General features: G+C 39.1%; 1 protein-coding gene and 1 pseudogene across 1 annotated transcript; both read right to left on the reverse strand.

The window, feature by feature from the left end:
- Positions 1–26,002: 26,002 nt before the first annotated feature.
- Positions 26,003–28,936, reverse strand: LOC124870359 (annotated as a pseudogene).
- An 11,201-nt stretch (positions 28,937–40,137) lies between these two features.
- On the reverse strand, positions 40,138–47,181 carry rgs18 (regulator of G protein signaling 18). The gene is made up of 5 exons (XM_047369478.1): positions 46,942–47,181; positions 46,442–46,546; positions 46,163–46,224; positions 44,436–44,602; positions 40,138–42,083 (listed from the first exon to the last, which is right to left on the reverse strand). Exons 1-5 carry the CDS (start codon positions 47,061–47,063, stop codon positions 41,829–41,831), a joined length of 711 nt encoding a protein of 236 aa, XP_047225434.1. The 5' UTR covers positions 47,064–47,181; the 3' UTR covers positions 40,138–41,828.
- Positions 47,182–72,089: the final 24,908 nt, after the last annotated feature.

Consider the following 72,089-nt stretch of genomic DNA (forward strand, 5'->3'; position numbering starts at 1 on the left):
ACAGCAAGTTATCTGCTCATGCGCAATGATAAAGGAGATGCTCAATGCACTCTTATGATGGCAAAGTCAAGGATTGCACCAGTTAAGGCTCCAACTATTCCAAGGACGGAACTGACTGCAGCCACAGTAGCAGTTAAAATGGAAAGAAATGGAGTTAGAGCTTAGTGACTCAGTGTTTTGGACTGATATCACTGCAGTGCTAAAATACTTAAATAGTGAAAGTACAAGGTTCAAGACGCTCGTTGCTAACAGAGTTTCAAAGATTTTAGAAAGCACTAAAACATCACAATGGAGGTGTGTCAATACCGCTCTTAATCCAGCCGATCACATCTCTAGAGGACAGAGTGTTGAAGTGTTTTTGGATTGTAAAAACTGGCTAACAGGACCAGCATTCTTACTCAGTCCTCAAGATCAGCGGCCAAGAAACCCAGATCCTATGATGGTTGACTTTGATGACCCAGAGGTCAAAAGAATCACTTTCGGACAAGTGACTGTTGTTCAAGTACAACAGGATGCAACAGATCAGCTGATGAAACACTTTTCTTCTTGGATAAAGTTACAGCGTGCTGTAGCATGGTTTCTGAAATTGAAAGACCTTCTGAGAGAGCTGACAGCTAGCCATAAACAGCTAAATAGCTCTAATAAGAAAGAGAGGAAAGTTCAAACTCTCAACAGAACTGGCAAAGTAAGGCAGCTAACCTGTGAAGATTTAAAGAAGGCAGAAGCAGAAATTGTGAAACACTGTCAAAGAAAGGAATTTAATGAAGACTTAGCAATGCTGAAGGAACATCATAAGGTAAAAAAGTGCAGCTCACTATACAGGCTTAATCCGGTTTTGCAGGATGGGGTCATTTGTGTAGGAGGAAGGCTGAGTTGGGCAGCTTTGCCACATGATTGTAAGCAGCAAGCCATTCTGCCAAAGGATTCCCACATTACCAGGCTTGTCCTAGGACACATTCCTAACATGGCAGGTCACGCAGGAAGGAATCATGTGTTGGCTGAATTACGTCAGAGATATTGGATACCTGGAGCAAACGGAACCATTAGAAAGTTTTTGTCCAAGTGCATCAGATGCAGAAGATTGCATAGCAAACCTGGCAACCAACTTATGGCTGACTTGCCAAAATGTCGGGTAACAACCTAATGATCCACCATTCACAAGAGTTGGAGTTGATTATTTTGGGCCGTTCATGGTGAAAAGGGGAAGAGGACAGGTAAAAAGATATGGTGTTATTTTTACATGTCTCACCATACGGGCTGTACATTTAGAAGTTGCACCATCACTCGACACAGATACATGCCTCAATGCTATAAGAAGATTTATAGCCAGAAGAGGACAGATTAAAGAGATGTATTCTGACAATGGAACAAACTTTCGAGCCGCTGATTTGGAATTGAAGAAATCTATTAGTGAATGGAACGCAAACAAGATTTCGAAGACGCTGCAGCAAAAAGGTGTTCAGTGGTACTTTAATCCTCCAGCCAGTTCCCACTTTGGAGGAAGCTGGGAGCGTTTGATTTGCTCGGTAAGAAAGATTCTGAACACCACTGTTAAGGAGCAGATGTTGGATGAAGATGGGCTCCATACCTTGCTGTGTGAGGCTGAAGCAATCTTGAGCAGCAGGCCCATAACAACAGCATCCTCAGATCTGAATGATTTAGAAGCGTTAACACCTAATCATCTGCTTTTACTCAAAGTCAAACCTGATTTACCACCTGGAGTGTTCAACAAAGGTGATCAGTACGTTAGACACAGATGGAGACAGGTCCAGTATCTATCGGATGTCTTCTGGAAACGATGGTGTAAGGAATATCTTACCCAACTCCAAGAACTACAGCGATGGTCCACATCAGGAAGAAACTTGTGTGTTGGTGATGTGGTGCTTATTGTTGATGACAGCTCACCCAGAAACTCCTGGCTTCTGGGGAAAGTAACAGAGACGTTTCCTGACAGTAAAGGCTTTGTCCGTCAAGTTAAAGTAAGGACCAAGACCAATGAGCTTTGCCGCCCGGTGACCAAGCTGTGTCTCCTTCAAGAATCTGAAGAAGAATAAGGTCTTTCGAAGGTCAATGCTTCATTATGGACATTATGGGATAGGACACATTGTTTGAATGTTTTTTTTTTTGTTTTTCTTTAAATAGTTTAGACATTTTGAATAAGAGTTTAAGTAATTGTTCCAAAGATATTGTTAACAATTAGGGGCCGGTGATGTAGGAGCCTAAACTATGTGTTATGCAGAGTGTTTGTTAGTTATGAGGCTGGTAAGATGCTTATTTTGGTCAGATGATGTGGGTGGAGCCTAGGGGAAAGAAGGAAGGTCGAGGTGGAAGACGATAAAAGATGGGGAGTGAAGCCTAACAGTTTTTTGACCTCCCTCCCTCCTTTTTGTTTAGCTAACAACATGTGGATAAGTCGCTTTTCCTTATTTTTCTCTTTTGTTGTACATGTTCGGTTCATTAAGTAAACATTTTGAAGCAAGACATCTCTGAGAATTTATTTTTTATATTTTTTGTCGGGATGAGAGACATGCGGGAGGTAATGGGAGCGTCAGGCTCAGGTTTCGTTTAATGAGGATCTACAATTATTATCAGTATGGTGATCTTCATTCTATTCTGCATGTTAATGTCACCGTTCAAAAAATGTTTACTTACTTGCCTATTTTGCTTTGGTAACTGATAGAAACGTGTTTTGTGACATTTGTTTGATTCACAGAACCTTTGGTGTTCTGTGACCTATTTGTACTGAAACGTAAATAGACTGTGTGGTTGTGCTATCTGCTGCAAAATTGGTGGTTAATTTAGTAAACTTCAGTGTTGCTTTAGTTCTACTATGAGAAGACTGTGTTTGTAATTCAATTCAATTCAATTTATTTATATAGCACCAATTCACAACACATGTTGTCTCAAGGCACTTCACAAAAGTCAGGTACATACATTCCAATTAATCCTAATCATTGAACAGTGCAGTCAGATTAAGATTATTTATTCAAATTGGATAAAACGTTTTTCTGTCTAAGGAAACCCAGCGGATCGCATCCAGTCAGTGAATTGCAGCATTCACTCCTCCCGGATGAACAAGTAGTGACAGTGGACAGTCACTGGCATTGACTTTGAAGCAATCCCTCATACTGAGCATGCATGTAGCGACAGTGGAGAGGAAAAACTCCCTTTTAACAGGAAGAAACCTCCAGCAGAACCAGGCTCAGTGTGAGCGGCCATCTGCCACGACTGACTGGGGGTTAGAGAGAACAGAGCAGAGTCACAAAGAGAACAAAGAAACACTGATCCAGGAGTACTTTCTATGGGAAGGAAAAGTAAATGTTAATGGATGTAGCTCCTTTAGTCGTTTCACCTAGAAAGAAAGAACAGATAAACTGTGAGCCAGTTTTCAAGGTTAGAGTCTGAAAGAGAGCACATAGAGTTAGTCACAGTAAAAGCTCAGTCAATTGCCATGTCTAAACACTAAAAGACAGGGACATGTGGATCATCGGTAGAGGGTGAGCATTAAGTTGCCAGCAGAATCTCGAATGATTCCCCTCTCCAGAAAGGTGTCACAGGTAGACACAGAGCCAGGCCAGGTGTAGCTTCTAGGAAGGGAAAAGAGAGAGAACAAAGTTAAAAGCTGAAATAACAGCAAATAATGCAAAATTCTATAGTGTGAGAATGTAGCGAAGAGGGTGAAAGTGGTCATTATGTCCTCCAGCAGCCTAAGCCTATAGCAGCATAACTACAGAGATAGCTCAGGATAACCTAAGCCACTCTAACTATACGCTTTATCAAAAAGGAAAGTTTTAAGCCTAGTCTTAAAAGTAGACAGGGTGTCTGGACTAAAACTGGGAGCTGGTTCCACAGGAGAGGAGCCTTATAACTAAAAGATCTGCCTCCGATTCTACTTCTAGAGACTCTAGGAACCACCAGTAAACCTGCAGTCTGAGAACGAAGTGCTCTGTTAGGAACATATGGAACAATCAGATCTCTGATGTATGATGGAGCTAGATCATTAAGGGCTTTATATGTGAGGAAGATAATTTTAAATTCTATTCTGGATTTAACAGGGAGCCAATGAAGGGAAGCTAAAGTAAGAGAAATATGATCTCTCTTTTTAATTTTCATCAGAACTCTTGCTGCAGCATTTTGGATCAGCTGAAGGCTTTTAACTGGATTTTGTGGACATCCTGATAGTAAAGAATTACAATAGTCCAGCCTTGAAGCAACAAATGCATGGACTAGTTTTTCAGTGTCACTCCTGGATAGGATATTTCTAATTTTGGCAATGTTCTGGAGGTGAAAGAAGGAAATCCTAGAAACCTGTTTAATATGGGATTTAAATGACATGTCCTGGTCAAAAATAACACCAAGGTTTTTTACTTTATTACCGGAGGTCAATTTAATGCCATCCAGGTTAAGTGATTGACTAAGCAGTTTCTTTTTTAAAGACTCCGGTCCAAAGACGACAACTTCTGTATTGTCTGAATTTAGAAGCAGAAAATTTAAAGTCATCCAAGTTTTTATGTCTTCAAGACATGCTTGTAGTCTATCTAACTGGTTGGGCTCATCAGGATTCAGTAAAGCTAAGTATCATCAGCGTAACAGTGTAAATTTATTCTATGCTGTCTGGTCATTTTACCTATTGGAAGCAAATATATAGTAAAGAGAATTGGCCCAATTACTGAACCCTGTGGTACTCCACAACTAACATTGGAGTTTAAAAATCATTTATCATTTACATGAACAAACTGGAATCTGTCAGACAGATATGATTTAAACCAGCCTAGCGCTGTTCCCCTGCTCCCTACAGCATATTCCAGCCTTTTTAAGAGAATATTATGGTCGACTGTATCAAATGCAGAACTGAGATCTAACAGGACAAGTACAGACACAAGTCCATTATCTGAGGACATAAGAATATCATTAGTGACTTTCAGCAGAGCTGTTTCAGTGCTATGATGAGCTCTGAAGCCTGACTGAAACTCTTCAAACAGGTCATTGCTGTATAAATGCTCACACATTTGATTAGCAACTATTTTCTAAAGAATTTTAGATAAGAATGGAAGATTGGATATAGGTCTGTAATTTATTAAGTCGTCTCGATCAACGAAGGTTTCTTAAGTAAAGGTTTAATTACAACTACCTTAAAAGCTTGTGGTTTACTAAAGATAGATTAATCATATCTAAAATGGGGCTGGTAATCAGAGGGAACACTTCCTTAAGTAATTTGGTTGGGATTGGGTCTAACATACAAGTTGAAGGTTTAGATGAAGCTAATATTTCTGATAACTCAGGAAGCTTGACAGGATCAAAACAGTCCAAACACAGATCAGGTTCTACAGTTACTTTCAATGTTGTCTCACTTGCTGAGGATGAAGTAATCATCTTCGGGAATATGTCAAAGATGTTATTTTTAATAGAATCAATTTTATTTAAGAAGAATCCCATAAAGTCATGACTGCTGAGAGCTAAGGGAATGGATGGCTCAACAGAGCTATGACTCTGTGTAAGTTTAGCAAGTGTACTAAAGAGAAACCTAGGATTGTTCTTGTTCTCTTCTATTAATGATGAGAAATAAGCTGTTTTGGCTTGGCAAAGTGTCTTTTTATACAACAGTAGGCTATTTTTCCAGATTAAGTATGAATCCTCTAGGTGTGTAGAACACCATTTTCATTCCAATTTTCTAACATTGTGCTTTAAAGTACGCAGCTCTGAATTAAACCAGGGAGCCTGCCTCCTATCAATAATTAACTTCTTTTTCAAGGGGGCTGCATTGTCTAATGCACCACGCAATAATGAAGTAACACTATGAACAAGACAATCAATTTGTGAAGGGGCAGAAACAAAATTATTGCTCTCCATTGTGTTTTTCTGTGATAATGAGGAAATCAAAAGTGGAACAGATTCTTTAAAGGTTGTTACAGCATTGTCTGATAATGACCTAATATAATGAAATTTTCTTTCAGGTGTGGAGTACTCGGTTAAATTAAACTCAAAGGTTAATAAAAAATGGTCAGACAGGATAGGGTTATGTGAAAATATTGTTATGTCTTTGTATCTACAACCTATTTTCCTACGTTGCTTTTATGAACGTTTCTGTTGGGGTGAAAAGGAGGGGGAGTGGCTTGGGTGGTTGGTGGGCTAATGACAGTAAGGGGGTTTGAGGGTGTTTAGGTTCTTCAAGACTTGCCACAGGGTTTATTTTTATTTGTTTTCACAGATCCCCAGCTTGTCTTTCCCAATGACTTCAAGTCTTAAGAAATTCAGATTATAAACCCAAATTTGTTGCAAATGTACTAATGTTATTATTAGTAACATTAGCATTAACTTGTATAAAATTTTATGAGCCTATTTGACTGCTCTCCTGATCTGTGGGACGTACTCAAGATCTAGTGCTGATAAAAAAGGACGATTGACATTTAAGTTTTAGATATCGTGCCGGAACTCTTGTTTTGTACCCCCCCACACCACACCACATTCATTACAGCATCCCACCCTGCATCTCTGTGTCAGTGTTCTTTGTTTCCATTCAAATACCTCTTTAGAGGCTTAAATCTGTGCCGGCGCAAGCAGGCAGGAAGGAAATGTGGGGGTGAACCGGGGGGGAAAGACATCTAACAAAGGCCAATCATCGGAACTAAACCGGGGCACTATGGTAATGTGGTATGATTCTTAAACCACCAAGACATCTCAGTGTTTCCATTTTAGACAAGACCGAAAATACTTGACATTAAAGCTGAATTATTCTCTGTGACATACACACAGGGTGAGGGAACTCTTTGTGCTCTCCTTAAATGCAATACCTTAAAAATGTATTTGTATTCCTTGAACTTTTTGTCATGTTGTAAACACAAATGTTATTGTACTTTACTGGGTGATATTCCAATACAAAGTATTTCAGAAGTGGAAGGGCAAAGATAAAGTTGTTCATTTTATTTTAGCAAATACAAATCTGAAAAGTTGGTTTGTGACTACTAATTTCCCTTTACTCTAAAACTCCTAAATAAATCCAGCGCAACCACATGGATAATGCTGACTGTATTCTTTTTTATACAAATGCTGAGAGTTTGGAAAATGCATTTAAGATTGTGAGGTTGTTTGTGGATTATGAAATGATTTTTGAGCAAAAAACAATATGGTTTTTGGGGTGGATAGCTCAAATAAATATAACAACAGGATTTATGATAAATGGGTTACTATCATGTACTATGTTGTAAATAATTTATTTAGAAATGTCAATTCAGTCCCATTACCTTTATGTGCAATATCTGAATTTTGGTGCACACTACCCGGGTCCAGATCCGTCTCAAAACATTCAATCCTGTTTGTTTGAATGCGAGTGAGGTCTGGTTTGGTTGGTTATCCTCACACACTTGCAGACTTTAGTTTTCACCTCTTCTCCCACCTACAGTTTTGTGCCAACTCATCCTGCTGACTGACCATACCTAATACAGACTTTCGCCGACTGGGAATTGAGGGTAAAATCGGACAAAAAAAAAATCGTGTTGTGTGTCTTCAATTAGTAAACAGAATCCACTTGTGTGTAATTTAATCTCCCATAAATGTATCCAGCTGTTCTATGAAGGCCTCAGAGGTTTGTTAGAGAACATTACAGCATAAACAGCATCATGAAGAACAAGCAACATAGCTCACAAGTCAAGGAGAACATGGTGGAGAAGTTTAAAGCAGGGTTAGTAACTGCATACCTACCATGACAAAGCCATTCACCTATACTGACAAAAAGGACAGGGTTAACTGGAGATCCAGGCAAAGTAACACTGGAGGAGTTGGAAAGATCCAAAGCTCATGTGGGAGAAACTGTTGACAGAAGAACTATTAGTCATGCCCTCCACAAATCTAGCCTTTGTGTCAAAATGGCAAGATTAATACCATTATTGAAACAAATGAAGCAGTTTGCCACAACCCATATCGGGGACACAGCAAACATTCCCAAAGATGCTCCGATCAGATGAGACCAAAACGCTTTTTTGCCTACATGCAAAATGCAGTATTAAAACAAACAAACAAACATTGCACGCAACCCTGAAAACACCACCTACCGTTAAGCGTCGCAGTGTAAAGGTCATGCCGGGCGGATGATCCTTACACTGCGAAAAGTGAAGCTGGTCAGAGCTGTTGAGAAGATGAATGGAGAAAAATATAGGACAATTCTGTTTAAGGCTGGAAAAGACTGGAGACTAGGGTAGAGATTCCCCTTTTAACAAGAACAATGATCCCAGACATACAGCCAGAGCTACATGGAATAGTTTTGATCAAAGTATATTATATCTTTAGAGTTAAAATGGCCCAATCAAAATCCAGACCCCAAAACAATGCTTACCAACGTTTTGCATCCATTCCGTTTGAGTTTTAGCCTTTTTGAACAAACATTTTAGTCTATAAAGGTGCAAAGCTGGTAGAGACATACCCCCGTAGATTTTGGACTTTGAATTGCAGTGAAAGGTGGTTCTGCACTGTATTGATTCAGGGTGTCTACATACAGATTAAGAAAACATTTTTCAGGTTCTTATTTGTAAAAAAAAACTGAAAATAATTTTTTTCCTTTTACTTAACAATTATACACTACTTTATGTCATATTTTTATGTGATATGAAGTACTTAGGTACTTCATATCACGTGAAATCTAAGTGAAATACAGGATGTAAGAACAGGGGAAAACTTCATGAGGAATAAAGAAGCTGCAACCCGAACTACTACTCAACACAGTTGTGTAAAACACAGTTCAGTTCTTCTTTTTGTTGAGCTGCGTCATGGTGGCTGTTTCTCATGCTAAAATATCTTAGCTGTGGTAAGGGAGAGGTTGAATATAATTTTTTTACTTCCTGCTAATTTCTCTGCTTAACAAGAACACCTATCCCCTGGTAATTTATCTGGATTTCCAACATGTTTCTAAAATCTCAAAGGAACACAATCACCTTTGTCCTTTCCTCTGCTGTATTTCCTCTGCTTCCCTCAGCTGCAGTTCCTCTGTTATTCTGTTGTTCAGTTACAGTTACAAAGGCAACATAACAATGATTTGAACTTTCCAACATTTTACACAGAATTTTATGCAGATGAAGTTCTGTTTTGTTTTTCTTCTTTAGTGACATTTGACTTAAATGCATTTCTTATTACTCCTCCCTTCCCCCAAGAGCTTCATGTTATTCTGTTTTGTGTAGAACTATACATTTGTAACACTGGAAAAACCTCCATTTGTAATCCAAATTCTTCACATCTAAATAGGGAAAACTGAGCCACTTTCCACCAGGCTCTAACTGTGTCTCCATGTGTAATTACATATTGACTTATGTACTATAGCTTCTTAGTTATGTACTATAGCTTCTTTTGCCATACTAAAGCTTGGTGTTTTACATCCCTTTAACAGTTGGGTGGATCTTTTTAGGAAACCTTGTTAGCTTCTGGTTTGCCATTTATTACACACAATAACTGCTGGGGTTTTAAATAAAAAAAGTAAAAAGCAGGGGTTAAGTGGGGGTGTGGTCAGGACAATGAGGGAAAGTGGCAGCTGGCTTAATTTGACATATTGAAACATGGAGAGTGAGCAGAGCAAAGCTTGTTGTTTCACCACAGAATCATCTTTTGAGGTGGAGGATTTTTTTTGGATGACATTGTTGGAATAATTTAATAAAGATTTGTCTTATAGTTTCTCCTATTTTTTAACATAACTATTTGATCTTATAATCATTCAAGATGTGTGTGAGTAAATTATCTGATGAGTTGTCTGCAGGCAAAGATCATAAATGGAGCTGAGCTAGCAGGGAAGGAAGCAGTCCAGTTGAGGAGGTCATAAAGATGAAGGCTGATTACACTGAACAAAAGGCGCAACTGACCCTGGAAGCTGAAAGAGGACTGTGGAAATGTGTTGTTAATGGATAAAGCTGTTTATGACTTGTTTACGATGCAGCTGTTGTTTTCCCATCCTTTAGAGATTAATGTTTTTGTAAACTAGGGACCCCCAAAAGACAATAAAAAGAGGGAGCAGTTAGATGGGTTTGAGAGCGGTGGAGAGTTTGTAACTGAAAGCAACTCTGACCGTCTCTCCTCGCAAGCGAGTCAAATAACTAATCTTTGTCTCTCTCTTCTTTTTGTGTTGTTATACGTATTGTTAGGTTGTTTAAACCTGACATTAATTTGGTCCTTCGAGCCGGATTCCAACTACGCCTGATGATTCCAGCGGGTCGGTAGACTCCAGGAGAAGCACGGCTGTCTTCAACAGGAAGACACACAGACCCTTTCCGGGACTGGATTTCGGCCCGCCCGCTGGGATCTGACGGCTGACGGAACTCTGAGAGAGAGGAGAGGACAAAGTGGTGAATTGAATCTGGATTTAAAACAAAAGAGTGACGAATGACTGGGGGTCATTGCGTGAAGAAAACAAACCCTGTGAATCCTAGGCACTAACAGGTAACAGCAGTGCGCCAGAGTTCTGCTTAAAGTATTAGGGAAAATACTTAAAATTCCGTGATCCAGGACGGCGGAGTCCTTTGAGTGTTAAGAAGTATTTTAAACAACAACAGAAAATACTAAGAAAAATTCTCCACTCGGATGAGTTGAAGTGAGAATTACCACAAACGGAGATTTTTCTGTCACCCTACTGAGCAGAATAATCCAGCATTTAGAATACCCTAGGTATTGATATGCTGGACCAAATTTAAATAAAAGAAATGGGAAAAGGGGTGAGTAAAATACACTAAAATGAATAATAATGCAAAGATTGGAAATTTATGGAAGCACAGGATCAAATTAAAATATTAAAATTAAAATATTTAGATAAATGGATAACCACATATAATTATGATGGTCAATTAAACTCTAAAAAAAAATTGTTAATCTACAGGATGCAATAATTAAAAGTACATTAAAAGTAAAAATTATTTAAGAAAAATGGACAAAGAAGGTTATGAAGATGTAGATTATTGCTTAACAGTAACTAAAAAGAGAGATGTGATGCAGGAGATAAGAATGGACGTTTTTGTGGAAAGCAGAAAAGGTCAGAGGGCTAAGAAATAATTTTTGATGGACTTGCAAAGTCGAACAGCAGGACAAAAGAAGGGGAATAAAAGAGTAGGTGGAAAGTTTTGTTTTGTACCAAAGATCTGATGAGGTTCGACAGGATTGGATGGACTAATATGAGTCCTTTTGGTGAATAAATCCATCCCCAACATGGCTGTATGTATGTTTTATTTGTGTTTATTTTTTATTATTATTGTTTTGAGACGCTGAAGGCTGTTGATACAGTTTGTCACGGAGGTTTATGGCATGACATGGTTTTTTTTCTGTGTAACCTTAGAAAATATTTTACTCTTTTTAATAGCCAGAGTGAAACAAAAAGAGGAATAACCTTTTGAAGAATATAGGATTAGACTGACAAAAGTGTTACATACATAGTGGTCTACAAGAAGATGAAGACAAGCAAGGAGCTTATTAACAGCAGTTAAAAAAAAAAAAATGCACTACATGCTGGTTCCAGGGATGCAATTAATACTTGGGTAAGGAGACATTTTATAGGGTCCCCCACAGCAAATCTAGAAGACTATGTAAACCATGCCCTCCATGCAGAGAAAGGTTATGAAGGATAAAAAAAAAAAAAAAAAAGTAGGCAACACCATTTTTCAGCGAAAAGAAGAAGGAAAAGAGCAGATTTATTATCAAAACAGCAGAGGAAGAGAAGGAGAAGAGCAGAGGACAAAATCGCAGGTGTCAGAGAGGGTGTTGGTGTTGTGGGAAAGATGGACATCTGGCAAGAGACTGTCCTGATAAGACAAAATAATGATTTAGCATGACAAGGACAGAAAACAAGTGAAATTGTTCCTAGTACCTCAGATATCGATGAAAACAAAAAATCAAAAACACAGGGGCAGGATATTCTCTTAAAATTCCAGGACCTTCTCTCCCTAGATAGCATTAACTAAAGTAACCCCTACAAAAGTTATGGTAACTTATGTTTATACAGACAGGAAGAGTACGTCAGTTGCTGAAGTAGTGTTAGAGGAAGACACTAAGAAGCTCTACAAAATGTGGTCACCTCCACACACATCTTTATTCAAGGATAAAGAACTCAAGTGGCAGGACATGGGAAGAATATTGCAGAGGGGAAAAGATGCCACAGACTGGTTTGCAACAATAATTAATACAGAAACTAGTGCATCCACAGGATTAATTTGAAAATTATTATTTTGGACAGTGACAGTGCAGGAAGGGATACATTTGCATACAAAACAACAATGAGAAATATTCCTTACTGAACAGTAGGAACAGTTTTTGAATGAAGTCCCTGATAAGTTATGGTCAACAGACCCTACTGATGTGGGTTTAGTAAAGGAGCATTACCTGTTGAGATTAGAGCAAAAACAGAATACAGGCCCAGAGTAAAACAATACCCTTTGAAATATGATGCTCGTGAAGGAATAAAACCAGTAATAAAGGATTTAATAACTGCAGGGGTGATAATAAAATGCGAGGATTCACCATGTAACACCCCCATTTTTCCAGTTAAAAAAACAAGCTCCATCAACAGGAAAGATAGTCAGTTCTGGTTTGCATTTACCAGACTACCTCAAGCCTACTGTGAAAGTCCAACTATATACTTTCAGGAAATGAGTGCAAGCATGGCCAAGTTTGACCCTCCAGGAGGTGGTCAGAGTTGATTATTTGTTGATGATGTGCTATTAGCCTCTCCTGATGAGGAGACCTGTAAAAATGACACCATAGCATTATTAAAACATTTAGCAGAAGAAGGACACAAAGTCAGTAAAAGAAACTTTAGTTGTGTAAAAATGAGGTTAAATATCTAGGCCACAATCTTAGCGCAGGGGGACGCACAATTATAGAAGAAAGAAAGACTGCAATATTACAAGCTCCAAAACCAGTAACAAAAAAGCAAATGATGTCATTCCTTGGACTAACTAATTATTGTAGAAACTGGGTGCCAAATTATACAGAAATAGTAACTCCATTAAACAAACTAATGTATGAGGAAGAGCTGAAAATGACGTCTGAACTGAAATGGAGTGTAGAAGCTGAAGAAGCATTTACCAACATAAAACAAGTTCTAGTTTCCAGTACTGCTTTAGCATTACCAGATTATAGTAAACCGTTTGTTCAGATGGTAGATTGCAAGGGACATTTTATGACTTCAGTTCTGGTTCAGCAACATGGAGATAAAATGAAAACAATAGCCTATTTCTTTTCAAAACTAGATAGTGTTGTGTGTGCGCAACCATATTGTGTGAGAGCTGTAATTGCAGCCTAAAATGACAGTTGCAGTGCTGCAATAGTGTTGTTTCACCTTTTAACCTTAAGAGTTTCCCATGCAGTTTCAGCATTAATACTGCAGAATTAGTAGAAAAAGAAAAAAAAAAGAAAAGAAATAAATTAGAAGTGATTTGCAGGATCACGAAATAGTTTATGTGAATGATTTCTCCAAAAAAGATGAGAGGGAGAAGACACAAACAGGATATGCATTGGTGACAATGGATATTGTGTTAAAAGAAATGCAACAACAAAGCTCACTACAGGAGATAGAAATGTGGAAAACATGGAGCTGCATTAAAAGATGAAAACTATATATGACCATATAATAAACCTGTCCTACCAAAGAACCTATATAAATGGGAAGCAATATTGAGCCATCGTGTTACACAATATCTCAACAGGGGGGAATAGTAGGACAGATATATTAATATTATATAACATATTGATTAAATTCTAAATTCTTATTAAAAAAGTTTTTTGTAAAACATGTTTAGCATGTGTAAAACATTATCCACAAGGGAATTTAAGACCACGAAGGGGACAATTTTCAAAACTAAGATTACCCTTTACAAACAATTCATATGGATTTTATTGAGTTAAACCACAGTGAAGGGAAAAAGTTCTGTTTAGTCATTATAGATGCATTTTCTAAACGGATAGAACTATTTCCAACTAAACAGTACAAGCACCTCAGGGCTAACACCCTATGAAACGTTATTTGGAAGACCATATAGATTACCACAGTTAAAAAATAAGTGGGAGTTAGATGAAGAAGCTAACCTAGCTGATTATACGAGGAGTATGTTAGAAACCAACAGAAACACATTTAAGCTATGAGGAATGTTCTATTTCCCAGCAGGAAAACTAACTAGTGGAACCAGGAGACTGGGTGTTAATAAGGAGTGTAAAGAATAAGCATTGTTATTCACCTAAGTGGGAGGATCCATATTAGGTATTATTAACCACTGCCAGGGCAGTAAAATAACTGAGAGATCAACCTGGATTCATCTTATACATTGTAAAAAGATCATTTCGGTTGAAAGCTCCGTCAGGGGAAGTGATTTATAGCCTGATAATAGGGTGGACCCAGACATTTAGAGGCTGGAGAGACCCGAAAGTCAGTGAAGACAATTAAGACACTGGAACCATTTAGAGGAGTGAAAATTTCTGAGTCATATGAAACAAGTAGCGTTAAGTCAAGGTAGGCAAGATAACCTAACTATGTGCACTAAACAAACTTCTTATACTTATGGTATTCAAGTGTGCGTGAAATCTAAAACCATAGCTGTGGTGCTGATCCCACTCATTAGCTTGACCAAACGAGGAAGGAAAGGGCAGGATTATAGAAGTTATAAATGGTATTTAACTAATGATAGAAGAGACACCTCATGGTCCACAATGGTAGCTGATGAAGGAAGCAATTGCACACCAGAGTGGTGCACCACTGCTTATGCTAGTTATTAAAAGAAGTTGTTTGGGTTCCATAAAGCTGATAATGCAATCCAGGTAACAGAGCGAAGAGAGTGAAAATTATGTTAGGAAACTTAACTACAGATGATTAAGTTCCAGGTTACTACTGGAGTATCAGGAACAAATAATAACTGGTTATTGATGGTAGAGCAAGCAGCTAACATGACTAAAAGAGATTTTGTTGTGTGTTTGGGTTCCAGGCTTTTGTTACAAATAATTCCGGCCGTGATACCACAACTCTGTGTGATGGAAGTAATGAATCAAACTAATCCTAATGAAATGTGTCAACACTGGGATTCTGTTTTTCCTGTAATTAGAGCAGATAAGGATAAACCAGTATTCCATAAGCGAGTCACCACTGGAAACTACACATGTATAAATATGACAGAGAGAGGTAATAAATTGGGAAATCTCATTGCAGTATGGTGTACTACAAGTGTAAAAGTAAATAAGTGTTTTAAACCAGTGTCTAGAGGAGACATTTGGTGGTGGTGTGGTGACGACAGGTTGTTTGATTGATCACCTTCAAAAGTAACAGGACTCTGTGCTCTAATTACTTTATGGTTACCAGTTTTAGTATATCCTATGTTAGTAGATGAAGTAACAGATGGACTATCTAGTGTAATCCCACATGATTGGCGTGATAGAAAGTGCAGAGAAGCAGCTTGGCAGACTGAGGGAGACTCTACATACATAGATGTTATAGATGAATATAAATTAATTGATCAAGTAGCTGCAAGATTTGAATCAAGTATCTGTTGGTGGTGTACGTTGAACAAAAATGTAGACAGGATCAATTATATCCATTACAATGTACAAAAACTAGGAAATTGGACACAAAGCGGGTTTGAAACTGTCCATGACCGATTGGCTTCAACTTCCCTGATGGCATTCCAGAATAGAATTGCTTTGGACATGTTGTTAGCTGAAAGAGGAGGAGTTTGATGGCAGCCTAACTAAAGTCATAGAAGGTTTGAGATCTCTAAATGGCAAAATGAAGAAGCATTCTGGAGTAGACACCTCGATGTGGGACTCCTGGCTGGATGTGTTTGGGAAGTATAACATTTTAGTATCATCAGTAATAATTTCCTTTGCAGTGTTTGCTGCAATTTTGACATTGTGTGGATGTTGTTGTATACCCTGCCTCCATTCTCTGTTTAACCGTCTTATCACCACAGCTATTTCTCCTATGGAAAACAGAGTTACCCTACTCTATCCATTATTTAAACATCAGGATGATGAAGATGACGAGGATGGGACTGACCACTTTTCTGACCTGTACGCAGATCCATTTCTGTATGATTCTGTAATTTAAATGTCAGTAAGTACCTCTGAGTATAATTGTCTTTGTACTCATGAAGATAATCTTACAGTTAAAAATTTGAGAGAAGTGGCTGTTTAAGTGATATGAGAATGTGAGCAAATATAAGACAAACAGGGGGGAAATGTTGGAATAATTGAATAAAGATTTGTCTTATAGTTTCTCCTATTTTTTAACATAACTATTTGATCTTATAATCATTCAAGATGTGTGTGAGTAAATGATCTGATGAGTTGTCTGCAGGCAATGATCATAAATGGAGCTGAGCTAGCAGAGAAGGAAGCAGTCCAGTTGAGGAGGTCATAAAGATGAAGGCTGATTACACTGAACAAAAGGCGCAACTGACCCTGGAAGCTGAAAGAGGACTGTGGAAATGTGTTGTTAATGGATAAAGCTGTTTATGACTTGTTTATGATGCAGCTGTTGTTTTACCATCCTTTAGAGATTAATGTTTTTGTAAAGTAGGGACCCCCAAAAGACAATAAAAAGAGGGAGCAGTTAGATGGGTTTGAGAGCGGTGGAGAGTTTGTAACTGAAAGCAACTCTGACCGTCTCTCCTCGCAAGCGAGTAAAATAACTAATCTTTGTCTCTCTCTTCTTTTTGTGTTGTTATACGTATTGTTAGGTTGTTTAAACCTGACAGACATCATTTTGGCCAGCAGCTCCACTGAACAACACATGTCCCATCTACGTCAGGATTTTCAATGCCTAGAGGCACATGGCCTGATTGTCAACCCAGCAAAATGCCAGTTTGGGTTGCCAGTCATTGACTTCTTGGGCCACCGCATTTCTCCTGTAGCGCTGTTCCATTGCCAAATAAAATACAGGCAGTTTCAGATTTTCCACAGCAGCGGTTTGTGGAAGCTCTGCAGGAGTTTTTAGGGATGGTTAATTTTTTCAACTGTTTCCTCCCTAGGGCGGCACAAACTGCAGCCACTTTTTAGCGATCTTAAGAGGAAAAAAGCCAATGACAGCATTGACTGTACCCCTGAATGACTCCAGCCATTTTGTGGCCCATCCTTTCCCATCTGCGCAGGCCGCTTTGACAACTGATGCATCTGACATAGCAGTGGGGGTTAGAATGTTAGAGCAACAAATCTTTGGCCACTTCGAAGGCATGCCAACCAAACTGGTTCAAAAACGAGAGTCCCTTCGATTGAAAACACCTCTAGTGATTGACTGTCATGTGTCACGTGCGCTGGTACCTCGCGTTCATGTTGGCATGAATTTGTACGCTATGACTGCGGACCATTGTAGTGATGCAGACATCTCAACTCTCTAGTCTGCTCCCACAGGCTTCAAGTTGGAGGAGAAGCAGGCACTGAAGGCGTTTGTTCACCTAAGATGACATTAGCCTTTTAGCTTCTCAGCAGCTAGCACAAGCCAGTGCTGGCTATGTGCAACATTCACACTTTAACCAAAGCATATTATAAACACTGTCCGTGTATGAAGTATGTCATCTAACTTGAATTGTTTGTCAATATGACATTTTTTAGACTTTGTGAGATTGCACGGTGGTGCAGTTGGTAGCACTGTTGCCTTGCAGCAAGAAGGTCCTGGGTTCAATTCCTGACCAGGGGTCTTTCTGCATGGAGTTTGCATGTTCTCCCCGTGCATGCGTGGGTTCTCACTGGGTACTCCGGCTTCCTCCCACAGTCCAAAGACATGCCTGTTAGGTTAATTGGTCACTATAAATTGCCCTTAGGGGTATGAATGAGTGTGCTCTACAGCAGTGTGGCAGTTACCCCCCTGTAAATTCACCCCTGGAACCAGGCAACTCTGGTTGCTAGTTACTAATTCCGCTAAATTAGCAGCCTCTGGACTGGTCCACTGTGCCTCCTGCATGTCATTGTGTTTCAAACAGATTTGACCCACATGCAGAAAGCAATTCAGGAGACAGAGTTTAACGGTAAGGAGTTTATTTACAGTATGTTGAAATGTGCAGGAAACTGGAACCGGGATACCAACTGTAAAATAAACAGAACGGTAAGCAAGGGGAAACTCTGGACCTATATTCTTAAATGATAATTCTGTCTTACTGATTTGAAGTCAGGTTCGGGTAACCTGCAAGGCAACAAATCCAAAATTACAAAGAGCAAAGCAAGGTCAAGGCAAAGGCAAAGGTAATGTGGCTTGAGCTGTACCACAAAGGGCAACACTCTGGCAGTGAGTTGCTGGCAGCCTCCTCCTTAAATACTCCTCAGCAGATCATCAAGAAGATAGAGAACACCTGTCACCTCTTCTCCGGTTCCAACGCCATCTAGAGACTAAGAACAGTAACAGCACCATCCGTCGGACCGTCCAGACAGGATGCCCCGACCGGTCCAGGGTGGGTGGTCGGGGTTCGCCCGGAGGGCAAGAAATACTGGAAACAAAAGGTTTGATTTGAGACACATGAAACACAGGATGGATACGTAGGCTGGAAGGCAGGCGCAGACGAAGAGCAGAGGGACTGATGACTGAGTCGATAGTGTAGGGACCAATGAAGCGAGGAGACATAGCCTTCAATGGGATGTCCCGAGAGGACAACCAAACCTTTTGGCCAGGACTGTACGCTGGAGCAGGCCGCCGTCTGCGGTCAGCGTACTTCTTATTTTGGTCTGCTGTGCGAAGGAGGGCTCTGGTAGCGTTACCCCAAATTCGTTTACATCGACGTATATGGTGACGAACGGATGCTACGGCTATGTCCCTTTCATCCGCAGGAAACAGAGAAGGTTGGTAACCCATGGATATCTCAAAGGGTGAGAGACCAGTAGCTGATGAGATTTGGGAATTGATAGCGTATTCAACCCAGGGGAGATAAATACACCAGGCCAAAGGTTCTGTAGCTGTCATGCATCTGAATATGGACTCCATTTGTTGGTTCATGCGTTCGGTCTGACCATTAGATTGGGGGTGGTAACCAGACGTCAGAGAGGCTTTGGCTCCAAGAGCCAAACAAAACTGTTTCCAAACGCGAGATAAGAATTGGGGACCACAATCTGACAGAATGTCCTGAGGTATGCCATGGAGGCGAAAAACATGCTGAACTAACAGCTGGGCCGTTTGGAAGGCAGATGGAAGTTACTTTAATGGAACAAGGTGGCAGGACTTAGAAAAACGGTCTACTATCATGAGAATGACCGTATTTCCCTTTGATATGGGTAACCCAGTTACAAAATCTAAAGCAATGTGAGACCAAGGGCGTTTGGGAGTGCTGAGAGGCTGGAGTAACCCATAAGAAGGCTGGTTGCTCGATTTTTGCCTGGTACAGATTGAGCAAGCCTGCACATACTCTTTATCCCTGTGAAGGGATGGCCACCAAAATTGCCTGGAGATGAGTGAAATGGTTCTGCTAACCCCTGGGTGACCTGAGAATTTTGCTGTATGAAACCAACGGATTAACCTAAACCTAACAGATGTGGGAACATAAATTCTATTGGTAGGGCCAGTGCCTGGATCTGGTTCGTTACGTGTACCTTGGTTTACCAGGTCCTCCACCTCCCAAACTACGGCTCCAAAAGTCCAGTGGGATGGTACGATGGGTTCTGCCTCTTTCTCGGTGGTGTCTGGTGACTAAAGCTGGGAAAGAGCGTCTGGTTTGAGGTTCTTGGAGCCAGGCCTGTAAGAGATGGTGAGATCAAAACGAGAGAAAAACAGTGACCAACGTGATTGGCGTGAGTTAAGTCTTTTGGCTGATTGCAAGTAAGCCAGATTCTTGTGATCGGTCCATACTAAGACGGGGTGTTTTGCACCCTCTAGCTAATGTCTCCATTCTTCGAGAGATAAGTTGATTGCAAGTAGCTCTCTATCTCTCACATCGTAATTCTGCTCAGTGTTTGTTAGGCGACGAGAAAAGAAGGCACATGGGTGGAGTTTTCCATCAGAGGAAGAATGCTGAGAAAGTACGGCTCCAACCCCTGTATCTGAGGCGTCAACCTCCAGTATAAACTATCTGGAGGAGTCGGGGTGAACTGATATGAGAGCCTGAGAAAACCTCTCTTTTAAAGTCAGATAAGCCTTATCTGCCTCTGGTGTCCAGGTAAATACTACTTTAGTGGAGGTCAATGCGGTGAGAGGGGCAGCTATTAAGCTGAAGTTCTTAATGAACCTTCTATAAAAGTTTGCAAATCCAAGAAATCGTTGTAACTGTTTGCGAGACAGGCCACTCCAGAACTGCCTTGATCTTCTCGGGGTCCGAGCGAACCTGCCCACCCTCCAGGATGTAGCCTAAAAATGTGACTGATGTCTTATGAAACTCACACTTTTCAGCTTTCACAGTCTATTTTCCAAAAGTCTCTGGAGGACTAGACAGGCGTGACGAGTGTGTTCTTTAATGTCCTTAGAATAAATCAGGATGTCATTAAGGTAGACAAAAACAAAAACATTCAAAAAGTCTCTAAGGACATCATTAATTAGTGACTGAAACACTGCTGGTGCGTTACACAGTCTGCAAGGCATAACCAAGTATTCAAAATTGCCCAACGGGGTCTTGAAGGCGGTCTTCCATTTGTCCCCCTGGCGGATCCTAACTAAATGGTAGGCATTACGGAGATCTAACTTAGAAAATATGGTTGAGCCATGAACTGGTTCAAAGGCCGAGGAAAGGAGTGGGAGAAGGTACTTATTTTTTACAGTAATTTGATTTATAGTCTATACAAGGGTGGAGTGAGCCATCCTTCTTTCCTACAAAGAAAAAACCTGCTCCGAGTGGAGATGAGGAGGGGCGAATTAACCCAGTTACCAGTGACTCATTAATATAATCTTCCATAACCTTTCTCTCAGGTCATGAGATATTATAAAGCCTACTGGAAGGCAGGGGGGCTCCGGGAAGCAAATCTATGGCACAGTCATAAGGTCTATGCGGAGGCAATGATAAAGCCTTAGATTTGCTAAACACTAACCTCAGATCATGGTACTCAGGAGGGACGTTTGAAAGATCGGAAATCTTATTTACTGCAGGAGCTGAATCAGAGGGGAGTGAGGCGACTGCTGACTGTAGGCAAGAGGAATGACAGTTAGTGGACCAGGATTCAATTCGGTTTTCTGCCCAGTTAATTTGAGGATTGTGTTTTTTGAGTCAAGGAAAACCTAAAACAACGAAATTTAAGGCAATGGGAAACACAAAAAAAGAAATCTCCTCCCTATGATTTCCAGAAAGGGTTAATATCAAAGGTTTGGTACGATGAGTGATTCGTGGTAGATCTTGTCCGTCTAATGAGGACACTAACTGGGGTGCAGGATGTGGCTCAGTCTCGATCTGTGCTTCATTAACTAACCTCTGATCAATAAGGTTCTGATCACTACCAGAGTCAATACGGGCGGAAAGGTTCTGAAAAGGGCAGTGTGAAATTATTGTGGCGGGTAAACAGAGTCTAGGGGTAAGTGGACGGTCCGTCAGTCTCCCCTTACTTACTGACAGACCTGGCCTTTTGGTCCCGTGGGACGAATAGAGCAGTCAGCCAGGAGATACTCAGATGAGCCACAGTAGAAAGACCGATTAGTCTGGCGGCATCTCAATCTTTCCTATAGGGAAAGCCGAGTCCGCCCAATCTGCATGGGTTCTATTTCTGTATTATGTGAAACTGAGGTGGGGCAAAACGTTTCAGAGATTTGGCTAGGAGGACGGATCCTAACGGTGCTCTGTTCAAGTTGGGATCTTTTTCTCTCTCTCATTCGGTTATCGAGTCTGACGGCTAAATTGATTAGCCCATTCAAAGTCTTGGGCTCATCGATTAATGCTAACTCATTCTTTAACGAATCATTTAAAGACTGGAAGAAGGCTGCTCTGGGTGTGCAGTCATTCCACCCAGAGGCGGCTGCGAGGGTGCGAAAATCAATGGAGAACTTTGCCACTGACTGGTTTCTCTGCTTAATAGACCATAATCTTCGTGCAGTGGCAGTTAAATCAATCTCACAGGAAAAGACCTGTCGAAACTCCTCCTCAAAGTCAGAGAACGTACAACCAAAATCTAAACAGTTAGAAAAACACGCCTCTGCCCATCTCAGGGCTTTACCGGTGAGTAACCCCAGAACATATAGGACATTTTAACTGAGTCAAATGGAAAAGACTGTGGGGAGCAATTGAAGACAAGAGTACATTGGAGGAGGAAACCCTTACAATCAGAATTTTTCAGGATTTGGGGAAGTGACGTCACGTGAGTGCGGAAGTTGCTGAGAGACTGGAGAGGCTGCAGCGCCCTCTAAGGCTGGGGCGGTGAGGTTGCTCAGGGTGTGCTGAAACAAGGAGGTTATTTGTTCGATCTGCTGGTTAGTTTGTTTTTGCTGTTCAAAAAGAGAATGGAGGGAAGAGTCATGAGTTGTGATTTGATGATGTTGTTCTGATAGAGTTCTTCTGAATGCTTCTGCTGGGTCGGGTTGGCCAGAGTGTTCTGTCATAGTGTTTCAAACAGATTTGACCCACATGCAGAAAGCAATTCAGGAGACAGAGTTTAACAGTAAGGAGTTTATTTACAGTATGTTGAAATGTGCAGGAAACAACATTTCAACATGGAGTTTACATGTTCTCCCTGTGCATGCATGGATTCTCTCTGGGTACTCTAGAAAATGAATGGATGGATGGGTAAACAACAAATCCGATGTCAACATTTAACACAGACTAAAAACTTTTATATTCCTGCTGGGCTAAGATAAAACAGCTGGATTTGTATTTGTAAACTTGTATCGGACATGTGTGTTGTAGGCATTGCTAAATCATCTTGAATACACAATTCCCAATGTGATATATAGTGGAGGCAGCAAATTCCTGTGAGGATGCTTTTATAAAGTTAGGACAAAAATGTCAGAGTTGATGGGAAGATGGATTACGTTAAATGCAGTCCTGGAAGAAAACCTGTTAGAGGCTGTAAAAAAAATACAGACTTGGGAGGGTCACCTTCCAGTGGGACAACAACCCTAAACATCGAGTCAAAGCATTTTCATGAGCTAGAATATTTATATATGCTCTCCATCTAACATTGAGCTGTTTGCAAAGAATGGACAAAAATATATTCATCCCCAAAAGCAGCCCTAAAGCAGCATTAATTGCAGGTAAAGATTGAACTACTTGAACTGGATTCTCTATGTTTCGCTTTCAGACTTTCTTATAATCTTTTTCAGGGATCATGAAATCCATTTTTTGTATTTTCGGTCATGTTTGTGCAATCATTTTCAGAAGAATGTTTTTGTTTCCTAAGCCTCTTAACTCTGACATTTACATTATTCAGGAATGCAAAATCTTCTAAACTCAAGGGATTACCCTGTACTATTTCAACAAAAAGAATTTAGCAAAGAATCAATTTGAAATGGCATATTAAGGCTCTTTGTTTCCAGCAGCCTGTCACAAAGACACAATTTGTTACCATCTCCTTTGCTGGATCGTTGATAAATACCACAGATAACACCGTTTGACAGACAGGAAATAGTATTTCAACAAGGTGATATTAGAACTTGGTATGCAGTAGATGGTCAGTTGAATGATACTGCCTCTTTCTGTTCATTTTTGTGTTTTTTTTTTTTCTGGATTTTCTAATGATTTTAAAGCCAAAACTTTCAAAAACTGTTCATTTAATGGAGATTTTTTTGGAGACGTTTTTTTCTCAATTTGTTCTTTTTCTATAATCTGGGCTTCCCTTGAGCAATTTATAAATATTAAGGAGTTGCTTCAAACTTTTTCACAGCACTGGGTGTAACTGTATTTGTTTGCCTGGGTTTACAAGCATATTCACTAAATGAGAAAATATGTTTTCCTTGTTTTTTTTAGATTAAAAATACTTTTTGAAAATAACATTTAAGCAGGTATTAAACACACTTTTTATTAAGCCCACGTTTCTGTATTAAAAATCTGTGATTAATATATTTAACAGAAACAAAAGCACAAATATATCAGGCTATGTGTAATTGATCTATATTATGTTTCACTCAGTGAAGTTAGTTGAGTTACTGAAATAAACATTTTAATAATATTTCAATTTATGAAAAAGCACGTGTAAATATGATGGCTGGAAAAAGTATGCATCTTGCTTAAACTGTTGCACATTTTGTTAAATTGCAACCACAATCCTATTTTATTGTATGTTGTTGGGATTTTATATGATAGACTTACACAAAATAGTGCAAAATTGAGATGTGGAGGTTAAGTATTGCATGTTTTTCTTTTAAGCATAAAAATCATTAAAGTGAGGGGTGCATTTGTATCTAGATCTCCTGAGTTAGTATTTTGCTGCAATTACATGTGCAACAGATGTGTCTTCAGCTTTGTGTTGCGGCCTCTGCCCCGATGAGTTGGGAGAGGTAAGTGGTAACTTTTGAGCTAAAATGAAGGACAGAGACGCAGCCGTCGTCTTTACTCCATTACGTTTTATTCAAAAGACCTCCCACACTTCTTTGCGCAGGCACACAACCAGTTCTAACAAAAGCAATTGATCTGAGAATCATCAAACTTTTACTGAAATGGAGTTGAAGATGAAAATTCAATCTGGGAGACACTCCTCCTCCAGCTTCACCCAATGGCTTCTCCGTGTGTCTCCGCGCCAACCAATCAGCTTCAAGTCTGCAATAATCCTCAGCCAATGATCCTTCAAGGCTCCACATTTAAAGACTCCCATCCATGGATCTCTCAGCTGTCAGACGAGCTTTGACCCTCCTCCACCCAATCGCCTCCATCGGATTCTCAGTTCCATTACCATCAGGCCTCCTCTCCATCACCAGTACAAAGATCCGGGGGAAGACAATTCTAATCCTAAAACGTTCATCGGTTCATGCATTATCAGCATTCATGTCTTCCTCTGGGGTCTGAGCGCCAAACAAATAAATATCTATTGTGTAACTTCTCTAATCGCATTTTGTGTTTCTTATTGTGAGTCTCTACAGCATTGAACTGTAAGTAGTACACATAGAATAACTCTTGTACCATGTTAGCGATGGTTTCTAATTCTTAATGAATTGTATATAATGTACATAGTATTTAAACCTTCTGTAGTGCATTAGCAACATTTCAAATGAAATTATAACAAAAATCACTATAAAATGTGAGTATAAATTCTATGAACCTTTTTCTAACATGTACCGTTTAACCTATCACATTTCCACATCTAAAGGCAGATATTTCTGCTCATCTTTATTTGCAAAATAGTTATCATGTTGGATATAGAGAACGGCTATATTTTTAGACTGGCTATTGAATAAAATCCCAATGACACATTAGACTTGGCCATGATAACTTGGCCAGACATTTTGACAAAATACAGACAAGTTTTTGAAATTCACTAACAATCATTGGGTATTTTTATCAGTGAAACGTCTGAAGCAGGTGATCTTAGTGAAGTATGAAATATTTGTGCACTTCCACAAATTAAACACAAAAACGGATATCATCTTGAAACATACGCAAGTGATTTAAGGAAGCCTAACACATTGTTGTTACTGATGTAAGCAGCTCTTTATCTCAGTGTTGCTTTCCATATTTTTCTCACAAGAAATGCTTTGTGTCAGATGCTGATTACTTGCAGTGGTGACCTAAACTGTTATCACATTTACTTTTCTTAATCAGTCGCAGCACCCTATCAGTTCCTCCATCAGCTGTTGTCATTATGTATTTTCTCCATTTATGACGCATTTAGGCTTTGAATGCAGGAGGTGAACAGAACATGACTGAATGCACACTATTTTGTGTTCCTCTTATTTTTATAAATAGTGCCCAAAACCCATCCTCCTACAGATGGTCCTGGTTGGGGTGACTGCAACCAGAGTCTTCTGAGCTAGAGGAAGTTGTGGCAAGGTGTCTGTACAACACAACAACACACAGAACACCTCTTTAAATAAAATGTACGGGGGAGTACATTCAGCGCCACCGAGTCAAAACTGAACCAAAACGTTTATGAAGCATGCAGCTGTCACATGGTGTAACCATGCTGGGATTTACTTCTACTTTCCAAAGATGCACAAAAAACACTCATGTCACAACAAAGATGAGATGAATAGCACTTTATTCTTTGAAACCTTTTTGAAACACAACCTGGGGAAAGACAAAGATTTTCCAGGAGAGTTAAAGCCTCTTTGTTGTATTTGTACTTGAATGTAATGGATAGAATATTGTACTCTTTTGTATTTGCATCAGTTTGCAGAGACTATTACATCAGCTTGTGAAATCCATCATGTCCCAATAAGAAGTGGCAAACAAAAAGGTAAACATATGCTACCTGAAAGTATTTGTTCTCTACATCTTTAATTAGTTTTAAAATAAAATGTAGTTTTAGATCCTTCTCATGACTTAATGAGGGCTTGTCAAAACAGATTAGCTCAGAAGTTGCGTTTTGAATGTCCTCACATATTTGTTTCACAATGAGTGAGCTGTTCTCACCATGCTCACCCACCATGTTGTCTGGTTCATGTCTATCTAAGTTTAACATGAAACATAGATGATTCATACACTTCTTCAATAAATGGAACTTCTAACTCCAATTGAGTGAAAAGCATGGCAAACCTATAGTGCCAAAATTGAATAAAAAACTATTTGTTAAATAAATTTTACATATGTGATAATTTAAATATAAAGACATTGGATGAAGAAAGAAAATTCTACAAATACACATTTGATCAATATTTTATGTAAGAAAGAAATAATAAAATAATAGTATGGTTAATTTAAGCTTGAATTTATCATGCATTACAATCATTTGCAGTTATTGCGGTATTTAAATATTTGAATGTGGAATGTGAATATATTTTTCCTGTGCTCATCTGGAAATAATTACATCAATCACTAAAGTTCTGGATTGGTTAACCTTAACAACAAGATAACTGCAGTTCAATCATGGCATCTATAGCGGTGTTTGCCCCACCCAATGACTCTAATGGGCAGGGCGCATAAATAAGGAATACAAAATGATGACACAATAAAATAAAGTAAATAATTAAATAATATATGGTTTCAAAAAATAATGCTCCCAAATTTTACTGAATAGTTTACACATTCATTTATGTATGGAATACATGTTAGAATGTTACACTTATTGTAGATTCATTTATTTATTTACCTAATGGATATATTTTAGTTTTTTTTTTTATATGAAAACATGTACAAACATTTATTTAACAACTTATCTGAGTAAATCTATTTTGTGACCCTTGGACTTTTGGAGGTTGGAAGGCAGTTTTTATTTTAAGACCTCTGCTGCCACCTGGTGTTTGAGTGATCCATTTGCATCCAGTAGACAGCATCAACATTTATTTGCATTGCACTCAAAAGAACCACACCCAAGCTTAATATACTTAGTTTGTAAGACGTTTTAAAACTGCAGTGCAAACAGAGAAGAAAACTTTGGATACAGAGCAAAGCTGAAAGATATAAATATATGTTTGCATATTAAAATGGAGGTAAAAATTTGTAGAACAAATTACCATTTCTATCTGCATAATCAATCAAAGTTGTCATAATACTTTACAATAAGGAAATTAATTCTGTATATTCTTACACTAAAGAAATAGATAACCATGGAATATGTATTTGCATAATCTCCTAAAGGATTTATTTTGTCTTAACATAATTAAAGTAATAAATTCTCTTGAGCTGTAACTCACTACAGAATCACACAGACTGGGAAGAAAAAACTACATATCCAATGCTTAGGATTGGGATGGTATGGTATAAACCTGTTATCCACACGGCATCATGGAGAGCTACAGCAGATCAAAGCCCGACAGGAGATTTTCACAGGGCCTTTCAGTTTGAACACAGTCACCTTGAGTCGGCTTTCCTCAGGAGTCCCTGATAGATGTCAGATTTTAGGAAGCGTGGGTAGCAATCCCTGGCCATCAGGCTGTAGATGAGCTTCTGTGCCATATCAAAGGAAGTCAAGGTTGGCTGGGAGATGTTCTTTGTGATGTTTTCTCTGGTAGTGCAGTCGATATTGATCTAGAATCAAACAATATGGCCCAGAGCAGCGTTACTCACATCTCATTCAATGAGGTATTCTGAATAGAAGCAACTTAACCTAGAATGGTTTTACCTGTCTGGGTGCTTCTGTTTGGACAAACTCTGAGTAGATCCTGTTGGCAGACGAGATCATCTCTGGGACCGTCTTGATTTTCTTGTACTCCTCACAGGCGAGCCAAAACAGAATGTTCTCCTCGCTGTACTCAGACTTCAGGAACTCCCGGAAAGCGATCTGTCCAGCTGATAATCACAGGAGAGGGGTAAGCAGGGGCTGTTTAGATAGAGTCATATGCAAAATTTTGTTCTCACCTTTGCAACTGAGAACTTTATCGACGGATTCACTCCAATTCTCAACATCGTCCAGTGGATCCTTGGGAAAGCAACAAAATCTACCCTTGAAAAGAGCATCAAGAGGTATGACTAGCCATGTTATCTGTGAACACTAAACCCGCCTAAAAAACCCTGAAAGGCCAAGTTATAATGGTCAATTTTAGAAAGTGACCCTAGTGAAACCTCCTTGTCAGAAGTAAACCCAAAGTAAAATGAGACTTACAGTGAGTGAAAAACTCCTTGGTGTTTTCCACATGGCTGCTGTGTGAGGTTGCCTGCTGAAATAAGTAAAGGCCCAATAATCATACATGCAGTAACTCACTTTATTGCCATCTCCTCGTTGTCTATAATGGATGACGGAGATAAGGTCCTGCCAGGCTGAAGTTGGGGATGTGACCGTTCGGAAATGAGGGAGTCAAGTGACTGAGCAAATCTAAATCACCACCCATCAACTCTCCCCACCCAATGTGAATGGAATATATGGAAATGTGCATGCAAAATGTTGTTGTTGGGAGAACCAGGGCATCCTACCACGGCTGCGGCACCTTGAGGAAGAAAGAGCTCAGGTGTGATTTAGGCTGACCTCACCTGTTGGCCACAGCAGTGCTTATTACTAATATGCAGATGTTGTAATATTAACAAGGAATAAATAAATTAATCAAATAGGTAATTCTAACAAGAAGGGTCTCGGGGTATCAAACAAAGTTCTTTAACCCTTTATGGTTTTGGGTGAGGGTAATCATATATGAATTTCTGTGGTGGAGCTCTACATTTGAACTTGAAAACCGAGCTTAATTTAAGCAACAAGTACATGATCAGGAAGCTCTGGGAAAAGATCATGACCATACGCAAATAGCTGTAAACAAATTGCCTGTTAAGGGGGAAAGCTCATGCAGTTTGCATCTCAGCAGTGTTACTTGGGAGACAAAAGCTGCACAAGCACTGATTTATCATTTGCTTTTGTGCACTGTGAGAAGTTTTGAACATTAAAGAGATTATTTAGGCTACGGGGCTCTTCCGTGCCGACTGAAAGGCAGGAGTCTAAAAGAAAAACAGAATATAAGAAGTTTGAAAAGAGCAAAAAGTCAGAGACTGACTTCAAAAACTCACATTTACTACAAAAGAATAGGCTTACATTTCACTTGAATAATTCTGTTTAATGCATGTATGTGCTTCGGCTTTGCTTCACTTGTTCATCTTTAATAAACAGATTTTAGCTCTAATATTCTGAGTACCCAGATACAGCATAGAGAATTTTCTATTGACCTCACACATTATCCACTTTAACATTAAAGTGATGGATTAATGCACCACTAATTATACCATTTACATACAGCAGACATATAAGGTGTTTTAGATCTCAGAGTTTAGGTATTATCATTCTTAAACCATGAACAATTACTCATAGAGGGATAGCTGCTAATTTTAGATTTTTTTAATGCTGCTGTGCATCATGAGAAAATAATTCTAAACATAAAGAAATAAAGCAACAGCATCTGTACAATAGCCTCACATTTAGGAAATTTGTGTATTGTGTATAATATGGTCAGAAGCTTTTGCAACAACACAATTGTCTAATTTTGTGGTTTCATCATTTATTTTTATATTTTATATGATTTTGTGATTTACTGAAGAACTGCTTCAAATATTTCATGTTACAAAGAATTCTGGGGGCTACTTAAAATTTATGCAAATAGTTCATATTTATGCTGTAAAATTTTCTGCTTCAGGGTATATGTTACAGATTCAACTTTTAAGCATTGTTAAAAATTTTAATTTAGCTGGCCCTGGGCAGGCTTTGAGTAGTCCATTTCAGAATCTTACCATTAGCCAGTTTTATCCAATCCAAAAGGAGATTTCATGTGTGTGGGATCAGTGTCCTGTTGGAACACCTTGTTGTTTCAACCACATAGCTGTTGAGTTGAGGTGAAGTAAGCAAGTTTATTTAATGTATTTTTACTGGTGAAATCACAATGTCTTTTACAGTAAGCGTCCATAAATCATAATAACACGGCATGAACTGACACAAACAACAAGTTAAAACCAGTACGTTTTAAAGAATGGATGAAAAACAGTAACACCACAATCAGCCGTAAGTAATTTTTAAAAAAGTGAGTCATGAGCTGGGACTTAAAACGGTCCACACTGATCTAAGGTTGATGGGGAGATTATTCCAAACCTTGGAAGCGCTGAAAGCAAAGGCTCCCACCTCACAGGTCTTCAGAGAAGAGTGTCTGATATCCAGCAGGTTTTGATTACTAGATCTAGGCAACCATGAGGTGGTGTGAACACATATTAGGTGAGTCACATATGTGGGTGCCTGTCCATGAATGGCCCTGTATGTGATAGTGAGTATTTTTAAATCTGCTTGTTAGAGCTTCATAAAGTTTAACAGACTTCCTAATTTTTCCAAGAATAGGTGACTCTACTGAGTGCTGTTCATACTACCAAAAGGAAAAATACAAACCGCAGTCAATGATTATTACTAATGAGAAATAGGCCTTTGCCTTGTTTATTTAATGATAAATCTTAGGACCACCTTTTAAAATATATAGGTGAATGTATGTATAATTCTGACCTTTTGTGGATTAGGGAACATCCTTTAAAACTATTTGGAAAAAAGCACCAAATTAAGATGACCTTGGCAAGAGCATCCAAATTCTGTCCACAACTGTGTTTTTTTGGGGTGTACTTAGTTTTTCACAAACCTTGATGTGTGGTTCCACAGGATATTGGAAATAAAAAAAAGGATGGCGCTTCTAACTCTGCAGCAATACACATAAAATGTGCCCGAGGGAATTTCCTCCATTACCAATTTGTTTTAAAAACAGCGATGGTGAGTGTGTTCATTGTTGCAATCATCTTGCTACAGTCCAAATACATTCAGTGCTTCAAATAGAAGCAACGTTATGCCCGTCATCCTCATGTAGGCGATTCTGTAGCATTGTCCTCAATAAGACCCTGCTGGTTGATGGACTCTCTTGGCCGTTCTGAAGCTTTCTTTACTGCAGTCGGATTTCTCAGCATGGAGTTCTTGATCAGCCAGTATGCTTTTCTTTGAAAAAGCCATTACTGACAAAATTAGGCAATGACATCAACAACATATGTACCTATTTTATGATCTGCTAATTAGGCTGATAAAGTTATTACAGCTCCACTTGTGCTGATTGTATGAAATTAACTTATCTGGTTGCTTTGTACACGGTTGGATGCATTTTTGTTAAGCTGTATTTAGGAAATCAGCTTGCACTGAGGAAAAGTAAGGGAGTTTAGAAAACTTGTATGAGCCATTGATTCAAAATTTTTCTTGCCTAGGTTGGCTGTAGGGGAAAAGGGACAGATGGCAAATAAATAACAATCCAGAAAATTCAGTCAATCCAGACTTTAAACTGTTTACAATTTTTGAGTTGAGGTTCTCTGCAGTAATAGGTTCCATACTTTTTTTTTTTTTTTGTGATGCTCAGGTTTTGTTTTTATTATCAAACTCAAAAAAGCAGTCAACAAGACTTCAATTTACCACCTGACAATTCTCCAAAGTGAATTTATGTCCAATTAATAATCCCGAATTGCAATTTAGACTGATTGATATCAGTAAAATATATGAAAAACCTTTGGAAAGAAACACTAACCAGATTTATTTTCCTAAAATTTTAAATTAGAATTTCTCGGGTAACCAAATTTAAAACATCTATCCAACAACATTTATCTTCAAAGCCATGAATGATACAAAGAATAATCTTTCTTTCTAAGTTTCATTCATGCAGACAGAAAACAGAACAACATAAAAGTAGAATAATTCAGTCCCACCTCCAGATCATCTGACTGTAATCCTTTGTCTCAGATGTCTTAAGTTACCTTAGTTGCAGCTTTGGGTAAAGTTAAATGATTGGTTCAATGAGGTGTGAGTCAAATAAACTTACCAATCAGTATTGTTAAATATTCTACCACAGCCTTTCAGCAGATACCTTCTCAACTGTTAATTAGCTGGAAAACTCTACATAAAATGAGCAACCGGTTGGATTAGCTCTAGGCCTTCACACAAGTGTAAAATAAATTTACTCTCTCAAATTATTTCATTGTTATAAACTTCTTTGAGAATATTTCAATTGTTACGGACACGGAGACTGAAATGAAAAGGAAAAAAGAAGCTCAAAAAAGACAGAGATGAGGCAAAAGGGGAGAAAAGGAGGAAAGAGTGGAGGAGAGAAAGAAGGATGAAGAGAATACAAGATTACACCCTGCTTGCTTATACACCTGCAGCGTTTTTTTTTTTTTAACAAAATCGTACACGGTACTTATGAATGTAAAATGTACTTAGTGAGAGGTGCAGCCCAATATAGGACATCTGTGCATCTGTCAACATCTGAAGCTTAACAACTGTGAGTATGAGTGTGGACGCGCTTTTGTATACAAGCTTTCTCCACAAAAATATGCAATAGCGAGTGTGAGGACCCACAGACCTGCCCCATGGTCCCTAGACGGACACTGAGGAGATCCGAGCCACAGATATCCAAAGGCCCCCCAAGCACAGGAACCCCAGGAGAACCACCGCCGAGACTACCGCAACCCCCCCAGAGAAGAGCAGTGGAGAGTCCCAAGGGAACCACCCAGCAGCGACAGTGCAGAATCCCCAGGGAGCTGCAGCGATGAGCCCACAGGCCCCGTCGGCAGCTGTCTACGCCCGAGCAGATCCAGCCATGGACCCAGAGACCCAAAACCCCGGGACACACCACCCCCAAGCAGAGGCCTGACAGAGCCCAGGGGGCCAGGCCCCGGCAAGGAGCCGGGAGTGAGCCAGCACACACCAAAGCACCCAGCCCTGGACACCGAGAACCAACCTGCCCAGTGGGCAGAGACTCCAACCACCGGCTGGTAGTGTGGCGGGGAGGAAATAGGCCCCCCTATGGGGGGGGGGCTAAGCTGATCCAGGAGAGGGAGCAGTCCAAGACCCAACCTGTCACAAAAAAAACCCCCAAAAAAAACAAGCACACACAGTCACAATCACCCACTCCCACACTCATGCTTACACATAAAATCACTCGCACCTTATGTAAAGACAAACAACAATGGATGTCATACACTCACCGGCAGACAGCACCGGCACCGCCCAGACCCAGGTGACCCCGGCCCAGCCCTTGCCCCCCAACCCCGAACCCAGTCCCCAACAACCCCCATCCACCTCTATGTACAAAAAAGGGGTTCACATGGCTCAAACCAGCCCGCCAACTGGAGCCTCCCCAGGACGGAGCAGTCCTGACCCTCCAATAAGCTCTGATCCCAACCCCATTAGTCTCCCACCCCCAGTGAACCCCACAAGAAAAAATGGATTATGTGAGTTAACGGCTAGGTTTAGAACTAAGGTATGGATTAAGTTTAGGTTAGGTTTAGGGTTAGGGTCAGGGTTAGACTTTAGCAATGAATAGAAGTCAATGCAAGGTCCCTGGGTTAGGGTTAGGGACTTTAAGGGTGATCACAGTTCAAAATGTAGTCTTCATGGGCAATATTTCAGCTTTGTGTTGGTTTCTAAAAACTGAACCATGAAAATATGCGAACAAGAGCAGCTTTCATTAAAGGTTTGATCATATTACACTTCAGGTTGCATTTACTGTAAGACTGAATAAACAATATGCTAACTGGTGCAGGACCTCATCTGTATATTATGAAAAGCTTCAGTTCATGAGATTTAGTTCACATTTATTGTGAGAGAATGCTGGATTTTGGTTGGACCCACATGCAGAGCAGAGCCAAAGAGCCTCATGGTAAGTTGAAAATGGATTTAAAATGGATTTTTAAACAAAAACTTACAAGGGTCAGGATGATGGAACATAGGCAGGTAACATAAGCTTGGGAAGAAAACACACAGGGAAATGGACCGGTAGGAAGCAGGAGAAACCAGTGGAGAACAGTGAAAACCAGAGAGTATGAGTACATGGGCAACACAAGGATGGTGGCTAATTAACACAGAAGAGCAGGGATCCAGGAAACAACAAAATATCTAAGTGCACAGAATAGGTAAACAATGAAACTAACTATAAAATTTAAACAGAGAAGAAAGTGATCTAACACAAGAGTAAACACAAGGATAAAATAACAGAAACTGATGAACGTGGGGAAAACACATTAGGAAATCAAACTCAAGGCTGATCACAGGCATATCATGACATTTATACTATGAACTTAGTTCAGAATGTTTAGGTGCAGAACTATGAACAAAAATAGCTTTGTTTTAATGCTGTCAATTGAACTTTGAAGTAGTTCTTGATAAGGGTGAACTGATACAACACTGTCCGGCTGTAACAGTTAGAGTCACCTGAGTCTGCAGGAATAATTTCCCAAAAACTACAAAACCCTAGAATAACACAGGACTAAACCATTTGCTACACCTGGCACAAAACTTAAAATGTTTACTTCACTCTTGGTGGACTTTTAGCAGACTAATGAGTTACATGATTAGATATTTTGTGAAAGGACCAAGAGTTAATATCCGCTAATTAGGAACATTTTCAGCTGAAGCTGTTTTATATAGCTATAATCGGGTACAACCTGGGGTGTGTCTAGCTAGTTGTGCATTTTTTCATTTTTCTACAAAGCTACAGTGATGAGACATCTGTCTACAACAGGTGAAGGAATCAAGTATTAGGTCTTTTAAGTTTAGAAAACCCCACTTCTAAAGATCTGAAATATCACAAGTCCTACGTTTCAAACTAAAGCTAAATGCCCAACAGCACAGGCAAAAAATAATCATAGTTAACAGACAGAAATGCAGTAATTGGCTAAATTTCTTTCTGTACAAAATAGCTAGGCAAAGCAAGGCAAGGCAAGGCTAGGCAAGTATATTTTATATAGCACTTTTCAGTAGCAAGACAAAGTGCTGTACATGAAAAAAAAGAAATAGACATAATAGGAAAAGTACATTGCAGTGGCATAAAGGTAATTAAATAATTAAAGAGAATAAAAAATGAATAATTCAAAAGGTGATAATAAAAAAAAAAAAAGAAAAATAGCTGAAATCTTTTTAATAAATAACAATCACTGAAACAATTAAATGAGTTCTCAGCCCACATGCTCATGTAGTTTGATTCAACAACCATAGAAGGCAAGTCAGCAGCAGCATTCACATTGCCTTTGTGGGACACTTTCTTTTTGCATTACATTCTTTTATCAGCATTAGCAATGGATTATGGGTAAAGCACATATCTCACAATACATTTCTTTTAATGTTTCTAAAATGATTTTAAGAACATCTGAGTCTCTTTGTCTGGAGCTGCAAACAGCCACAGCAGAGATCAGTGTTTTTTGCTGCACCACAGCAGACATTAGCATAACAGATCACAAGCTATATAAGAGGGTTCACTTCTCCTTTGGGTTTGTTGGTTGCATAAACACTGATCATATATATTTATGTCTGGTGCTTTTTCCCATTTGGTGACCTTGTTGACCACTGGCTGAAATGTGACAGAGCCAAAACGAGCCAAGAATGTAAATCGCAGCATGTCATGGAAAACACCCAGGCTACCCCTATTTGCATGTGAGTAGAAGCGGCAAGGAATTTGTTTTTCAAAAAAGGCCACTGGTTTGGCAGCCACTGCAGAGCATCTAAGATGCTCCTGTTGAGATTAAGCCTTTCCATTTTGTCATAATGTAATGTTCTCCCATTAGAGAGTTAACAGGTAGCATAGTCTCAATGCTTCTCAACTATCTTAAAGGCAACCTTTGTTAAAGAGTACTAATTTGTTTTTATACTTTCATTATAAAGGGTTGCCGTCTTACAGTGTTGCACTACCTTCACCATACACATGGTGGCACTATAGTTCTCTCCAGTCATCTCTTTGCTTGTCTTAAACTCCATTATACAGTGTAATTACAACAGGCCTGGATTTTTCTGACTCTCCTTTTGTTGTCGGTCTTGCTGGGTCTATTCATTTGAACCTGAACAGGTTTTTGATTCCTCCACTGAGGCTACTAAGGCTGAAGACTGCAGGATGGAGATTGGGGTGGAGAGAGGCTGCAACTAAAAAACAAATAAACAAAAAACATTTAAATAGCACTGAAAGTAATTCAGAAAGCAGGCATTATTTTGAATCTTTCTTCACAATCTTGCATTGCTTCTGGGATAAGGAGATGCATAAGTGATTGAGGATAATGTCTAATTAAAAAAAATCATTTTAATAATGATTCTTTTTCCAGCACGGTTCTACAGATCTAAAACTGCTGGCAGCCTCTCAGAATCCTGATTTTTAGTGTGCAGCTGGCTGAAATTGAAACCTGCCACCTGTTCCCTGCAAAACATTCAACCACTTTGGAAGGACTAGGAACTTGGCACTGAGATGGTTTTTAACTGCATCCTCTAAATATGTTTCTGCTACTTCAGGTGAGGTTTATGGCTTGGAAGAGAAGATACAGGCTCTCACCTTGAGTCTTTCACATGGAATGTGTTTTTCAAGGTTTGTCAATATGGTTGCAGCCATTATCTGAAAACATATTTTAAAGGGGTGAATTTCGCAACTCAATATCTGAGTCTGGGAGTCAAATAATCTCTTAGTAGATTTGCCTCACATAGGGTCAGATAAAAGAGCTTCTGTGATGTGATCAACCTGTGTAAAACTTTAGGAGTATTTAGCCCAGAGTTACAAAACCCTTGATTATCTTTGGCTTAGACTGAAAATGGAATCTTTAGGTTAATGCTTTTAAGAAAATCTAAGCTAAACTTACTCTTAGGACACTTTAAAACAAGTTCTTTTGGTTTTAGGTTCCCTCACACTAGCATTTATCTCATTTTTCACATTAATTTCTTCAACCAAACTGATTTCTGGCTCATTTGTTTCCCACAATGGAGCATTAACATGGAGATAATTTCAGAGGCTTTTAGCTCAGGCAGAGCTACTAGACCTACTGAAGGAAGGTGTGCTAAGAATGATCTTCCTGAGTGAAACAGCTACTTAGATTAGAGAACGTCAATGGTGCCAATAAGAGTAACTGTTAATTAGTTGACATAAATGTCCTGCTGAACAATAGACCTGATAATAACATTGAGGCTACTTGTACATCTCATTTAGTTCATAAATACCACAAAAGAGCTTAAATATCATCCAAAAATACCACAACTTGCAAACTGAAACTCAAAGACAGCTTTATTGAAATCAGTTTAAATGAACTAATATCATCCTCTTTCAAGTTGTGATACTGTGGTAATAACATTAATGTGTGGAAAAAAGCTGCAAATTCTTTATTTATTTTAAAGCCAAAAAATAGAGAGAATAGAGAGAAAGATATTCACATGTTTGTCCCGGACGGCCGTACTGAAACAATACACATTTTTATTTTAAGTGTCATTAAACATTCAGACTCTGGGGCAGACTGTGCACTGACAACAAGATGATTCATTGATATACAGAATCTCAAAAAAATGAGTACACCCCTCATGTTGTAAATATTTTATTACACCTTTTCATGGGACATCACTGAAGACACTTTGACACAATGTAAAGTAGTCAATGTACAGCTTGTATAACAGTGTAAATGTGCTGTTCTCTCAAAATAATTCCACACACACCCATTAATGTCTAAACAGCTGGCAAGAAAAGTGAGTGCACCCAAATTGCGCCCTACGTGTCAATATTTTGCATGGTCACCATTATTTTTTAGCAGTGCCTTAACTCTCTTGGGCATGGAGTTCACTAGATCTTCAGGCCTTGTCCATTTTTTGAGATACCGTATATCACCAGAGAGAAGGTTCAAATTGATTTATAAGTCAAATGTCAGTTGTCAATCTACACCTGCAATTTGTACTTGTACAAGTAAAATCTGTACTTTGTAGGAACAGTCATAAAACCACAATGGCACACATACAAAGTTGTGAACGTATATATTATTAAAGGATCATGAAGTGTGCAAGTAGGTCTGACACCACTTGAAAAAGAAAATGTGTTAGTAATCAAGAGGTCTTGAGTTTTAGCGCAGCTTTTCTGCTCTTCTTTTTATGGTTCTCCATCTCAGCAATATAACAGATTGACATCTAGACTTTGAAAAAACTCTAAAAACCTGATTTATATGTTGAAAAACCATTTCCTTTTTAACCGAATCCACCCCAATTTTAGCCTAGCAACTCTGGATTATTTAGACACAGTTTAACATAATGCTTACTGCTGTAAAGCAGAGTAAAATAAAACAAATGTCCTATCTATTTAAGTAAAAGCTACTTTATTGATTTTTACACTGCCTTCCTTTTATCATCTACTGATTGGAAATGCTTTAGATGGTCTAATCATCAGTACAGTTTTCATTTGAAGGTGGTAGAAGTCTATGGGGTAAGAACGCTGTCAAAAATAATGTGTATGTAAAGAGGGAAATGTGTGCATATTAGTCAATAGTTGTGCATAAGTAAATTCCAAAAGAGGTTTTGTATATTTTCTCTATAAGAATACAAAATAAAATGTTACAGCTTCAAGAAATTACAAACACAAAGTTCAAGTTTACAGTTGTGGTTTATTCTTTATGAATACAATATGCTATAACAGTTTGTGAATACGATTTCTTTTCTTTGAGAATACGAATTTACATCAGTGACTTGGTGTCACGTGATCTCAAGCTGGTTAGTGGAGCACAGAGTTAGTCGATTCGGTAGAGTTATGCCATGACGTACAGTAAGTGGCGGTATGCACCTCTGAATTTGTTGCATACCGCCAGCAGAACAAGAAGAAGAAGAAGCAGCATCACTGGCGCCAAGATGACGGACCAAGAGCATATATTAACGACATTAAGACATATACAAACTTTTTAATATTACCTGGCTTTGTTCTGTAGTTCCTTGGTCCATCATCTTAGCGCTAGTGCTACTTCTTCATCTTCTTCTGCTGCCGGTATGCAACAGATTCAGAGGTGCATCCTGCCACCTACTGTACATAATTGTATAACTCTACCCACTATATTCTATGTTTTAGTTTTGTATTTCATAAAAATAAGAACAATCCTTTATTTATGATATTCTTGATTCCCCTCTATCTCCCCTCTGTTCCTAATATTCCTTTTAGTCTGAATTATCTCCCACTGCCTTTTTTGGTCATCCAATCTCGGCACTACGTTTACTGGCGGTGAGGAGTGCGACAGCGCATGCGCAACGCGAATCGACTAACTCTATGCTCCACTAACCAGCCTGAGATCATGAGACACCAAGACGCTGAAATACAGTATTTACTGCAGGTATGACATTGGCTGCAGATAAAAAAAAAAACTCACTTTAAAAATCCTGAACTATGCTTTAAAGACTTATTCTCTAGCTGTGACCTGTTTGGCAGGAAAACTTGAGCATCCGCATTTGTTAACAGACCATTAGAGTAAATCTTCAACCCCTGCACCACCCACACCTTCAGTCTGCCAAAGCACAGAGTACATATGCTGTCGTCGTCCAGCTGGATGAATAAATAATTTGAATTGTGAAATATTCCACATAGATTTTGAGGAAACTGATACTAACATTGTATGAAGGACTTCCACTACTAGAAACCCTGACAATTGTGCAAACAAGTCAAACCATGATGCTGTCCATACATACTCTTTGTGTATTCAGCTGTGTTAGAAATATTCAGATGTTCTTTAGAGACAGGTCGGAATTAATACTTACTTGTATTTGTAGGAAGTACAGCTTACGCATACACATATTGTAACATAAATAATTCCATACTAGAATGGTTAGGGCTGATATAGACCATTAATTTTTCAGTGATTTAGGATAGTGAGCTACATGCAATCGGTGTTTCCCACTGGCATAATGTGTGCATTATGGTTTCATTTGTCCTGTTTATGCAATTATTGAAAACATTTAATAGTATTTATGGCCTCATTAAAACGGACTTTACTGGAAAATGTTTATTTGATGTTGTCCACATATAGTAAGTACATTTTACAGCAGTAAATATCAAATAAGATCAAGTAATACATAAATTATATTAGATGGCAACTGACAAACAACAATCATAATCAATATAATGTGATGTTAGTATTCAGAGAAGATACAGTATATATGCATTTTCTGTGTGTGAAAATTGAATCTGATAATTAAAAATAGGCATATTGGAGTTACTGTTTCTTTGTTAAAAAGCAGTTTGGTGCTTTGAAGTCAATACGGCCACAGGCTTTGACTGCTTATTATTCAGGTGGAAGTTAATCAGTGCAACAGATGCAAATCATCATACGGTTTTAATAAAATGTGATCGAATCAACTTATGCATATCAACAATATGAATCTATGACATACCATTGCTGTATGGGGGACAGAGCGTTGAATGTGCTTCAGCAGTTCTGTCACAGTAGCTATGAGGTCCCTTTAACTATAACTCTCCCTCAAACATTCATACTTTCCTTCAGGGTTAGAAAGGTTTAAGAATTAATTCAAGAAAATCTTACCTTAAGGCGACTTTGGTTCTGTGCATCACAATGGCAACAGCATCCACAAATTCAGCAGTGCAATCACTTTCTAGACTCAGAATATTTAACTGCTGTACTAGAAAACATTACTGCTGCTAAATAACCTCCCAGGATGTATACCGGCTGTTGGTGTTAATTGAATAGTCATAACACATCTATCTAAGTATCCAGGAATAATGTCCTTTTATTTTTAAGGCAAGTGTGAAACAACAGGATTGATAAAATGCTCAAGTCAGCATGAATTACCCTAGCTTAGCAAAAAGACAGTGGGAAAGCAGTTGAATATAAAGCTGTCCATGCTGCCTTTGGGTTGCTAGGAAACCAGTATGTATTTATTGCTTGTGGCTAGGCCACAAACAGGACATGTCCCAAAAAAACCCATTGAAAGGATTAGTCATTTATAGCTTTTCAGTTCGCGGACTAATAGCGCATAGCATTTGCACTTGTAAGTTAGAATGTTAACGTTAGAAAAATTAACTGCCTTCCTTTCTAAAGTAGAAAGGTTGGAAATCTCTCAGTCACTCTGGCCTCAAAATCTAATATGTCTGCTGTGTTTGATGAAGTTAATAAATACTAATGATAACACTGCAACTTCAGGTTGGAACGGTATTGCTACAGTCCGAGACATGTTGTCAATAGCTGTTAGCCTGGTAATTTAGCACAACAGTTAAACCTTAGTGGTTTTACAAACTGCGACTGGAACAGAGTAAAGTTAAGAAGTGATAACAGTTCTGGATCAACGTTCCAACTAGCTAATACAAAATAATAATATGGGTGTTTTTCTTTCCCTGTTAGTGGTTGCTATGGTAAATTAAGAAAACCACATTTAAAATTTACCAAGCTGAAATAAGGATAGAAATTTCATGAAACTAATGGAAAGAAAAATAGTACATTTAAATTACTGTTAATATCAATTTACTGCGGTGCTGTGTCTGAGAAGTTATCCATTGTGAAATCCGTGGTTACACAAAAATATTGCACTCTACATATCAGAACCTGTGGGCCCTAAATTAGACACCACATCATGTTTCAACATTTGTGTTGCAAATCATAGATGATCTCCCGTATGATAATGAATCCATTCCACACAGCTGTGCAATGCTACAGTTACCAAGCAGAGGGCTCAGTTTTAGATTCTCCCCTCTCGTTAAACACGCAGGAGCGTGACCTTCTGCGAAACATGGTGGCTCCAGGGCCCTTCTTCCGAGTTATACGCAGATAAATGTCAGAGTGCAGAAACCTTGGGTAGGAGTCCTTTTTCATCAGGCTGTAGACTTTCATCTGGGCCACGTCAAAACAGCTTCTTGTTGGGTGTTCCATGATTTTCTGGATGGCCATCTTTGTGTTATAGTCAATGTTGACCTGAGTTAAAGCAAAGTCAAATATTGCTGTAAACCAGAACTGTAGATATTGATTATAAGTTGTGCATAGAAAAATGCATGAGTTTAGCTTTGTTGGTCAAGATCTAGAGTAGCCAGCCAAAATATTCACGCCCCTTTCACATTTTGTCACATTACGACCACAAACTTTAATGTAATTTAAGTGGCAGGCCAACAAAAAGTAGTGCATACTTGTGAAGTGGAAGAGAATCAATTCATGGTTTTCGAATTGTCTTACAAATACAAATCTCAAAAGCTTCACATGCCAAAAGGGTCACATGCCTTTCTATTTAGTCCCCTTGGGTCAATACTTTATAGAACCACCTTTCCCTGCAATTACAGCTGCAAGTCTTTTGGAGCATGTTTTTACCAGCTTTGCGCATGTAGAGACGATTTGTTTTGCTCTTTCCTCTTTGTTAAATTGCTCAAACACACTGGATAGAAAGCAGCAGTGAACATCCAATGTCTGGTCTTGCAACAGATTCTCAAATTTGGTTCAGGACTGGGCTTTGATGGGGCCTTTCTAACACATGCATAGGATTTGCTCTAAACTATTGTATCACATTTATGGCTGTATGTTTAGGATTTATGTCCTCCCAGAAGGTAAACCCAGATTATATGGTGGCCAACAGGTGCAAATGCGCAGCAAACGGCTGCACGAGCTACAAACATAAACAAGCTGCAAGCACATAAAATAATGCAAACTACAAAACACACAAACACAAAAAACAAATGCAACAGAAAAACATGGCAAAGGAAAAATGCTGCAATCACAGTAAATAGAGACAAGCAAATAGCAAAAAAAAAAAATCAGCGTGTTTGTAAACTCCCTCCACAAAACGGAAGTACTCCAGACCACTAGGGGGAGTCAACTACCAAGTCATATGAGACCAGACCCTCAGTAAAGACATTAACAGGATGCTTAGAAGAACCTTGAAGGGAAGAAAAAAAAAAACGTTTTCTTTCATATCTTTTTTAAACAAGTGGTCATAATAATTTACAATATTATAGCATGTGAACATTGGTAATATTAGTGGTCAACTCCCCCTAATGGTCTGGTGCACTTCACTTTGTAGAGCAGATTTTCTTAACATGCTGTTGTTTTTTGCTATTTGCAGCATTTTTCCTTTGCATTTTTTTTTGTTGGTTTTTAAGTTTTTTGCTTCCCTTTATTTACTGTGATTGCAGCATTTTCTTATGCAATGTTTTTTGTTGCATTTGTTTTGTTGTGTTTGCGTGTTTTGGAGCTTGCATAATGTTTGTGTTTGCAGCGTGTTTGATAGTTTGCTGCCTGCTTGCACCTGTTGGCCACCATAAGATTACCCTGCATTTAGCTCCATCCATACTTTCATCAACTCTGACCAGTTTCCCCGTCCCTGCTAAAAGCAAAGCATCCCCACAGGATGATGTCACCAGTACCATGTTTAATGGTGGGAATGGTGTGTTTTTGTGGTTTGCAGTTAAAACATATTTAAAAGCCATGTGTCACTCTCCCTCCACTTCACAATTATGCACTTTTTTGTGTTGGTCAATCCACCATAGTCCTAACAATGAATGCATACATTGAGCATCTCCAAGGTCTATCAGAAAGTTCTTATTGTGATTCAAAATCAGAATAGGCAAAGGATTATGAAAGGTTCTCTGAAGAAAAGAGGGGAAAGTCCACATCTACAGTAATAGATACATTTGTACAATTTTTGAAATTTCCTTTGTGCTTGTTATATCCTCCATTCTCTGTATTATGCTTCACATTAATTTAGAAGTTTCGCTCTACTACAAACCAAAAGAGCACAACAGGAGCTACAACACACATGTTTGCCACATTGCAATGCTGAATACAGAAAAAACTTGTAACTTCTTAAATGTGTGTTCATTCTAGACTGAAAGTGTGTGGGAGATGCTCTTTAGCTTTGCAAAGACAGTTCAAAACCTCAAACCAGACAACCAAATTCTCCAAAAGCCTGAACTGCTGCAGGACTTGAAACACATATGAGATGGTGGTCGCATTGTCAAGTGCAAATTTTCTGGAAACCACAACTGTCTCACACGGGAATAACTCAACCTGCTTTTGCAACGTGCTTGCATATAACCTCAGCAAGCTGCTGCACCTAATGATTGTTCACAAAGGTCAGCTCGCCACAGGCTCATGATTATGGAGTGTGTTAGTCCTCGCCAACAGTTATTTTTATAGCGGTGACATAAATATTTCATCTCTAACAGCCCTCAGTGACAGATAAGCCAAAAAAAAACACTAAATGTCATTTAAGCATTAGCAGCTTCATGCTGCAGCATAAAATCCATGCAATTCTAGAGACATAAACATGCCACTACGTACCTCTTTGGGGGCTTCTGATTCAATATAAACTGTATAAATATATTTGGCTTTGGACAGCAGCTTGGTTTCTGAATCAATGGTCTTGTATTCTTCACAGGCCAACCAGAACTCAATGTTTTCCTCACTGAACTCTGTCCTGAGGAACTGAGAGAAGGTTTCCACCCCATCTGATAGAGGAAAAACAGAATTACAAATAACTGTTAACAGCATAAAAAACAGATAGGAGAAAAGTTTGGTACTACTTTGCCCATACTGCGAGTGCCAATAAAAGGCTCAGACTTTACTTTGGTCCGGGGAAAACTCACTCAAATACTGTATGGGGTCATTTTATCATTGTAGCATTTAACACTAACACCATGTCATCAGACTATTACCAGAAAAACAAACAAAAAACAAAATTATTAAAAAAATATACGTAACATGGTTTAAGTGCCGGTCCTGGGGGTCCTGAGACCGAAACTGCAGAAAAGGTTTGTTCATCGAAGAGCCAGACAAGACCCAGTCACAAAGCCTGATCACCATAGAGGAACTAGAATTACAGTGAATGCATAGCATGCTACATTGTTTATTTTGAGAAAAGCTCTTACTTGGTTGCAAACCCAAAGTGCAGAACTTTCATAGATCCTAGCTCCGAGCAAAGGAAACCACTGCCACTTTCCTGTTTAAAAGTGACCTTCTTGGCCAACACATGCAGTGCTGTGAGAAATGAGAATGACATAACTTTTTGGACCAAAAAGACCATTTCTCGTCATCCTGAATTTGATGTGAATACTGGTGGATTCTCTGGTGGTTCTAAAACTTGGAATTTTTATTCTCCTTTTTTCCTCCCCTCTCAGCTTAAAATAAGTCATAAAAGTGCAATTTGGACCAATAAAATATCCTTCCTCATGACATCGAATCAAGCAGATTCTTGGTTAGTTTTAGATCTTTAATCAGCTTTAATTCTTATAGAAAAGATTGTCATCGTTTCACTAATTCATCAACAGAAAGTGAATAGTGAAAAGTATAACTAGTACGATTAGTTTGTTTATGTCCGTCTAATTTTCTTAGCTTTTAATTTGTCCAAAGTGAGTAAGCATTAACTGATTAGTATTAAATGTGTTTTGTTCTCAACAATCTTTAGAGAATATTTTTCATGTTGATTAAAGTAAATATTAATCCTAATAAAGGAAATCTCTCCTTTTTTGTAGATGCAGTTTTCTTCTTAGTTGAAAGGTTCAGTTCATACTTCAGATGGCAGACTTATTTGATTTTCAATAACAAGTATGCCTGACTGATTTATAAACACAAAAAGCTGACATTTGCAATAGCTTTGATGGAAAACTTTAACAGTTTTAGAACTGGAACCTTAAACACTAATAGGACCTTGTCTGAGAGCAATTTCAGTACAATACAAAGTAAATGTTCATCCCAGAACTACAGGTAGCTATAAAGTTATCTTCTTTAAATATATTACTAAAAGAGCATGAAGGGTTCCAATGTGGCTCTAAAGTGTTACTTCTGTGATAAAGAGGAAGTTGCACAGTTTCTTTATTGCTGTCTGTTTTGACAAACATCAAAAGATGTAGTGAAACTCTCGCTGCTGTCTCCATTGTCTATTTATTGCTATGAGCCCTCTGTTCCAGTTTTAAGCCCAAATAAAACAACTTGTCAGGCAGCCGAATTCACTGCTTTAGACAGCAATTTAAACGAGCATTGCCATAAAAGTTTTGGACGCCAAAACTGACCTGTGTGCTTTAGCAGGTCTTCAAAGGAGTCGCTCCATTGCAAGGCTGTCTCTGGTGAGATGCTGCAGATACAAAGACAAAAGAATCAGACAAACGGTCAGATCCTCCCTAATGATGCAGCAAACAATGTTTGGGATTCTCAGAGAACTGTCTCCTCGCCAGGTTTCTGCATGCGCCTAATGAGTCGAGGAGGGCTGCTGGAAACTGGGAGGTTAAAAATGAATCACAGTTGTCTGAAATAATAGCGGCTGTACATGAAAATAATGGATTGTGCCTCACTTGCTCGTTGGTGTATTTGTCTTTTTATGAGGACTGACGTTTTCATGGGAGCCCGACTTGGTGAGGAAAAGGCTTAGTCGGCTCTTCCTCTCCTTGTCTTTCTGTCTGTAAAACAAGGGAGGAAATACATCAAGCTCCAAACACTCTGTGCTGCACTTGTGAAACTATTTAGCAAATCAGCAACTTATCACAGACTTTTCTTCTCTATTGTGTTGGCTGACATGACACACAGTAAATGACACTACATGTTTGTGGTAAAGTAAGACCTGGAAGATAAGTTCTCTATGCTGACAAGTGTTAATAAAAAGTCAAGAGACTCAACAGGAAAGACCTAAAGCTGTAAAAGTTGTAGGGTTGATTAAAATCAACCTGCTATGTGGCTGCTAAATCTGCTTTCTCAGGATTGCAGTTGTTCTACCCATACAGTAATAAGTATCTTTAGTAACTCTACCCTAAATCAGTTTTATGTGTTTCAAAAAGAGTGAAGTTCAGACACCAACCTGCTGCTATCTTCCTTCATCGCTGGCGACTGAAAGTCTTCAACAGCAAACATTTTGAAATATGCTTCCTCCTTTGGGGCCATGTAGTTAAATTGAGGAAATAGAAAAAGCAGCGTCTCCATGCCCGTCTGTCAGTGTAAGTGCGCCGTTCAACGCCATAGGCCACAAATAGCACTGTGAAAAAACTGTTTAACCCATAATTTGATGAGCCACCTCATCTTTTATAAACGCTGCTCGCATTTCATTTCCCATACCTACTCCACTTCCTGTAATGGGGCAACAGCTCCATCAGTGACACAGAAAATCCCCTCGAGCTCAACATCCTGTTGATAGATCGCTTAAAGTTTTTGACAAAGAAATGTGGTTATGCTCATTCACAGAAAAGATGTTGGTTTTTCTTTTCTTTTTTGGGCATGGCAACACGCTTTGGTTGACAGAGTTTTTTGCAAGTCGACTGAAAACTAGTTGTGGTAATGGCAAGCTGGATATTATTTACTTATTTATTATTTATTATATTATTTACTCGTACTCGTCGTCTTCCGCTTATCCGGGACCAGGTCGCGGGTGCAGCAGATTCAACAGAGACCCCAGACGTCCCTCTCCCCAGACACCTCTTCCAGCTCCTCCGGGTGGAGCCCAAGGTGTTCCCAGGCCAGCCGAGAGACATAGACCCTCCAGCGTGTCCTTGCCCGTCCTCTGGGCCTCCTCCCGGTGGGATGTGCCCGAGCCACCTCAGCTGACTCCTCTCGATGTGGAGGAGCAGCTGATATTATTTATTCATTTATTATTAAATTGAGTTGGTTGGGAGGTGTTTTTTTAAATCAGTGATCTGAGAGTAAACAGTGATGTAAAAATATTGTAAAAAAATATTTACACTTCTTGAAGAGGTTTGTATTTGGGTGTAAAATTATTAGTTGTCCTGTTGAAAGATCCTCCCACCTAAGCTGTGGATCTGTGTAGCTCCTCCAGAGTCCCCATCGGCCTCTTGGATGCTTCTCTGATGAAGGTGTGATTCATGTTTCCCTGTCTGCTGTACGCCAAGGATGAGTGACGCAAAGTTCATCATCTTCACAAGTGGTTTCTGCGAACATCAGTGTGCAGCAGCATTGATTACACAGGTCCTTCTCAAAATATTAGCATATTGTGATAAAGTTAATTATTTTCCATAATGTAATGATGAAAATTTAACATTCATATATTTTAGATTCATTGCACACTAACTGAAATATTTCAGGTCTTTTATTGTCTTAATACGGATGATTTTGGCATACAGCTCAAGAAAACCCAAAATTCCTATCTCACAAAATTAGCATATTTCATCCGACCAATAAAAGAAAAGTGTTTTTAATCCAAAAAAACGTCAACCTTCAAATAATCATGTACAGTTATGCACTCAATACTTGGTCGGGAATCCTTTGGCAGAAATGACTGCTTCAGTGCGGCGTGGCATGGAGGCAATCAGCCTGTGGCACTGCTGAGGTCTTATGGAGGCCCAGGATGCTTCGATAGCGGCCTTTAGCTCATCCAGAGTGTTGGGTCTTGAGTCTCTCAACGTTCTCTTCACAATATGGGGTTCAGGTCAGGAGAGTTGGCGGACCAATTGAGCACAGTGATACCATGGTCAGTAAACCATTTACCAGTGGTTTTGGCACTGTGAGCAGGTGCCAGGTCGTGCTGAAAAAAGAAATCTTCATCTCCATAAAGCTTTTCAGCAGATGGAAGCATGAAGTGCTCCGAAATCTCCTGATAGCTAGCTGCATTGACCCTGCCCTTGATAAAACACAGTGGACCAACACCAGCAGCTGACACGGCACCCCAGACCATCACTGACTGTGGGTACTTGACACTGGACTTCTGGCATTTTGGCATTTCCTTCTCCCCAGTCTTCCTCCAGACTCTGGCACCTTGATTTCCGAATGACATGCAGAATTTGCTTTCTTCTGAAAAAGTACTTTGGACCACTGAGCAACAGTTCAGTGCTGCTTCTCTGTAGCCCAGGTTAGGCGCTTCTGCCGCTGTTTCTGGTTCAAAAGTGGCTTGACCTGGGGAATGCGGCACCTGTAGCCCATTTCCTGCACACGCCTGTGCACGGTGGCTCTGGATGTTTCTACTCCAGACTCAGTCCACTGCTTCCGCAGGTCCCCCAAGGTCTGGAATCGGCCCTTCTCCACAATCTTCCTCAGGGTCCGGTCACCTCTTCTCGTTGTGCAGCGTTTTCTGCCACATTTTTTCCTTCCCACAGACTTCCCACTGAGGTGCCTTGATACAGCACTCTGGGAACAGCCTATTCGTTCAGAAATTTCTTTCTGTGTCTTACCCTCTTGCTTGAGGGTGTCAATAGTGGCCTTCTGGACAGCAGTCAGGTCGGCAGTCTTACCCATGATTGGGGTTTTGAGTGATGAACCAGGCTGGGAGTTTTAAAGGCCTCATGAATCTTTTGCAGGTGTTTAGAGTTAACTCGTTGATTCAGATGATTAGGTTCATAGCTTGTTTAGAGACCCTTTTAATGATATGCTAATTTTGTGAGATAGGAATTTTGGGTTTTCATGAGCTGTATGCCAAAATCATCCGTATTAAGACAATAAAAGACCTGAAATATTTCAGTTAGTGTGCAATGAATCTAAAATATATGAATGTTAAATTTTCATCATGACATTATGGAAAATAATGAACTTTATCACAATATGCTAATATTTTGAGAAGGACCTGCACATACCTCAACTGAGTTTGGTTTTAGCTAATTTATGGACATCTTTCTGCGACTGAAATTCTAGAATAAACTATGAGGCACGCGGCTCTTGTTGGTGTGGCCTTTTCTTGTTTGATTTAGCTTGGGTCTCCTTTGTGTGATGCAGCAAGCATTTCTACACATACAGAAACCACTCAAGACATACAAAACATAGAGAAGATGAAGTTTTTGAGTGTTATTTTGGTCTTCAGCAAAATTCTGTTAATTATTCCGGGAAGATAATTGCAGCTAATGGCTCAAAGTGTCGTGAAGTGATGTGTAAAATATGATTTACAGTCATATGAGAAAAATTGTGTTTCTAAAGAAATGTTCATCAATGTCTAATACTTTTTATTTCTGGAAAATAAAGTATTTTAATTGCATATATTTTGTTTAGTTACCCGTTTAATAAAGAATATTAACAAAAATATGTATTCAAATTGAGAAAAATGTTAGAGCACCCCCCCAACAACTTAAATAGCTTCTGCGAGAAACTTCTTTTAGCCATATACCAGTTTCTGACATCAGTCTGTGGAAAATTTGCCCACTCCTCGCTTTCAGCTGTGAGATGTTTGAAAGGTTTCCTGCATGTACATGTTTTAGGTCAACTCAAAGCATTTTACGGAGATCAAGATTTGGACTTTAACTCAGTCAAGACTTTCCGTTTTTCAGCCAATTCTTGATTATCACCCAGCCCATTGTGCCCAGTTCTGCCCCAATTTTCATTTTTTTTCCAGTATCATGCTTTACAATTAACATGAGGTTATTTTCATAAAATGCTGCGTGGAGTTTATACTACAAAAATGTCCTCTCTCTGGGGGTCTTAATAAATAAATAACAGACTCATTTCTCTAAAAATCATTTCTCCAGAAATCCTGGCCTTTGTCTGTGTTCTTTCACACAACCATCAGTCAGGCCTTCATTTCTTTCTTTCAGGGCTACATGCATGCCTGCCATAGTTACATTTGGTCATGTACTGTGATATCAAAAACAGCAAGACCCTGCTACAGATCTTGTGATGACATTTAGGATTTTGTGGAAGCTTCTTTTAGCATCTTGCGAATTGCTTTTATTGTGTATTTGCTTAGAATGCTAAATCTGATCATAATGGCAGTTTTTTCGAATGAATGTTTAAACTTTAAAAAACTTTAAAAGATAATTTCTTCAGTTTGTATTGTTTATTTAAATAACATGAACCTCTCATATTGCTGAAATTGATATTCCAAAAATATATATGCCCAAACATTTTAGAAAAGCACAGACTATCTGAGAGTTTCCTCATTTCATAGTTTTCACTGTGACATTCGGATTCAAGTTGGTCTTAGATGACAAAATGTGAAGTTTGCACAAAGTACAACTGTAAAATTTTTTTTGGGTGAAAATGAATTGTTTTTTTCTGTTTTTTATTTAAACGTTTGTGGCACAAGTCCCTTTTATTCACTGCATTTCAAACGGGAAATCCTCAAAGCGAGAAGGTGAAAAACAAGCAAGAGATGTCCTGAGGCCCTCACGAATACAGTGAGGACCAATTACGTTTATATAAAGAGCACCTGCTTTACCTTGAAGCATAAAATTAATGGACCTTTGGGGTTCTAGGTTTCAAGCAAACACTGGCACATATTGCTGCCTTATGTTACTGCCACTGCTGCCTGGCTTTGTCTTCTCTTTTTGTGCCTTTTGTTATCCTATCTGAATTTCTACTGGCTTTTTAACTGGTTTCCTGCCTCCCCCAGTGGTTCTGCTTCTTGAACGTCCAACTTAAAACCGTCTGAGAAAATACATACCGTTCAGACTGTTTGTATTGTCAGCTGCGGTGCATCAGCAGACTTTTACTAGCTGTTGGCTAATCTATACAGCCATCCACCATGAGGCTAAACAATCTGGCAACGTGGTTTGCCCTCATTTGGACAATGCTGTCTTCTATTTTTCATCCAACAAGAACTTTTATTTAGTTCTCTGCTATTAAACTTATTCAGCTACGCTCCCAGCTCCTACTTCATTCACCACTGCTGTTGCACATGTGCCCAGACATTGCTCTGCACCTTTGCCAAAAATACATCCACCCTTCTGGTCCCACCTTTTGGTCTATGACTCGTCATCCTCAGAGAAACACCAGAAAAAGGCGAGTCGTGGTGAATTGGCCAGCTTAACCAAGTCAGTGCCTCCGTGACGTCCTCCTCAGTTGTAAGTTTGACTTCCTCTGTTTCACAGAGATGTGGCAGCAACCAAACCACTTCTCTCAACTACATGAGCAAAAGCTGGCTGAGTTTGTTTACATCTCCCAGCCGTTCCTGACCAATTGAGGAGGTGGTCTTATCACTGTCTATCGCCCTCTCAAGCCCAACAAGGATTTTAATGATGATTTTTTCCCGCTTCTACCTAATCTCTGCACACTTTCACCTAACAATGTTTTGCTCAGTGACATAAACGTACATATAGACAGTATAAGCCATTCTGCTACACAATATTTCATGTCATGCCTGGGCAGTTTTGGAATCCAACAGTACATGAATTTCTGAACCCATTTTAATGGACATATTTCAAATTTGACCTGCTGTTCTGTTCTCACTCCTTTTAATTGTTTTGCCACTGACCTCCCCATCCCTGACCATATGTTATTCTTATTCAATATTAATTTAACACTAACATTTTGACATCTAAAACTTGACCTCTATGTGACATTTGATATTGTAATATCAGAAACAATCTAACATCCCTTCCATCAGGATTGGCAGTATTCCTAGCACCAACCCCTCAGCAACTCAGACGAACTGGTTTCCCATTACAGCTCCAGTCTTCACCCACTGCTGGATTAATTTGCTCCATTAAAAACCCAGACTTTCTTCTTTGACCATTCTACCCCCTGCTTCTCTCCTCATCTACATCAACTGGAAGCCAAAGGATGGCAACTGGAATGCCTCTACAGGAAAACTGGAGTCTCTATTCACAAGGATTTATACCATAACCATCTTCTACTCTACAAGGGCAAATTCTCCTCAGCAAAATCCCTCAAAATTACTCACAGATATTCAGAGCTGGTCATGTGAACACACGGGCCCCCTGTTCTCTCTGGTTACCAGTACTCTGTGCCCACCAGACTCTTTTCCTCAACACTTTTATTCTACTGACCAATGCAACTTCCTGATGTAAATTCCTTAAGTTTCTGACATATATCAACTCATCTGGAAATCTAAATCATCTGCCAACTCGACCCTCTTCCTACCTCCCTGGTTAAAGCCTGTCTTGCCCCATTGCCTTTGATAACTGCTACCATCCACCAGTCTTTCACCTCTGGTTTGATTCCCTTACTATTCAAATATGCTGCAGTTACTTTTTCTTGATCTAAACCGGGCAGCTTTTGATACCATATCCAATTCCATCCTCCTCCCCAAACTGGGATCTATTGGTTTCTTAGATACTCCCCTCCTACTCCTTGGCAATATCTTTTGCACTTCCCGCCTGGGTTACTGCAACTCCTTCATGTTCAAGGCCACCCACCACCTCGCTCACTTATATCTCACTGACCTCCTTCACATGCACAGACCAAGCTGGACTCTCAGATCCTCATTTTCTGTCAGCCTCATTGTTCCCGCGGCTCGCGTGTCTACCATGGGGTACAGAATTGTCAGCTGCTTTCTCTCCCAACTCTGAAAATCCCTCCAACCTGAAACCCACAAAACTGACTCGCTGAGCATGTTTAAATCCCACCTTAAGACCCATCTTTTTAAACTGGCCTTTTCCTTGTGACAAATGTCTTGCCATTATGTTAACTTTCTTTAAAGTGTTTTATTTCTTTGAAGTCTCCTGTTTTAATGTACCTTTTTAGTTTTTATTATCTGACTCTTAGTTCTATGATTTATGTCTTTGCTTTTGTGCGATGATCTGGTGTCCTGAAAGGTGCCTACTAATAAATTGTATTATTATTGTTATTACCTCTACACCATGTCGCCCTGGCTTTCTCTTTTCCAACATTACAAAACCAAAGTAACATGATTTCTGGGTTTTTTCTTGGTCAACAAAAATCAGAAAATGTCAAAAGATTAAAGGAACATAAGTTTTGAAGCAAGCCATTTCTATTATGAGGAGGATTGGCTTTTACACTCAGTTAATGATAATAATTACATAATATACTCATAATTATTATCAAGCATCAACTAAACAAAAGGTTTAAATGGAGCTTGAAGGAAATTAAATTAATCATGTTCTGGGTCAAAAGAATCCAGCATAAAAAAAAAAAAACTATGTAGAAAGAAAAGAAAGAAAGTTCTCACCAGACAGCATCCATACACATAAAATTCAGGTTTCTGTTGCCCACGACAGACCATACAAACGGAGGGTTGTTATATTGCGTGGTAAACATTACAGAGCCTCCTGTGCAATGCTCCAGTCTTTATAACACAGTGCCAGATGACTGGATGGGTTTGGGTGCTGCAGTCTGTTCCAATATCGGGAAGCTGTGACATCTGTACACCACATCTGCTGAGGAATATTATGATACAACCATCTGTACTTGTGCAAATCCAAAATACAACCATATTTAAACTCTGTCCATTGCTGGTGATGCTATCAAATGCTGGGTAACAACATTGCTCCACTCATGTATAAACCCTGCCAGTTCTGTCATAATTTACAAACCCATTAGTGGTCTCCATGTGTTTGAAATTATGACAAATCATTTGGGTTGCTTACCGTTTTCTTGCGAGTGAGTGTCATTTGTTGAAACCTAATATAATCTTGAAAGTCTCAGGATAGTTTAATTTTTGGTTTATAAGGATTGGATGGGTTTCTTTTAATTTAATTTCCTAAACCATTTTGTAAGAGGTATAGCCAAATTTGCTCAAAGTACTTCCACAAAATAAATGCTCTGCGAAGTTGTATTAACAAATGCAATGGATACAGAAGTCCATACACAGCTGGCAAAATGCCAGGTCTTTGTGAAGTAAATAAATATGACACCACAAGTGATCATTTCAGATCTTTTTCTACCTTAAAAAGTAATGTATATCCTGTATTACTCAGCAGAACCACAGCCAAGACTGCTTGAGGGAAATATGTAGAAAAATATAAAAAGCTTTAATAACCTGATTACATACTGTCACACCCTTAATCTATCCCTTTCCATCTATCATAAAGAATCCGGTTAAGTGTAAATAAGTTCAGCTAAGCAAGGAAGATTTGCTCATTTGCATTTTTTAGCCAAAGACATGGTTTAAGGAGAGGTTAGAAAGGACCAAAATGATCTCACTGTTTAAAGGTATCAGTCAAGACAAGAGTCACCACTACCTGGAGAAAACTTAGAACATCAATGATGTTACCAAACCTGAACGTTTCTCCACAATTGATAAAAAGAGACATAAACTATTCAGAGAGGCTGCCTGCAGAACACTGAAGAAACTTCAGGAGGTTCTGGTTCTTTACTAAGAAAAATGACTTAAACACACAAGCCTAGTCTTCCAAAGAAAGTCTCCAGGCTTTAGATTAATTCATACTATGAAGAAATGGATCATGGTTTGGGTTTATTTTATTTCAGACAGAGCTAGATATTTTATCAATTTGGATAAAACCTTCTAAATACCAGTCAGTTTTGACAATAAACCTCCAGTTGTTTGCTGGAAAGCTGAAGATGAAAAGGGATTTTATTTTTCAGCATCACAGAAAGCCCAAGCATACATTGAAATTAACAAAAGAATGGCCTCAGCAAAAGAAAATTTAAGTTTTGTACTCCAAAATTGATGTGGAGTCACCCAAAGAGGACCATGAGAAGAGATGTTCACAAAATCTGAAGGACCTGGAGAACTTTTCCAAGGTGGCAAAATATTGCCAGATAAATGTGTGGGATGTGGATCCCACCCAAGAAGCCTGGATGCTGAAACAGATTTGAAAGTGCCTTAACAATATTAAGACTACAATAGAAAGATAATATTAATACTGTATTACACACTTATGCAACCAGGTTTATACAACTGTTTCATGTTTTAGTAACTTTCCTCTCACAGATTAATTGCACTACGGTTATGTCACAATAAAGCTGTAGTATAGACTTATATCCACTGTATTCTACCGTATTTGTGGTAATCCTGTGGCTAAATGAACACAGGTCATTTACCATTTACCATTTACCATTTATCAGGGTCACAGATCAAACTGAAGGAGGAAATTAAAGCTGATAAAAGATTTATTAGGGATTTAAAACATGTTTATAACCAACCTAGTTGTCTGGACAAACAACAACAATAAATACACTCAGTAAACCATAACAGATTATAATGATCTCACTTATTTATGTAATTGTAATTAAATTGTTGTAGCATTGTAGTAAGTTGTGGCATTAAACAATTTATTTTGGAAAATCTGGATTAATAAACCCGAATTAGCAGCTAATTTATTAGACAAAGAAGATTAGATGAAAATCAGTACATGCCCTGTTTATGCATCGACTGGGCACAAGAGATTAGCCCTGTTTAATTCATTATTTGAAAATTATTTTAAAAATACATTATTAATTATTTAACACTTTCACCAGCTTTGTGTTTTTTCTCTCTATGCTACAAAATCATATTGTTGTCACAGATTGGAATGAACCAATTTATTTTTATAAAGAATTTTTCTTGCAAGATAATCTGTTTGTCTGAAGCATCGCTCAACTGTAGATCCTTTTACTATCAGCAAGCAGCGGTTTTACTCATTTAAAATCACATGAGTGATGCAGATTGGTTCACTTTAAATGTAGTTCCAGCAATGCGGGAAATATACCTATTTTGTTCCCGTATACCAGCATTAGTAAACAAAGGTGCAACTCTGTGAGCGGCGATGTTATGCAAATAAACACTTATGAGGGTGATTCCAAAAATGGGAAGTGATGAAGTTGAACCGGCAAATGTTGACGTGGTTGAAGGGGAAGGAGGGCAGTACTTACTTCCTTTCTGTAAATATCTGTTCCAGCACACTTGTTCCATCTGCTATGTCTGAAATTTGGGTGAAAACACAATGTAATTCACCCAAATGTCATCTCAGAGTATGAAGGACTCCCCTGCAGATGGACACAGGCTTAAAGAGAGGATGCCTCAAACACACACAGACAAAGAAATAAAGATAAGCCTGGAAATTTCAATCAAATGCAAAATTTGCAAAAACATTGTGTTCCTATGTGCATGACAGTAGGCCTCAGCTGGGTTCCTTTTTAGCTAAAAGTAGGATGTAACATTTGCGATAAAGAAAATTAGATACTCAGCAGAGAAGCCAGGCAGTGAGAAGGCCCTGGTCTTTCACCAGAGGGCAACGCCCTTTAGATCAGGCACATGACAGAGGAATGTCTTCTTTTCATCATTTGCAGTGTTAGACATTCCATTTAATAACACCAGTTTAAAAGCATTATATATCTGTGATGTTTTTAATGTAAAATAGCTACTCAGTTAAAAGCTCTGTGATTAAAAAAATAAGACAGGTTTTCTTTGGGGAAATATACACCAAATGCCTAAGACATTATGACCATTAATAGAATGAGCAAATGTTTAAGAGTGTGTTAATCCAATATATGCTGCCCAAACATTCAAGGCATAGAATCCTCAGACTCTTGAAGGAGTGCTGAGGTACTGTATCTGGGCCATTTTTTGGTGATAGGGCCATTACTCTGCTGAAAGAGGCCACAACCATAAAATAACAGTTTTTTTTATCGTTTTTGGCAGCACTTAAGGCCTTTATTTTTCAATTATTCCAACAGTATGCAGACAGGAAATAGGGGGAGAGAGAGCAGGAAGAAATTTGGCAAGGGTCTCTGGGTCTGGGACTCGAACCTGGGACAGGCGCTTCAGGGCTCAAACCTGGGAAAGCTGCTTCAAGGACTGTCGCTTCTACACATGAGTCGCGGGCTTAACCCCTACACCACCAGCGCCACGCCCAGAAAACAGCTTTTTCGTGAAAAGGCTGTACAATGTCTGCAGTAATGCTTCAGTCAAGACTCAACATAGCTCAAGACATCACACCTACCTTCTTTACATAGTGCATCCTGAAGCCATGAATTCCTGAGGGAAGCACATGATCAGAGCAAGCCACATTCTTCGATTACTCTGAGGTTTGGTTCTGATGATTGCATGTCTATTGTTGGTCCTTTTGGTGGTGGAAGGGTCTGCATGGGCAACCCTATTGGTCTTTGATTATGTAGCCCCATACGCAATAAAATGTGATACACTGTGTATTTCATCACCTTTGTAACAGAACCAGTATTAACTTGTTCAGCAGTTTGAGCAACAGTGGATTTGGATTCTTGGATCCTACCACACAGCCGAGCCTTCGCTCCCCATATGGTCCAGTGAGTCTGCTCATGATTGGTTTACCACTGTCCTTTCCTTGGTACGCTTCTGATTAGAGATGCTAAAATTCATGATTTTTGGCTTCTGACTCAATACCAATATTTTAATTAAAAAATCTGCTGATACAGATGTTTTCTAAACTAGAATGCTTTTACTTAAACATTTAGCGTTGTTTTTGTCCTGGTATTGTACGCAAATATGAAAAAAAGTGTACACTGTGACAATTATACTTTTGTAATTTGTGCCCATATTGTATTTATGTTTTCAAGATTGCTAATTTCATAATATGCCACAGAATGACATTTTCATGGCTTTGTTGACGTTATGATAGAGAGCTACTAAATCTGTATACAGTTCGCTGAGGCTGGTGGAGGGCACAACAGATAATAAAAGTGTTTTTATCCAGCCGCAAAATGCATCCATCCATCTTCTATACCTGCTTCTTCTGTACAAGGTTGTGGGGGAGCTGGTGCCTATTTTCAGTCTATCGGCAAGAGGCGGGGTACACCTTGGACAGGTCCATCACAGTGTAACATAGAGACACACAGAACAAACAACCATGCACACACCCATTCTTTCCTAGGGCAGACCAAGAGAGACCAAGTAACCAAACAGTGATGTTTTTGGACTGTGGGAGGAGAGCCATGCGGCCTGCAAGGCAGCAGTGCTACCAACTGCGCCACCATGCAGCCCTGCCACAAAATCCCTTCGTAACAATTTCAGTATGTATATAAGAGATTGGGAGAAGTTCCACCCAACAGCTCAGTAAAAATAGAAGTTTTTTATTGCACTCAAACAAAGAAAAGAACAAATGAAAGTTACATTTTTATTTTTTTATTTTACTGGCAATTAACATCATTGCCACATTTAGTATCACTTCCTGCAACAGGAGCCTCTCCATGAATTTCTAGATTGTAAATATTCCTACCTTCTGTCAAAGTCTTCCAACAGGCTGCCAGCTTTTTAATTTTTTTTTATGACCGACAGAGATTAAAGATAAAATGAAGCAACTTTGTCTAACTTAAACTGTAAGTTTCAGATAGCTCTCCTGTTGCTTTCCTCCTCAGGTATTTTTACTGTAACTGTTTAAGATTTCACCTTTCACCTTTTGAAATGTTTGCATAAAACACAGAACAAACTTGTAGTTTTTTTCTTTTCAACAATAAAATGTTTCCAAAGTAGCTGAGCAGCAGAACTCTTACTGTAGCAGCAGACTGCACACTGACAGGCCCAAATCTGATCTAAGAATGACGTCAATATCAGGTCCAATACCGGTAGTAGATCTCCAACTTCACTTTTGTTACATACTGACCATTGCAGACATGGGAAGAAATACAAATTTGAAGGTACTCTGACCTATCTAGCCTTCAAAGGTTTGTCTTGTAAATCTTTACACTTGCTAACCTTATCTACAGCTAACATCAGTTTTGAGGACAAAAAGGTTCAGTTGCTGCCTAATATACAGGTCCTTCTCAAAATATTAGCATATTGTGATAAAGTTCATTATTTTCCATAATGTCATGATGAAAATTTAACATTCATATATTTTAGATTCATTGCACACTAACTGAAATATTTCAGGTCTTTTATTGTCTTAATACGGATAATTTTGGCATACAGCTCATGAAAACCCAAAATTCCTATCTCACAAAATTAGCATATCATTAAAAGGGTCTCTAAACGAGCTATGAACCTAATCATCTGAATCAACGAGTTAACTCTAAACACCTGCAAAAGATTCCTGAGGCCTTTAAAACTCCCAGCCTGGTTCATCACTCAAAACCCCAATCATGGGTAAGACTGCCGACCTGACTGCTGTCCAGAAGGCCACTATTGACACCCTCAAGCAAGAGGGTAAGACACAGAAAGACATTTCTGAACGAATAGGCTGTTCCCAGAGTGCTGTATCAAGGCACCTCAGTGGGAAGTCTGTGGGAAGGAAAAAGTGTGGCAGAAAACGCTGCACAACGAGAAGAGGTGACCGGACCCTGAGGAAGATTGTGGAGAAGGGCTGATTCCAGACCTTGGGGGACCTGCGGAAGCAGTGGACTGAGTCTGGAGTAGAAACATCCAGAGCCACCGTGCACAGGCGTGTGCAGGAAATGGGCTACAGGTGCCACATTCCCCAGGTCAAGCCACTTTTGAACCAGAAACAGCGGCAGAAGCGCCTGACCTGGGCTACAGAGAAGCAGCACTGGACTGTTGCTCAGCGGTCCAAAGTACTTTTTTCGGATGAAAGCAAATTCTGCATGTCATTCGGAAATCAAGGTGCCAGAGTCTGGAGGAAGACTGGGGAGAAGGAAATGCCAAAATGCCAGAAGTCCAGTGTCAAGTACCCACAGTCAGTGATGGTCTGGGGTGCCGTGTCAGCTGCTGGTGTTGGTCCACTGTGTTTTATCAAGGGCAGGGTCAATGCAGCTAGCTATAAGGAGATTTTGGAGCACTTCATGCTTCCATCTGCTGAAAAGCTTTATGGAGATGAAGATTTCATTTTCCAGCACGACCTGGCACCTGCTCACAGTGCCAAAACCACTGGTAAATGGTTTACTGACCATGGTATCACTGTGCTCAATTGGCCTGCCAACTCTCCTGACCTGAACCCCATAGAGAATCTGTGGGATATTGTGAAGAGAACGTTGAGAGACTCAAGACCCAACACTCTGGATGAGCTAAAGGCCGCTATCGAAGCATCCTGGGCCTCCATAAGACCTCAGCAGTGCCACAGGCTGATTGCCTCCGTGCCACGCCGCATTGAAGCAGTCATTTCTGCCAAAGGATTCCCAACCAAGTATTGAGTGCATAACTGTACATGATTATTTGAAGGTTGACGTTTTTTGTATTAAAAACACTTTTCTTTTATTGGTCGGATGAAATATGCTAATTTTGTGAGATAGGAATTTTGGGTTTTCATGAGCTGTATGCCAAAATCATCTGTATTAAGACAATAAAAGACCTGAAATATTTCAGTTAGTGTGCAATGAATCTAAAATATATGAATGCTAAATTTTCATCATTACATTATGGAAAATAATGAACTTTATCACAATATGCTAATATTTTGAGAAGGACCTGTATACCACCCACTGACAACTGCCGTGATGAAATAATAAGTGCTATTCACTCCACGTCTCAATGGTTATACTGTTGTATGTCAAGATAAGAACAAAAAGGTAAAAAAAAAAATAAACTTCACTATCCAACCACAAATGATCTTAGCCAGAAGGATGGTGAGTGAACCACGTCGGCTGAGAACATTTAGAAATGAGATAAAAAACAAAAGAAGGGTTGATATTAGAATAAAAATGACCAGCGTGAGGGGAAGTCTGAAAATGATGTTGCATTTGGGCAGTTATGCACCTCACAATTTATATGCTGTGCCAGCATTCAGCAGCAGTGCATAGGGCAGTGTGCCATTTAGAGCAGATGGACATCACGTGTGACTTTAATACCAGAGATCACAGAACATAACAATCCATTGTATGTTAGCTGACTGATTTTAGTGACACTGTGCTATTGCACCACATCATAAAAGCTCTCTCTATTTTATATTTTCTTGTGTGCCTGTGTAATGTAAAATAAATGTGTGCATGTAGCACATCAATATTTGTTATTTTAAATGGTAAAAGGTATTTGGAAAAAAAGAGCAAATGTTTAAAATAAATATTAACGGCGTAATAAAAGCGTGCTTTATTGCAAAACAGTACTTTTTGACTGGATTAAGTTAGAGATAGTATGCCTGAATATGTTCTTTCTTATGTAGACCAGTAATGAGGAGTCGTGACTGCCGAAAAAATGGATCAGGGAAGCCATTTTTCCTGATTACCATGTGGATTAAACAAGACTCGGCATGCTCTTAGGTACAAAATGTAAATCGACTTTAATTTGCAATTCCCTACCACTCCTATCCAAGATGGTATTTAATATTAATAACCTGGACAAGTGCTCAGCTTTCTTATAGCCCATGCTTAAGTGATGCAGAGTAAAAGCCCACCACTGCAGGAAGTTCAGGTCCATACCCAGCTGTGGTTGCTTTTTCAAGTTTGAGCTTGCAGTTGTGCAGACGGTGGTGCGGCTTTAATGACTCCTGCTGGGTGGTTGGGGCGTGGGTACAGAAAATACAAAAGAAAAAAGAAATCACACATTATGTATAACCTGATGGGTGAAATGGGGCCCTGTTTTGTCTCTCGAGTTTAAATACTTTTTTTTTTTGGGGCCTGAGCTTTTCACGAGTTCCATTTGGCAACCAGACAGTCAAGGCCATTACAAAGCCACTGTACAAACAGAACCAATCACAGCCATGCTGGTTTCAGCTGGCAGACACCACAGGCCACCTTCAGAGATGTTGTGTAAGGACAGAGTGACTGACAAAACAATGTGAACTTGGGAATAAACTTGATTGGCAGTAAAGATTTTTGTATATTAGTCTGTAATACAAACATAAAGTTAGATGAAATAAGGTGAACGTTTTTGGCTTTGGGACCTCTGGAACATCATGGTATGGATATGAAACATCTCGTATTTTGCACTAGGACTGATGAACAATCCTTTGGGTTCCTGTTATGGTGCATTCCATTTGCACTCAAAAGTCGGAATTTCCGACCTCCGAGTAGGAAATAAAAAAATAAATAATCGGAATTACAAGTCGGAAAGTCAGGGCAACACAACCACACCCGACTTCCGCATTAAAGATGGCTGCTACTCCCATCAATAGTAGTAAAACTTTCTTACTTTGACTGTTTTTAGCAGTTCTTAATTATTTATGCAACATTTAGTCAGTCGCACACGTGCTACTTTTCAGTGTTTATAAGGCGAGATGTTTCAACGTTGTTTATATGCACAAAACACCACTTTGAACAGTTTGTAGATGCTTGAACTAATGTGGATTGTAGACAAGTAACTTTTCTGCCTGCAGAATGCACCAATGTTTGGAGGGAAAGCTCAAGCTTTTTGGTTTGCAAAATTTTGAATTTCTCAAAATGTACAATCTACATAAGCATGAATTTTAAATTCAGGGGGGAAACATTTGCATCAAGCACGTCAGTTTCTGGCAGAGCTCTCTTTGACAGGTGATTTTTGTGTTTAATTAAATAGCATGAAATGATTGAAAGTAAAACTATGTGAAAACCGGTGACATTTTTAATTAAAATTGGATGCTTCAAGTATTACTTAGTCTGCACTATAATTCTGACCAATGCAGCATCTCGAATCAGTGTGTGCAAAGTTTAGTATGGTTATACCCCTTCTCCCAACTGCTTGATTAGAGAATGCATTAACCACCACCCTGCACAAAGTACTCACTCATCTGTACAATAAAGACACCTATGTCAGAATCCTGTACACAGATTTTATCCTGGCACTTAATACCAAAAATTCACTTGAGCTAATAGAAAAACATCTCCTACATAGCCTTGCCTCCTGTCTATGGGTGCTGGACCTCTTCTGAGAATCCACAATCAGTCCAAATTGGTAAAAACATCACCAACCTCATCACACTGAGCGCTTGGTAATCTGAAGGTTGGCCTTTAGTTCTTTTTCTTTGCCTTCTCCAGTTTATTAAGAAGCATATGGAGAATTTTGGACATGGCACGTTTTGTTCAAATGTAAACAAAACCTGAAAAATATTTTTTCCTACAATAATTCCTCATTTTTTATTGTATGTTTCACTAACAAGGGATGATCTACGACAGAAAATTTCAATTGTTTCATCAGAGATGACCTGACTGAATGCTGTAGATGGGGCTCCGATTCAAAAAAGTGGACTGAATAATGCTCTTGTGACATGCCAGACCTCAGCAGAAATGTACTAGAACTTTGTGGCTGGACGTCCTAACTCAGAAATGAAGAGTTCATCTTGATGTGAGACATAGACTGAGATTGGTTTATACAGGCTCAGAGAGGAGTTAAGATGGAAGAGACGGATTGAAAAAGAGACCACCAGCTGATTGGTGTTACTTTTCCGGCGAGTGAAGATAAGGGCATTGTGACTATGAATGGAGATATCTGAAAGGCATGGATGAATAGAAAGGTTATGCCTGGATGAGGATAGGAGGAACTCTGAGCACCGCAGGAAGCCGAAGAAGGCTAGCAGAAACATTGATTCTAAAGTTGGGTCACTGGAAGGACGTGAATAGCCGAAGTCCAGTGTGAGGATGCAACAACTGAGAAGATCTGATGTGGGGCATTGTGGCCAACAAAACCTATTGAGGGCACTGCATCTGTACAGAGCTGAATGTTGTCAGGATAAGTAATAAAATCTTTTTTGAAGAAAGATATGCCATTCCAAGTGGACAGAAAGTGATGTCAAACACACATTTCCATTTTGCATGAGTTGTCAAGGATAAGTAGACTGTGAGGAGACGGGATACTGGCTACCGAAGACAAGACGTTAGAAATGAAGGATTTTCCATGAAGAATGATGCATATAGCATAATTTAGGTGGCCGAGAAGTATTAACTGTTGTTTGGGACACCTTTCCCTGAGCAGGAAGTTTGAAAGGAGCAAAGTGATTTGTTGTATTTTGTTTCCAGAGGCAAAGATGCTTGGAAAGAGGACTAGTCAAGAGTAATGCCCAGGAACTCTATTGAGGTGCATGGACCGATATTCTATACAGAGGGAGGGACACCAAGGTCTGAAAAACTTTGGTTAGAGCATAAAGCCTATAGCGTGGAGGAGAGGATGGGTAGGTCAGATGTCACGATCAGGAAGTTGTCAAGATGGTATAGAACACAAGGAAGCTTGTAGTTATTAATGAGGATCTAATATAGAGCTTCTGAATGAGAGCTGAATTTTTTTGGGGCTACTTCTGCAACTAAAGGTGAGTCGTACTGCAAAGTAGTAAGCTACTTTCCAGAAAACTCGGGAAAAACGCCAGAAGTCTGGGGGAATGGGAAGGACTTTAAAGGCGCTGGTGATGTCTGCTTTGGAGAGCCAGGTACATTGGCGTGCCAAGTGGATGAGTGTAATGGCATGATTGATTGTTGCATATTGCATGGGAAAATCTGGGTTTGCCATCTTTGGCTTGGATTTTGACTCAGTTAGCATTAACATATACAATTAGATGTTGTTCCCTCAGATGAGTTCAGACCACATGGGGTAATAACCCATGCATTGAACCTGATGGAGGGATGTATCAGTTACTTCTGTGACCTTAGTGACCCTATGAATGTTGCTGCTCTAATTACAATCTATAAGCTTGGTGCTCAGAACCTATGTTCAGACATGATATATTTAATTTCCCTTTGGGATTAGTAACACATTTTTGAATTGAGAAGCCTTTTGGATGAGAGGTGAAACATCTTCAAAAAACAAAAGAAGTCCAGTTGTCTTCCATGTAAGGACTTAGGATTCTCATGTCCAGGATGACTGAGAATAGAACAACAAAATGTAAATATATATTGTTGCTTGAAATGCTCATCTCTAATAGACTATTTTTTGTTAAATGTTGTTGAGACCATCTTATAGAGCTGATATTCTCTTTCTCAACAATCTCTAGTTTTATAGCACCTCTGCAATATGTTTTAGATTCCTGAAAATCTTGCAATAACATCTGATCACATGACCATCTGAAAAAAAAGCATTGTCTTTATCTCTAGCACAGAGAATATGTGCTTTCAATTTGATTATTTCTTCTGTAGTAGGTTATTGACAGATTTTCGGTATATAGGTGAATCAAGCCTCAATTTAAAAGTTCCTTAGTCTTGCCTTTAATTTGGATTCAGGAGTTGGATTCACAATTTATTTCACTCATTAGTGCTTGTATGCAGTATGAGACAATTATTCTAATGTGTCCCTATCTAAAAGGCAAAATGAAGTGGCTGACAATGTGACAAGGAGAAAATGGATGACTTGGTTATCAGCTGTGAGACATACTGATATTGGGTTATTCTGCAGTGTAAGACTGTTAAAAATGTGCCTTTGACATTTTCATTCTGGTGAGTGTAAAATTAATTTAGCACTCCTAGTGCAGAAACAAATCCAAGCTGACAGTCAGTGTAGTGATACATGGCTTACAGCCCGCACCAATTGGGTGAAACTATTTGGAAAACTATGTGAAGGTAAAATATTAGAGGCTCATATACACTTACACACATTTTTCCCATTATGCTTTTTCAGACTATTCAATTATTTGTAATTTGCTTCAGGTTGATGTGTAATATCTGATCTTTCATGTGACAGCATGTTGTGACCTCTAGGGGAAAGCTACTGTTATGTAAAATGACATAGTCATATACACTGCTCAAAAAAATAAAGGGAACACTTAAACAACACAATTTAACTCCAAATAAATCAAACTTCTGTGAAATCAAACTGTCCACTTAGGAAGCAACACAGATTGACAATCAATTTCACATTGTGTTGTGCAAATAGAATAGACAACAGGGGGAAATCTTTGGCGATTAGCAAGACACACTCAATAAAGGAGTGGTTCTGCAGGTGGGGACCACAGACCACTTCTCAGTACCGATGCTTTCTGGCTGATGTTTTGGTCACTTTTGAATGTTGGTGGTGCTTTCACACTCGTGGTAGCATGAGACGGACTCTACATCCCACACAAGTGGCTCAGGTAGTGCAGCTCATCCAGCATGGCACATCAATGCGAGCTGTGGCAAGAAGGTTTGCCGTGTCTGTCAGCGTAGTGTCCAGAGTCTGGAGGCGCTACCAGGAGACAGGCCAGTACACCAGGAGACGTGGAGGAGGTCATAGGAGGGCAACAACCCAGCAGCAGGACCGCTACCTCTGCCTTTGTGCAAGGAGGAACTGGAGGAGCACTGCCAGAGCCCTGCAAAATGACCTCCAGCAGGCCACAAATGTGCATGTGTCTGCACAAACAGTTAGAAACCGACTCCATGAGAATGGTATGAGGGCCCGACGTCCACAAATGGGGGTTGTGCTCACAGCCCAACACCGTGCAGGACACTTGGCATTTGCCAGAGAACACCAGGATTGGCAAATTTGCCACTGGCGCCCTGTGCTCTTCACAGATGAAAGCAGGTTCACACTGAACACATGTGACAGACATGACAGAGTCTGGAGACACAGTGGAGAACGATCTGCTGCCTGCAACATCCTTCAACATGACCGGTTTGGCAGTGGGTCAGTAATGGTGTGGGGTGGCATTTCTTTGGAGGGCCGCACGATATCAAGCCCCTCAGCCGCATCACATTTAACTTTGTACAGAACAAAGTATTCAATGAGAATATTTTATTTATTCAGATCTTCAGATCTAGAATGTGTTATTTGAGTGTTCCCTTTATTTTTTTGAGCAGTGTATATCTAGTTGTTAATTATGCTGGTATTCTCAAAATTAAATTTATTCATTCATCCTTTCTTCAATTATATGAAGCCTGCCAATGCCATATGTGTCACTTGTGGTATAGTGGGGTGAGGCAATTCTTCCTCCAAATGTGTGTGCAATGACATTCAAAGAGTTCAATTTTGCTCTCATTTGACCAGACTATGTTCCATTGGGTTCTGCAAATGTTCTGCAGCAAACTTTAAATGAGCTTCAACATTGTTTTTCTTCAGCAGAAGAGTCTTGTTAGGGCAATGCACATAGCACCCCCTTGCAGTTAAGTGCAAAACTGTACTTGCTAATTCTACATCTTTTTGAAGGTCTCTCTTTTGAATGGTCATTGCCTCTTCAACAACCCTTCTGATTATTTTTCTTTCAGAGGTCTTGTATGAAGCACTTGAACATGGCTGGTTTGTGGTAAAATTCTGTTCTTCCTATTTCCGGGTTGTCATCTATGTGGTTTGTCTAAAAATATGTCTGCATCAAAAAAATCAGTATGTTTTGCTACAATAGGGTTCCAAAGGTCTTTAGAAAGTTCTTTGCCTTTACTATTCACAATATCCTTTTTGTGTGATACTTTTGGTATTGAAAAGGCTATTTAGGAACCATTAATTAGGACTAGACCAGACGATAATAACTGGAACTACATTCTGAATAGTAATGTGTACTCCAGGTGATTTAATGGCAACTTTGGTTGTTGATGACAAATAATGTGACTTAATGTGAATCGCCTCATTTGGAACCGATTTGCCAAGAAAAACATTCATATGTTCAATGCTTATTTTCACCACTGAACATCTATAAAACATTTTGTAATCCTTATGAATTATGTTCTGGTTTTAATAAGTTCCCAAGATATGCCATGTTTTGGCTTAAAGGATGAAATGTCTGTAAGCATACTGGCGTTTAAAATTATTTTCACACTTTTCTGCCGTTTCACAGATTGTGATCAGACCTGGGATCTCCCTCAGTAGACTTTACAAGAAGGTTGAGAGCTTCCTGGAAGTGAGTTCCACGTTCAGTTGATGTCTCTGAGAAGCAAAGAGCGCAGACCGTGAACAGCAACATGGCTGAACACTGGTGACATCACTTCCCATTCTGGTAGTCACATAGGTGCTGTCTCCACACAACACGCACTGCATTCTGGTGAAAATCGCTGGTTCACAACATTTAGTGAGAGGGGAATGTACAAAGAAGCAAAAGTCTTAGTTAGGTTTAATGTGTGGTTTTATGGCTGTGATACGGGTAACTTCTCATAAATACACATTCAGGATGTGTTGACTTGCCTGAACTGATGCGCCAGCGACAGGTTTATTCATGTTTATGACGTTGTTACTGTAAATGTTTAATAAGATGTTTATCTTATCATTCGGTTAGTGACTCATAAATTAGAAATAACTGAATGTTATTTACAGTAAAGTTTAGCCTAATGTAAACAAACCAACAACTTACTGATGAATAAACACATATATTTAATATTTTTTAAATTCTTGTAATTATGATTCTTTCTTATTCTCAAAAACAATTCCAAATATTTAACTAGTATTATTCAAATATTTTTATATTTCAAATCTGAATGATCACACTGTGACTAAGGTCTTTTATTAAAACGTTTACACTGGTATGAATGTATGCCGCAGATTATAATTTCCTTTAATGGAACATTGATTTATAATATTTATTTTGACCTAACCAGCAGATGCCAGCAAGTTGTATCTGTTGAACTTATTATTTCAGTCATATAACAACCGAACTGCGTTTCTAACATATTTTCAAAATATGAGTAATTATTATTCCAACTTAAAATGTCTTAAATTAAACACAGGCATTCCACTTCGGGTGCTCGTGATGAAACGTCATTCCTTAGCGTTTTCAAGGCTTGTCTTGTTTAAATCTCAGATATGTACAGGTCCTTCTCAAAATATTAGCATATTGTGATAAAGTTCATTATTTTCCATAATGTCATGAGGAAAATTTAACATTCATATATTTTAGATTCATTGCACACTAACTGAAATATTTCAGGTCTTTTATTGTCTTAATATGGATGATTTTGGCATACAGCTCATGAAAACCCAAAATTCCTATCTCACAAAATTAGCATATTTCATCCGACCAACAAAAGAAAAGTGTTTTTAATACAAAAAACGTCAACCTTCAAATAATCATGTACAGTTATGCACTCAATACTTGGTCGGGAATCCTTTTGCAGAAATGACTGCTTCAATGCGGCGTGGCATGGAGGCAATCAGCCTGTGGCACTGCTGAGGTCTTATGGAGGCCCAGGATGCTTCGATAGCGGCCTTTAGCTCATCCAGAGTGTTGGGTCTTGAGTCTCTCAACGTTCTCTTCACAATATGCCACAGATTCTCTATGGGGTTCAGGTCAGGAGAGTTGGCAGGCCAATTGAGCACAGTGATACCATGGTCAGTAAACCATTTTCCAGTGGTTTTGGCACTGTGAGCAGATGCCAGGTCGTGCTGAAAAATGAAATCTTCATCTCCATATAGCTTTTCAGCCTATGGAAGCATGAAGTGCTCCAAAATCTCCTGATAGCTAGCTGCATTGACCCTGCCCTTGATAAAACACAGTGGACCAACACCAGCAGCTGACACGGCACCCCAGACCATCACTGACTGTGGGTACTTGACACTGGACTTCTGGCATTTTGGCATTTCCTTCTCCCCAGTCTTCCTCCAGACTCTGGCACCTTGATTTCCGAATGACATGCAGAATTTGCTTTCATCCGAAAAAAGTACTTTGGACCGCTGAGCAACAGTCCAGTACAGCTTCTCTGTAGCCCAGGTCAGGCGCTTCTGCCGCTGTTTCTGGTTCAAAAGTGGCTTGACCTGGGGAATGCGGCACCTGTAGCCCATTTCCTGCACACCCCTGTGCACGGTGGCTCTGGATGTTTCTACTCCAGACTCAGTCCACTGCTTCCGCTGGTCCCCCAAGGTCTGGAATCGGCCCTTCTCCACAATCTTCCTCAGGGTCCGGTCACCTCTTCTCGTTGTGCAACGTTTTCTGCCACACTTTTTTCTTCCCACAGACTTCCCACTGAGGTGCCTTGATACAGCACTCTGGGAACAGCCTATTTGTTCAGAAATTTCTTTCTGTGTCTTACCCTCTTGCTTGAGGGTGTCAATAGTGGCCTTCTGGACAGCAGTCAGGTCGGCAGTCTTACCCATGATTGGGGTTTTGAGTGATGAACCAGGCTGGGAGTTTTAAAGGCCTCAGGAATCTTTTGCAGGTGTTTAGAGTTAACTTGTTGATTCAGATGATTAGGTTCATAGCTCGTTTAGAGACCCTTTTAATGATATGCTAATTTTGTGAGATAGGAATTTTGGGTTTTCATGAGCTGTATGCCAAAATCATCCGTATTAAGACAATAAAAGACCTGAAATATTTCAGTTAGTGTGCAATGAATATAAAGTATGTGAATGTTAAATTTTCATCATGACATTATGGAAAATAATGAACTTTATCACAATATGCTAATATTTTGAGAAGGACCTGTAGTATGGTTTGCCAGAGAGAATGTAGACAAAGACCAGAATTTCTAGAACATTGAAAAAGAATCCCATACTAACTGTGAAACATGAAGATGGAAGTGTCATGGTTTGGGGATGCTTTGCTGCTGCAGGACCTAGCCAGCTCACCATCATTGGATCCACCATGAATTCCACAATGTATCAGGGGATTCTTTAAGAAAATGTCAGACCATCTGTGAAAAAATTCAAACTAAAGTAAAAATGGACCCTGTAAAGTGACAAATATACCAGTAAATCCACCAAGGACTAGCTGAAAATTAAGAAGTGGAATGTCCTGGACTGAATAAAATCCCAGATCTTGGTCTCATAGAAAGGATGTGGGGTGACTGGAAACTGACAATAGAAGAAAAATCTCACAGTTGAAAGTGAGGAGTGAGCCAAACTTTCCTCAGACTGATGTCAGAGACTGATAGATGGCTGCAAGGACTATCTCTGAAATTTCTCGGCCAAATGGGGTGACACTATATTTTGTTTAATGAGTAAAATAAATTAAATTAATTTAATTAAAATTAATTAAAACAGATGTATTAAATTAATTAATTAAATAAATTGAAAAAATGTAAATTATTACATTGACATCTCTTTTCAAAGAAGTGAATATTTAATAGAGTGTCCTAAGTTTTTCAAATGACTGTACAAGAGATACTTTGACTTGGCTCAATGTCACCACCCAGTGATTCATTTTGGCAAAACAATACAACCAAAAACTGAATCTCATCAGCACAATAAGTTAGAACGTTGGACAATCTAATGAGAAATCTAGTTACAGCTTTCAGTACCAGTTGTGGAAAATTAAAACAGAGATTTTTCAATATAAATGTTGGATGTATGCTATGAACAGACTGATTCAATTTGTCTTTGTGTTTTTATGTTAGCTGTTATGATAAAATATTATGGTAAGGTAAGGTAAGGTAAGTTTATTTATATAGCGCTTTTCAGCAACGAGACACTCAAAGCGCTGTACATACAATTACAATACAATCACAAAGCAAATAAACACAGATACAGACACAAAAAAACAAATCAAATGATAAAATCAAACAACAGAGGTAATTTAAAAAAGTAAAATAAAATAAAATAAAATAAAGAGAATAGAATGATGGACAAGAAAATGAAAGGAAAATTGGACTGAAAACTCAACTAATCATGCCTAAATGGCACAGTCAAAGGCCACTCTAAACAAATAAGTTTTTAATCTTGATTTAAAGCAACTTAGGGTTTCGGCGCTTTTACAGTTTTCTGGCAGTTTATTCCAGATTAGTGGAGCA

Source organism: Girardinichthys multiradiatus, chromosome 6 (assembly GCF_021462225.1).
Source record: "Girardinichthys multiradiatus isolate DD_20200921_A chromosome 6, DD_fGirMul_XY1, whole genome shotgun sequence".
Taxonomy (NCBI): Eukaryota; Metazoa; Chordata; class Actinopteri; order Cyprinodontiformes; family Goodeidae; genus Girardinichthys; species Girardinichthys multiradiatus.

What these genes read in the sequence shown, in the direction of transcription:
- rgs18 (XM_047369478.1), bottom strand. Translation starts at nt 47,063, where the DNA reads ATGGAGACGCTGCTTTTTCTATTTCCTCAATTTAACTACATGGCCCCA. An exon ending in ACAAATACACCAACGAGCAA is followed by an intron (nt 46,225 to 46,441) that starts GTGAGGCACAAT and finishes TTGTATCTGCAG; the next exon opens with CATCTCACCAGAGACAGCCT. An exon ending in AATCAGAAGCCCCCAAAGAG is followed by an intron (nt 42,084 to 44,435) that starts GTACGTAGTGGC and finishes GCTTTAACTCAG; the next exon opens with GTCAACATTGACTATAACAC.